Here is a 72,089-nt window from a genome sequence, read left to right as displayed (position 1 = left end):
AAGATATAAAACACTTATACACTACTCATTAAGACTAAAAATATCATAAAATATATATGGTGTGCATCCGCCACGACTACTTTTCTTTCCCTTTTTCACTAAAACTATTGTATCTAGTCGATAGGATAGCACCCCCCGCTAGTAGAAAATAATATAGCGGCAAAACACCCTGATCCAATAGGGTAAATAACCCCCCTCTTTTGTGTGCAGATCTCCACCCTACCCCCCTACAACTTATCGTTCACTGCTTACGCAGACTCTTGACATCTAGCACCAAAATCGATGAACCAGATATCTTAAAATATTATTATATTAAAAACCAACCAGTAAAACCTCTCACCATGACCACCTTTAGCTTGGCCAAAGATCTTGAAAGCAGCTAACCTGTGTTTATAGTGTTAGACACAGGATTGTATGTGTGTGGAGTAGGAATTATACCTCTGTTAAACTGTTAAAATATTTTTAAAGCTTGTACTGGGTGACTAAAAAGTATTTCGAAATTTCTTGGACGCATAGTTTGTTTTCTACCAGTAGGTGTCAGCATTTCACTGCACACTGAAATAAATAAATAAAAAACAAACCAGCAGACGCCCAAGTTAAAGTAGCAGTCCAACCAATTTAGCTACATTGTAATGAGTTACGTTCTGGTGCAATAAACTAGTAAACACACTGTAGCAACACAGTGCACTCAATATAGACAGATGTCTTCTAGTCTGTGAAAAATCAACCTGTATAGAATTAACAAATCAAGTTGAACTGCTGAATTATGACAGAGAGCATTATCCCTCCTGAATAAATTACGTCAGCACAAACTAAACGTGTAATAAAATCAACACAAAACAATCACCTCATAGGAGAAAATCTATTTGTGCCTGAGGTGACCGTTATATCCTACGGGTTTTGCACAGAACCTAAATAAACTCTTACAAATAAGGGCTAATAAAGGTCCAGTACTGATACAGAAACTCTTTAGTTTGGCATGCCAATAGAGGTAATATATGACTGATTGATACCCATAAGGGATCATATCATACCACTGAGTGTATCAGGGTGATAGAAACCACAAACTTACAAATATGCACCACACCTTACAAATCCGGTCTACCTATATTTTAATACTATTGTACACCTATTCTCATCTTTATCACTAAATGTTTGTACCTGTTGTATGTCAGTAATTTTAACCTCTTGTATTTCGCCAAATTACTGTGGGTATATCCTGAATCCTGGTCACAATAAAGATTAAAAGGATTCCCCACTTAAGATATAAAACACTTATACACTACTCATTAAGACTAAAAATATCATAAAATATATATGGTGTGCATCCGCCACGACTACTTTTCTTTCCCTTTTTCACTAAAACTATTGTATCTAGTCGATAGGATAGCACCCCCCGCTAGTAGAAAATAATATAGCGGCAAAACACCCTGATCAAATAGGGTAAATAACCCCCCTCTTTTGTGTGCAGATCTCCACCCTACCCCCCTACAAGAAAGGTGACACCACAGGTGCTGGCAATCATAAATTACCAGGGAAGCCCAGGAGCAGAGCATTGTGTCCTCCTGGAGAGGGGCATGCTGGGAGGTATGGATAATGTAGGATTGCCAGTACCTGCGAGGAGCTAGGTAACTGATAAGAAAGGTGTCACCACAGGTGATGGCAATCATACATTACCAGGGAAGCCCAAGAGCAGAGCACTGTGTCCTCCTGGAGAGGGGCATGCTGGGAGGTATGGATAATGTATGATTGCCAGCACCTGTGGGGAGCTAGGTAACTGATAAGAAAGGTGTCACCACAGGTGCTGGCAATCATACATTACCAGGGAAGCCCAGGAGCAGAGCATTGTGTCCTCCTGGAGATGGGCATGCTGGGAGGTATGGATAATGTATGATTGCCAGCACCTGTGGGGAGCTAGGTAACTGATAAGAAAGGTGTCACCACAGGTGCTGGCAATCATACATTACCAGGGAAGCCCAGGAGCAGAGCATTTTCTCCCGCATGGAGAGGGTCAAGTATGCAACTAGCCCTGTACCAGTCCATGTGGTTCCCATGCAAGTGGCAGCTGGATGTGGACACGGCAATCTGTCCACACAAGCCTCATTACACTGTACAGCACCTCCTCAACTCAGTTGCTCAGGTGAGTGTTGCTTGTGCCAGTGGGACTCCCCTGTTCCTGGTCATATCTAAATACGACGTCCAATTTCTCAAATAAAGCCCCCCAACACTTATTCATGAGGTACTGGTTCCTAGTGACCCATGCCTCCCAACATGACCCTCTCCAGGAGGGACACAATGCTCTGTTTCTGGACGTCCCTCTTAATCTATGATTAGTATCACCTGTGGTGACACCTTTCTAATCAATTAACCAGTTTAATACAGGTGATGGTAATCATACATTAAGACAAAAGTCCAGAAACAGAACATTCTGTCCCTCCTGGAGAGGGGCATGCTGGGAGGTATGGTGACCTTCATCCTCAGGAAGATTCGTCCAGCCCACAAAAGTCACTCATGGAACGTGTCGCTTCTTGTGCTGCATGACTGACTGAAAGCTGCAGGTGGCGCTGTTGTACTGTGGAGCACATTGGTGGCTGCAGGAAATCTGCTAAGAATAAATACCCAACATTTCCCTGCACTTTTTTGTTTTGTTTATGTTTCTCATTTGGCCCCATGCACTTATTGTACTGCAGTTTGGCTGTCACCACTGATCCTGTATATATGGCTGGACATTGCCTTATAAGCTGGGCGCGCTGGGGAGCACTGTACTGCACGGGCCTGAAGCAAGTAACTTTGGGGTTTATTTACTGAGATGGGATGTTGGCAACCAATCACATTCTATATTATCTTCTCTAGAATGTGCTAATAAATCAGTAGATTCTGATTGGTTGCTATGGGCAATGACAATCTGTGGATACGATGTATGACGCAAGGGACCGCGGATCGGAATCCTAAGTAAATGACATGAGTTATTGGGCCGATGCATCAAAATCGGGCAGAAAAGTATCGGTACTTGTTTCCTAGCAGGGCGCCCAGTACGCATTTAGCGTACTGGGCTATTCACCGTAGTGAAATCGCATCGGATGCAGTGTTATATATAAGCATGCGATGCGATGTCCATATAAAGTGCACAAGAGTGCTTATACAATGCAATCTCAGTGCCACAAGATGTGATGGGTGCTTACAATGAGATGTGATGGGTGCTTACAATGAGATGTGATGGGTGCTTACAATGAGATGTAATGGGTGCTTACAAAGAGATGTGATGGGTGCTTACAATGAGATGTGATGGGTGCTTACAATGAGATGTGATGGGTGCTTACAAAGAGATGTGATGGGTGCTTACAAAGAGATGTGATGGGTGCTTACAAAGAGATGTGATGGGTGCTTACAAAGAGATGTGATGGGTGCTTACAAAGAGATGTGATGGGTGCTTACAATGATATGTGATGGGTGCTTACAATGAGATGTGATGGGTACTTACAAAGAGATGTGATGGGTGCTTACAATGAGATGTGATGGGTGCTTACAATGAGATGTGATGGGTGCTTACAATGAGATGTGATGGGTGCTTACAAAGAGATGTGATGGGTGCTTACAAAGAGATGTGATGGGTGCTTACAATGAGATGTGATGGGTGCTTACAATGAGATGTAATGGGTGCTTACAATGAGATGTGATGGTATGAGATGTGATGTGTGATGCACCTATGCCATTGTTAAGCATCAACCTCAGTATCAACGCCACCCAGAAGCGTGGCGAGCGCAGCAAGCCCCATGAGGGGAGGCAGAACGCGTCCTCTGACCTTTTCATACCCCCACTATCCACTTCAGCGTGGAGTCGAGTCTATATAGCGTGGCGAGCGCAGCATGTAAAGTGATCCAGGTCCCCTCGCAGGGCTCGGTGGCTGACTGCGCTCGCCGCACTATATAAAATCAACTCCACCCCGACGTGGATAATGGGGTATGAAAAGGTCGGAGGACGCGTACCGCCGCCGCTCGCCACGCTTCGCGGTGGTGTGGATAGTGCTGGTGTTTTAGGAACACATTCATACAGCTGACACAGTAATGACGACATGTGTTAACTAATAACTAATTTACTTAAATAATTGGATTAATGTAGCATAAATAATTAAGAACATCCATTAATAATGAAATCAGAAACAGTAATGATTATAGAATAAGAAGAACAAGAATTATAAATGAAAACCTGATTAATCGTCTGGGTGGAGCTTCAGGGCCTCAATTATACGGGGCAAAGGGTCTTCAGCTCCCAAAGCTTTGCGCCACATGAACTCAGTTAGGTATGACTGGAGCTCATGACGCGCAGTGCCTCTTTGGCGCTTATTCCGCCACTTGCATGCGCCCCAAAGTCGTTCCACGTTTTGGGTGTGGACCCCTGTAGCCGGATCAATAAATATGAACCGGTGGTTCACCGTAAAGTGACGATATCCAGCCAGTTCAAGTTGGGCGGTAGAAAATGCCCTCAAGCAGTCTGTATATGTCGTCGTGCCCGGCTCTATATTCTGCTGGCTGGAGTCCATTAACAATGTGGCATCACGCCTGGCCACCATTTGCAGGAAGCACTGCCCTGTCTCCCGGCAGATCCCTCCGAATAGCCACTGCTGTGGAAGAATGCGGCCTTGTTTCACAAAAAGGGTCTCATCCACTACGACGATGTGGCCAGGTCCACCAGTCCTCCGCTCGGGCTGCGCCATTATATCCATGGCGCATGCCTCACGCATCCAGCGGTTACACAGGACAGCCGTCTTCTTGGATATGTCCAGCTGCTGGCTGCAATATTTGATAGACGTCCGCTCCTGGGCCCACGAATAAATGAACTGCAGCATGGTGACAAACGACAAGTGGCAGCCTGGAAACCAGTGTGCCGCTCTCAGGCTCACCTTCAGCCGACACACTTTCACATGGCAGCGCCACATCGACTCCTTTAAAGAAAGGCGCACGGCGTGCCCATTTGCGCAATTCTGCGCCACCGGAAGCAGATCATGAGCTTGGAAAAAGGCGACAGCCTCCTCCTCTGTCTGCGGGAGCGAGAACACATTAACCACTTGGTATGCCGCAGAGGGCTGTCCTGGAAGATCTCCGGGCATACCACTAAAATGAAGGTGTGCGCCAGTGGCGCATCACCTGTCCGCCCCCCCCCCCCCAGTGGCCGCTTTGCTGTCCCCTCACCTTGTACGCTGGAGCTCCCCTGCCGCCATTAGTTCTAGTGATTGACAGGCGGCAGGTTCGGGGCGGCTCAGGGGTACTCGGAAGAGTTCAGGCACCCGCGTCCTCCCACGCTGCTGCGAAACATCCCTGAGCCTGCCGCCTGTGTGATCACACTGACAGGCGGCTGGGGTAGCTCCGCTCCGGCGTACTAACGCCGGAGCGAAGGGGAGGGAGGGGGAGCGGCCTCTGGTGACCTGTGGTGCGTTTTGCTGGGGCAGGTTTGGTAGGTTTATCCTGCCCCAGCAAAACCCATCACTCAAGGGGTTAATAAATCCAGCCATCTCGATAATAGCAATCAAGCAGCAAAGAATTTCCAATAATCACCACCAGCTCTGAGGCTTCTCACCACAAAATATCACCCAGTGACTTCTGAGAGGATCTGACCGGGGACGGGAAAATCGCATTGCATGCTACAGTACTACTATACGTGATGCGATTTCACTACGTTTGCGTACGTAATAAATCTGGGCGCCCTGCTAGGAAACAAGTACCAAAGTATCAAAATTGCACTAGTGTATGGCCCCTTAATTCTCTCTGTTACATGTTACATCTGCCCCCCTGCAGTGCAGCATGGTGTTACCCAGTTGCGGACGATTACATTCTATAGATAAATGGACACCTGATGTGTTTAGGAGACGAAAGCCGCCATAGAACAGAGAAGGGGGGTGAACTCCAGTGGAGAGGTAGAGGGTGATGGGGAGATAGTGATGCAGGCGAGAGGCAGTGGGTGACGGAGAGATAATGGGAGACATAGAGGCAGTGGGTGACGGAGATATAGTGGGAGACAGGGAGAGGCAGTGGGTGACAGATATAGTGGGAGACATAGAGGCAGTGGGTGACAGGGAGAGATAGTGGGAGACAGAGGCAGTGGGTGACGGAAAGATAGTGGGAGACGTAGAGGCAGTGGGTGACGGAAAGATAGTGGGAGACATAGAGGCAGTGGATGACGGAGATATAGTGGAAGACAGGCAGTGGGTGACAGGGAGAGATAGTGAGAGGCATAGAGGCAGTGGGTGACGGAGATATAGTGGGAGACAGGGAGAGATAGTGGGAGACGTAGAGGCAGTGGATAACAGATATAGTGGGAGACAGGGGCAGTGGGTGACAGGGAGAGATAGTGGGAGACATACAAAGAATACGTACAGAAGTCGGGATGCTGCCTATGTGGTTCTCATGGGTCTACCTCACCACAAGTACTTTTTATATGAATATTAGAGAACTGTCTTTGGCGATTCCCTTTACAATAACAATAACATACACAGACGGCAATCCTGTCGTCATTTGATTGGAGATGAAATAAGAACACAAGTCTCCCCCGATGTCTATCTGTGTCTCTGAAGGTGCCCATACAATGAGGCGATATCGGCCGATTGCGACCAATCGGCCCGTTAAATCGGACCAAATCACGGTTGCGTGCGCATCGGACCCGACCAGGTGGTCGGACCGGCTGGCCGTCCGACCACCCGTTCTGGGACCTCCCTCTACCTTGCTCTACCTTCCCAATGGCTACTGACCTCCACTCAGGGACCTATATACACATAGGGCTATTTCACACACTCCGGCTCCTGCCGGGCAGCAAAAACCTGTACGGCCAGGAAGCCGTGCCGTACATAGTAGTTTAGAATGGTGGGGATGGCCACAGCCATAGTGTCCATTAACAACTACTGTGCATGGCACGACTTTTGGCCGTGCGGGATTTCGCCGCCCGGCAGGAGCCAGAGCGTGGGAAATAGCCCATAGGGGTTTCTTTTTCTTCTAGATGTCAACAAGATCTTCCCTCTACCACATGTGTCAATCACCACCGCTCATATGGATTAAGACTCACCTCTTAAAGAGGCCCTACAGTATACGCCTCAAAAGGGTTCTTTTTGTAGATATCCCCAGATCGGAATCATCAATTCAGGAGGAGCCCACCATCCATAAAAGTCCATTTTTAATCCAAAAGATGGCGATACAGCAGGTAAAAACAAATATATACTAAAATTCTAAAACAAAATAGGCAGCAAGGAAGCACAGATCCAATCACTCTTATACCTTATCCGGATAAGGACAGACGCGGCACCAGCTGACAAACGGTAGGGTCCAGCATTATTATAGTGTGTGCCCAGCATTATTATAGTGTGTGCCCAGCATTATTATAGCGCGTACCCAGCATTATTATAGTGCGTACCCAGCATTATTATAGTGCGTACCCAGCATTATTATAGTGTATACCCAGCATTATTATAGTGCGTACCCAGCATTATTATAGTGCGTACCCAGCATTATTATAGTGCGTACCCAGCATTATTATAGTGCGTACCCAGCATTATTATAGTGAGTACCCAGCATTATTATAGTGAGTACCCAGCATTATTATAGTGTGTGCCCAGCATTATTATAGTGTGTGCCCAGCATTATTATAGCGCGTACCCAGCATTATTATAGTGCGTACCCAGCATTATTATAGTGCGTACCCAGCATTATTATAGTGTATACCCAGCATTATTATAGTGCGTACCCAGCATTATTATAGTGCGTACCCAGCATTATTATAGTGCGTACCCAGCATTATTATAGTGCGTACCCAGCATTATTATAGTGAGTACCCAGCATTATTATAGTGCATACCCAGCATTATTATAGTGCGTACCCAGCATTATTATAGTGCGTACCCAGCATTATTATAGTGCGTACCCAGCATTATTATAGTGCGTACCCAGTACCCGGCATTATTATAGTGCGTACCCAGGATAATTATAGTGTGTACCCAGCATTATTATAGTGTGTACCTAGCATTATTATAGGGTGTGCCCAGCATTATTATAGTGTATACCCAGCATTATTATAGTGCGTACCCAGCATTATTATAGTGCGTACCCAGTACCCGGCATTATTATAGTGCGTACCCAGGATAATTATAGTGTGTACCCAGCATTATTATAGTGTGTACCTAGCATTATTATAGGGTGTGCCCAGCATTATTATAGGGTGTGCCCAGCATTATTATAGTGTATACCCAGCATTATTATAGTGTGTACCCAGCATTATTATAGTGTGTACCCAGCATTATTATAGTGTGTACCCAGCATTATTATAGTGTGTACCCAGCATTATTATAGTGTATACCCAGCATTATTATAGTGTGTACCCAGCATTATTATAGTGTGTACCCAGCATTATTATAGTGTATACCCAGCATTATTATAGTGTGTACCCAGCATTATTATAGTGTATACCCAGCATTATTATAGTGTGTACCCAGCATTATTATAGTGCGTACCCAGCATTATTATAGTGCATGCCCAGCATTATTATAGTGCGTACCCAGCATTATTATAGTGCGTACCCAGCATTATTATAGTGTGTACCCAGCATTATTATAGTGCGTACCCAGTACCCGGCATTATTATAGTGCGTACCCAGCATTATTATAGTGTGTACCCAGCATTATTATAGTGTGTACCTAGCATTATTATAGGGTGTACCCAGCATTATTATAGTGCGTGCCCAGCATTATTATAGGGTGTACCCAGCATTATTATAGTGTATACCCAGCATTATTATAGTGCGTGCCCAGCATTATTATAGGGTGTACCCAGCATTATTATAGTGTGTACCCAGCATTATTATAGTGTGTACCCAGCATTATTATAGTGCGTACCCAGCATTATTATAGGGCGTACCCAGCATTATTATAGTGTATACCCAGCATTATTATAGCGGGCACCAAGCATTATTATAGTGCGTGCCCAGCATTATTATAGTGCGTACCCAGCATTATTATAGGGCGTACCCAGCATTATTATAGTGTATACCCAGCATTATTATAGGGTGTACCCAGCATTATTATAGTGCGTGCCCGGCATTATTATAGTGCGTGCCCGGCATTATTATAGTGCGTGCCCGGCATTATTACAGTGCGTACCCAGCATTATTATAGTGTGTACCCAGCATCATTATAGTGTGTACCCAGCATTATTATAGTGTGTACCCAGCATTATTATAGTGTGTACCCAGCATTATTATAGTGTGTACCCAGCATTATTATAGTGTGTACCCAGCATTATTATAGTGTATACCCAGCATTATTATAGTGTGTACCCAGCATTATTATAGTGTGTACCCAGCATTATTATAGTGTGTACCCAGCATTATTATAGTGTGTACCCAGCATTATTATAGTGTGTACCCAGCATTATTATAGTGTATACCCAGCATTATTATAGTGTGTACCCAGCATTATTATAGTGTGTACCCAGCATTATTATAGTGCATGCCCAGCATTATTATAGTGTGTACCCAGCATTATTATAGTGCGTACCCAGCATTATTATAGTGTGTACCCAGCATTATTATAGTGCGTACCCAGTACCCGGCATTATTATAGTGCGTACCCAGCATTATTATAGTGTGTACCTAGCATTATTATAGGGTGTACCCAGCATTATTATAGTGCGTGCCCAGCATTATTATAGGGTGTACCCAGCATTATTATAGTGTATACCCAGCATTATTATAGTGTGTACCCAGCATTATTATAGTGTGTACCCAGCATTATTATAGTGTGTACCCAGCATTATTATAGTGTGTACCCAGCATTATTATAGTGTGTACCCAGCATTATTATAGTGCGTACCCAGTACCCGGCATTATTATAGTGCGTACCCAGCATTATTATAGTGTGTACCCAGCATTATTATAGTGTGTACCTAGCATTAATAAAGGGTGTACCCAGCATTATTATAGTGCGTGCCCAGCATTATTATAGGGTGTACCCAGCATTATTATAGTGTGTACCCAGCATTATTATAGTGTATACCCAGCATTATTATAGTGCATGCCCAGCATTATTATAGTGTGTACCCAGCATTATTACAGGGTGTTCCCAGCATTATTATAGTGTGTACCCAGCATTATTATAGTGCGTACCCAGTACCCGGCATTATTATAGTGCGTACCCAGCATTATTATAGTGTGTACCCAGCATTATTATAGTGCGTACCCAGTACCCGGCATTATTATAGTGCGTACCCAGCATTATTATAGTGTGTACCCAGCATTATTATAGTGTGTACCTAGCATTAATAAAGGGTGTACCCAGCATTATTATAGTGCGTGCCCAGCATTATTATAGGGTGTACCCAGCATTATTATAGTGTATACCCAGCATTATTATAGTGTGTACCCAGCATTATTATAGTGCGTGCCCAGCATTATTATAGGGTGTACCCAGCATTATTATAGTGTATACCCAGCATTATTATAGTGTGTACCCAGCATTATTATAGTGTGTACCCAGCATTATTATAGTGTATACCCAGCATTATTATAGTGTGTACCCAGCATTATTATAGTGTATACCCAGCATTATTATAGTGCATGCCCAGCATTATTATAGTGTGTACCCAACATTATTATAGTGCGTACCCAGCATTATTATAGGGCGTACCCAGCATTATTATAGTGTGTACCCAGCATTATTATAGCGGGCACCAAGCATTATTATAGTGCGTGCCCAGCATTATTATAGTGTGTACCCAGCATTATTATAGGGCGTACCCAGCATTATTATAGGGTGTACCCAGCATTATTATAGTGCGTGCCCGGCATTATTATAGTGCGTGCCCGGCATTATTACAGTGCGTGCCCAGCATTATTATAGTGTGTACCCAGCATTATTATAGTGTGTACCCAGCATCATTATAGTGTGTACCTAGCATTAATAAAGGGTGTACCCAGCATTATTATAGTGCGTGCCCAGCATTATTATAGGGTGTACCCAGCATTATTATAGAGTGTACCCAGCATTATTATAGTGTATACCCAGCATTATTATAGTGCATGCCCAGCATTATTATAGTGTGTACCCAGCATTATTATAGGGTGTTCCCAGCATTATTATAGTGTGTACCCAGCATTATTATAGTGCGTACCCAGTACCCAGCATTATTATAGTGCGTACCCAGCATTATTATAGTGTGTACCCAGCATTATTATAGTGTGTACCTAGCATTAATAAAGGGTGTACCCAGCATTATTATAGTGCGTGCCCAGCATTATTATAGGGTGTACCCAGCATTATTATAGTGTATACCCAGCATTATTATAGTGTGTACCCAGCATTATTATAGTGCGTGCCCAGCATTATTATAGGGTGTACCCAGCATTATTATAGTGTATACCCAGCATTATTATAGTGTGTACCCGGCATTATTATAGTGTGTACCCAGCATTATTATAGTGTGTACCCAGCATTATTATAGTGTATACCCAGCATTATTATAGTGTGTACCCAGCATTATTATAGTGTATACCCAGCATTATTATAGTGCATGCCCAGCATTATTATAGTGTGTACCCAGCATTATTATAGTGCGTACCCAGCATTATTATAGTGTGTACCCAGCATTATCATACTGTGTACCCAGCATTATTATAGTGTGTACCCAGCATTATTATAGTGCGTACCCGGCATTATTATAGCGCGTACCCGGCATTATTATAGCGCGTACCCGGCATTATTATAGCGCGTACCCGGCATTATTATAGCGCGTACCCAGCATTATTATAGCGCGTACCCAGCATTATTATAGCGCGTACCCAGCATTATTATAGCGCGTACCCAGCATTATTATAGCGCGTACCCAGCATTATTATAGCGCGTACCCAGCATTATTATAGTGCGTACCCAGCATTATTATAGTGCGTACCCAGCATTATTATTGTGCGTACCCAGCATTATTATAGTGCGTACCCAGCATTATTATAGTGCGTACCCGGCATTATTATAGTGCGTACCCGGCATTATTATAGCGCGTACCCGGCATTATTATAGTGTGTACCCAGTATTATTATAGTGCGTACCCAGCATTATTATTGTGCGTACCCAGCATTATTATAGTGCGTACCCAGCATTATTATTGTGCGTACCCAGTATTATTATAGTGCGTACCCAGCATTATTATTGTGCGTACCCAGCATTATTATAGTGCGTACCCAGCATTATTATAGTGCGTACCCAGCATTATTATTGTGCGTACCCAGTATTATTATAGTGAGTACCCAGCATTATTATAGTGCGTGCCCAGCATTATTATAGTGCGTACCCAGCATTATTATAGTGCGTACCCAGCATTATTGTAGTGCGTGCCCAGCATTATTATAGTGCGTGCCCAGCATTATTATAGTGCGTACCCAGCATTATTATAGTGTATACCCAGCATTATTATAGTGAGTACCCAGCATTATTATAGTGTGTACCCAGCATTATTATAGTGTGTACCCAGCATTATTATAGTGCGTACCCAGCATTATTATAGTGCGTACCCGGCATTATTATAGTGAGTACCCAGCATTATTATAGTGTGTACCCAGCATTATTATAGTGCGTATCCGGCATTATTATAGTGCGTACCCAGCATTATTATAGTGCGTACCCGGCATTATTATAGTGCGTACCCAGCATTATTATAGTGCGTACCCGGCATTATTATAGTGCATACCCAGCATTATTATAGTGCGTACCCAGCATTATTATAGTGCGTACCCAGCATTATTATAGTGAGTACCCAGCATTATTATAGTGTGTACCCAGCATTATTATAGTGTGTACCCAGCATTATTATAGTGCGTATCCGGCATTATTATAGTGTGTACCCAGCATTATTATAGTGCGTACCCAGCATTATTATAGTGCGTACCCAGCATTATTATAGAGCGTACCCAGCATTATTATAGTGCGTACCCAGCATTATTATAGTGACTACCCAGCATTATTATAGTGTGTACCCAGCATTATTATTATAGTGCGTACCCAGCATTATTATAGTGTGTACCCAGCATTATTATTATAGTGCGTACCCAGCATTATTATAGTGAGTACCCAGCATTACTATAGTGTGTATCCAGCTTTAGAACCTGGCAGGTGAACACCTGACCTAGGACGACCCCCAGGTGTCAGAACCTCCCACATATCAGAATATTTCCAATGTGATAAATTGCCCTCCTTAGTCAGGCCGCTCCCAGGGAGATGCTGAACTGCCCAGGTGCCTCTCCATACAGCAGGGCCCCGCATGACAGACCCCCGGCCTCACCCTGGCTGACTACAGCCCCATCCCCACTTCCAAGCTGGGCATTGCCAGCATGGATATCTCCATGAAGCGTGTTGGGTCTGTCCCTCCTGGGTAAGTGCAGGTCACGTGTGTTACTAACCGGCCAGACAGGTAAGTACACTGGGGTGCGGTGGGGAAGGGGTTACTGAAGAGTTGACTCACTAAAACATTGGTCAGGGAACTCGGTCCTCATTACCCCACGCAGTGCATGTTTTCCAGGTCTCCTCACAGAATCACAAGTGCAGTCATTAACTCCACCTGCGGACCTTATAAAATGTGTCTGAGTAATTAGTAAACCTGTGCACTTGCTGGGTTACCAGCAAAACATGCACTGTGTGGGGTAATGAGGACTGAGTTCCCTGACCACTACACTAAAAGATACAAAGTTTTTGGTTAATTAGTTATTTTATTCATACTTCCCTACCTGACCCTCTCCTTCAGGGACACAGTGCTCTGTTCCTGGGCTTCCCTGGTAATGTATGATTGCCAGCACCTGTGGTGACACCTTTCTTATCAGTTACCTAGCTCCCCACAGGTGCTGGCAATCCTACATTATCCATACATCCCAGCATGCCCCTCTCCAGGAGGACACAGTGCTCTGTTCCTGGGCTTCCCTGGTAATGTATGATTGCCAGCACCTGTGGTGACACCTTTCTTATCAGTTACCTAGCTCCCCACAGGTGCTGGCAATCCTACATTATCCATACATCCCAGCATGCCCCTCTCCAGGAGGACACAATGCTCTGTTCCTGGGCTTCCCTGGTAATGTATGATTGCCAGCACCTGTGGTGACACCTTTCTTATCAGTTACCTAGCTCCCCACAGGTGCTGGCAATCCTACATTATCCATACCTCCCAGCATGCCCCTCTCCAGGAGGACACAATGCTCTGTTCCTGGGCTTCCCTGGTAATGTAGGATTGCCAGCACCTGTGGGAAGCTGCTGTAGGTAATTGATAAGAAAGGCGTCACCACAGGTGCTAGCAATCCTACATTACCAGGGATGCCCAGGAGCAGAGCATTTTTTCCCTGAAGGAGGGGCAGGTAGGCAAGTATGAGTTTTGATTATAAATCTTTGTCCATCAGCGTATGGCTGGATGTGCCCTGATATCTCTTTAATTTGGGACACCTATGAGTTACACAGGTGCTGTGGGTGATTATAGCCAGGTGTAATGTAGGCCTGAGGTCAGCCACAGGTGCCCTGGATTATAGGGGTATTATGGATGGTGCCCGGTTGTATTGCACCTACACTTATACAGTAGGTGTCATTCTGCAGATAGCCCCAGACACGCACCTCACATAATAAGGGACCGGTAGGTGGCAGAGCGGGAGGTGCCCAGTGCCTCCATTTTCCTGATGGCTAGCTCACCTATCTGAGCACCTTCCGGGCCATTCTCAGGTCACCGCCTCAAAAAGTCTCAAGCTGTGTACACACGGGGGGCGATAGGGGCTGAAATCGCTGGGAATATGGTCGCTGGCGACCATAAATCGCCGGGTGCGCGCTCCCGTTTTCAGCTCCGTTCTAATCGCTGGTCACCGCCGGCAGAGGTTCCCTTTCATCAGCGACCATCTCTAGTCGCTGATGAAAAGGAGACACTCAGCGATATATCTCCCCAGTGTGTACCGGGCTTTAGAGCTAGCAATCTCCTGGAGTGTCAGGGAGACTCCCGAGACATCAGCTTGTAGACCACTTACCTGCCTTCAGCTGGCCTCATCCAGCTCCTGCTGATTGCTGTTCCCAATTACCCCTCTCTCCTGATGGTGCATGCACCTGCCCTGCTCTGTCCTACATCATCCCTACACCTCCCAGGGCCCAGCATGCACCTGCCCTGCTCTGTCCTACCTCATCCCAGCACCTCCCAGGGCCCAGCATGCACCTGCCCTGCTCTGTCCTACCTCATCCCTGCACCTCCCAAGGTCCAGCATGCACATGCCCTCATCTGTCCTACCTCATCTCTCCACCTCAAGGGTCCTAGCATGCACCAGCCCTCCTCTATCCTACCTCATCTCCACACCTCCAGGGTCCAGCATGCACCTGCCCTCCTCTGTCCTACCTCATCCCTGCACCTCCCAAGGCCCAACATGCACCTGCCCTCCTCTGTCCCACCTCATCTCTCCACCTCCAGGGTCCCAGCATGCACCTGCCCTGCTCTATCCTACCCCATCCCAGCACCTCCCAGGGTCCAGCATGCACCTGCCCTCCTCTGTCCTACCTCATCCCTGCACCTGGCCTCCTCTGTCCCACCTCATCTATCCACCTCCCTAGACCCAGCATACACCTGTCCTACCTCTCCAGCGTCCCAGCATGCACCTGCCCTGCTCTGTTCTACCTCATCCCTGCACCTCCCAGGACCCAGTATGCACCTGCCCTCATCTGTACTACCTCATCTCTCCACCTCCAGGGTCCCAGCATGCACCTGCCCTCCTTTGTCCTACCTCATCTCCGCATCTCCCAAGACCCATCATGCACCTGCCCTACTCTGTCCTACCTCATCCCAGCACCTCCCAGGGCCCAGCATGCACCTGCCTTCCTCTGTCCTACCTCATCCCTGCACCTCCCAAGGTCCAGCATGCACATGCCCTCATCTGTCCTACCTCATCTCTCCACCTCAAGGGTCCTAGCATGCACCAGCCCTCCTCTATCCTACCTCATCTCCACACCTCCAGGGTCCAGCATGCACCTGCCCTCCTCTGTCCTTCCTCATCCCTGCACCTCCCAAGGCCCAACATGCACCTGCCCTCCTCTGTCCCACCTCATCTCTCCACTTTCAGGGTCCCAGCATGCACCTGCCCTGCTCTATCCTACCCCATCCCAGCACCTCCCAGGGTCCAGCATGCACCTGCCCTCCTCTGTCCTACCTCATCCCTGCACCTGGCCTCCTCTGTCCCACCTCATCTATCCACCTCCCTAGACCCAGCATACACCTGTCCTACCTCTCCAGCGTCCCAGCATGCACCTGCCCTGCTCTGTTCTACCTCATCCCTGCACCTCCCAGGACCCAGTATGCACCTGCCCTCATCTGTACTACCTCATCTCTCCACCTCCAGGGTCCCAGCATGCACCTGCCCTCCTTTGTCCTACCTCATCTCCGCATCTCCCAAGACCCAGCATGCACCTGCCCTACTGTCCTACCTCATCCCAGCACCTCCCAGGGCCCAGCATGCACCTGCCTTCCTCTGTCCTACCTCATCTCCGCACCTGCCCTCCTCTGTCCTACCTCATCCCTGCACCTACCAAGGTCCAACATGCACATGCCCTCATCTGTCCTACCTCATCGCCGCACCTGTCCTACCTCATCTCTCCTCCTCCAGGGTCCCAACATGCACCTGCCCTCCTCTATCCTACCTCATCCCTGCACCTCCCAGGGTCCAGCATGCACCTGCCCTCATCTGTCCTACCTCATCTCTCCACCTCCAGGGTCCCAGCATGCACCTGCCCTCCTTTGTCCTACCTCATCTCCGCACCTGCCCTCCTCTGTCCTACCTCATCCCTGCACCTGTCCTACCTCATCTCTCCACCTTCAGGGTCCCAGCATGCACCTGCCCTGCTCTGTCCTACCTCATCTCTGCACCTGTCCTACCTAATCTCCGCACCTCCCAAGAACCAGCATGCACCTTCTCTCCTCTGTCCTACCTGATCTCCGCACTTGTTCTCCTGTCCTACCTCATCTCTCCACCTCCAGGGTCCCAGCATGCACTTGCCCTGCTCTGTCCTACCTCATCCCTGCACCTTCCAGGACCCAGCATGCACCTGCACTGCTCTATCCTACCTCATCCCTGCACCTCCCAAGACCCAGCATGCACCGCCCTCATCTGTTCTACCTCATCTCCGCACCTGTCCTACCTCATCTCTCCACCTCCAGGGTACCATTGTCTTTGAAAGAACGTTTCACAGATTGTATGGGGGCATCTGTCTCCCCGTCAGCGCTGTGTTTGCGGTACTGCATGAAGTTGGCCACTAGAGGCGCTGTTGTATGGTAACAGAGTGCTCTGTCACCTATGGTGGGAGATTGTTCAATGGATCAGAAACCAGGGGCGACCTTTATTTAGGGGGGTGAGAAGCCTTGTCTGACTGCCATGGGGCTATGTGCTACAGTAAGCCCTGCTGTTATCCCCTGATTGGTTTCCCCGTGCTTGTAGGGTTAATGGAGATGTCCCTAGCAACAGGAGCTTCAAGGTAGCATTTATAAAGAGTGTTCTATAAAAATTATGGGTAGAAGTGGATTGGTTGCTATGGGCAATGTCTCCACTCTTCACATTCCCTATTTTTACAAAGCTTTTCCAAACTGTAATTTTTTTTCCCCTTTCTGGTTTTACTGTTTATATTTGACAACACTTAACATTACAGTAACCGAATAACAGAATAGAGAACAGGTAAAAGGAAACCACAGTACAATACACATTACAGTAACATGTAAATAGTGAGGACTCTATCAACGTTCTACTAGGGACCGGTGGCCAATGATGGAGATGACTATGCAGACGAAGATGGTCACTGAGTGTTTGAGTGTAAAGGCCCCCATACACTATGCGATTTTGGGCCGATTTCATCCGATTTCGGCACTGTGCCGATAATCGGATGAAATCGGCCCAAAATCGTAGGTGTGTGATATCGGACCGGACCGGATCAGGGAGGTCGGACGGTCTGTACATACGATCACGTCCGACCTCCCTGTATGCATATGCCTGCCACCTGACAGGCATATGCATACAGACACCGGGGGAGTAGTGGGGGCGGCCAGCGGGTCCCTGAGCGCCGGCGAGTGCTGCTGACTGACCTGGCCGGGCAGTGTACTGTACTATAGCAGCAGCGGGGACGGGCGTCGGGCAGCGCAGTGGCGGCTATTATATTTTTAAAATACTTGTCAAATGACCGGCCGCTCTCTGATTGGCTGAGAGCTCTCCGGCCAATCAGAGAGCGGCCGGTCATTTGACAAGTATTTTAAAAATCTAATAGCCGCCACTACGCGTCCCGTCCCCGCTGCTGCTATGTGTAAGTACACTGCCCGGCCAGGTCAGCAGCGCTCACCGCACCCGCCCCCACCACCGCTGCCCGCCCCCACCACCGCTGCCCGCCCCCACCACCACCGCTGCCGCTGCCCGCCCCCACTACTCCTCACCGCCCTGCAGCTCCCCGTTTTTTTTTTTACATGGGATAAATCGCATGCGATTTATCCCATGTAAAAAATGGCACATCAAGTGCCAAATTGTATGCGAGCCTCCCGGGGAGCTGCCGGGCGGCTCGCAGGTAAATTGGGTCCGACTTGTCCCTAGGACAAGTCGGCCTAATGTATGGGGGCCTTAAGAGAGCTGTGAGTGACATGTGAAGAGAAGAGGACTAAAGGCCCCCATACACTAGGGCGACTTGTCCTTAGGACAAGTCGCCCCCGACTTCCCCCTGAGCTTCCCCGGCTGCTCCCCGGGGGAGCTTGATTAGATTGGCACTTGATGTGCCATTTTTTACATGTGATAAATCGTCTCGATTTATCACATGTAAAAAACCCGGGGAGCAGGGGGGGGGGGGCTACAGAGGTGGGAGCAGGGGGGCTGGGGACGCTGCGGGGGACAGCCTCTGTGTCCCCCGCTGCTGGGGACAGCGTTTGTGTGCCCCGCTGCTGAGGACGCTGCGGGGGACAGCGTCTGTGTCCCCCGCTGCTGGGGACAGCGTTTGTGTGCCCCGCTGCTGAGGACGCTGTGGGGGACAGCGTCTGTGTCCCCCGCTGCTGGGGACGCTGCGGGGGACACAAGCGGCATAGAGCCGGGCAGGGGGAGCCGGCGGGAGCTGTCAGTGTTGAATAAAAAAAAAAAAGCCCATACAATGCATGGGCGGCCTGTGATTGGCTGAGCGCTCTCTCAGCCAGTCAGCAATTGGCTGAGAGAGCGCTCAGCCAATCACAGGCCGCCCATGCATTGTATGGGCTTTTTTTTTTATTCAACACTGACAGCTCCCGCCGGCTCCCCCTGCCCGGCTCTATGCCGCTTGTGTCCCCCGCAGCGTCCCCAGCCCCCCCTGCTCCCTCTACCGCAGCAGCGCCGCCCCACTAGGTCCCAAGTCGGGTGGTCGGACGTGCAGCAGGTCCAACCACCCGACGCAGATCCGATGCGCACGGGACCGCGCATCGGATCTGAGGGGACATCAAAACTAGCCGATTTTGGTCCGATTTCGGCCAGATCCGACTGATCTGGCTGAAATCTGACCAAAATCGGCTAGTGTATGGGGGCCTTAAGGGGCACATTTATCATGGGCATTTACAATGCGATCTGGGAGGAATATTACCGCCCAGGATCGCATTGTAAAATGCGATCATATCGGGGCAATTTATCAATATTAAGGGCGTAGGGACAGGGCTCCGATGGCTACAATGGGCTATCGCCACATTACAATGGCGATAGCCCAGGGGTGTGATGCCGGGCTGCCTGATGTTGATACATCGGGCAGCTTCGCATCCCCCATAGAAACCTATGGGGGATGCGGTCGGCGGCGCTGCAGGGAGGATCGCAGCAGGGATCGGAGATCCCTGCTGTGGTCCCCCTTTAATACATTCCAGGGATAAGGGAAATCCTGGCAGATATCATGTCACTGGCATCGGATCCTCTCCTGTGGCGCAGGCTGCGGCAGGTCTGAGTTTGGGCCTGGTACAGAACCATTGGGAGGCTGTACAAGGCAGAGAGCTCAGCATCCCCCCCCCCCCCATAACTGACAGAAATGGGGATTGCGGTGCTAGGCCATGCTGCCTTCACACAAGGCCCGCCCCTTTTGTAGACATGGACACGGCTGCCAGCTGTGCCCGGCTATAAAGGTGTTTTATGACTTTGATATTTATTACACCTTGTACACGGCTGACGTCAGATCTAGCTGAGAGCAGCCACTTCCTGGTCCGGGCCGGGTGACTATGTTCCATGTGTGAGGAAGAGGAGCCCGCTGTCAGCTTTCGTCCCCCTTTGGGGTAAGTCGATGACGTCTGGTGATTGGTCACGGTGCTTGTAGAACGCATCCATTCTATGGTCGCTGACTGACTCTTATTTCTGCCGAATATGGGGCGGGCCGTATGAAGTCAGCCACACACCTCGAGCCTGTCCACCCCTGCCTGCCCCCTCTGGAGCAAACTCGAATAAGCCAATCGCAAACCTCAAACATCAGGGAAGGTGCCAAATGTGGCCCTCTAGGAGCAGGCCTGACTCACCCCTTAGTAATCTGAGTCTGCATGCAGGCCCGCCAATAGGGGGTGCTGTCGGTACAGCTGTCCCAGGCTCCGCCTCTCTGAGAGGGAAGGGCCATGGTGTAATTGGCTGTGGGCGCCCGGAGGCAAAGAAGCCAGCACTCCAAGAGCAGGGCTTCGTTCAGCTGCAGCGCACTGAGCAGGAGGCAGCACCGCAGGGATACGGTCATATTGTCGACACCACTTAGGTCGACAGTCATTAGGTCGACAGGTGGCAAGGTAGACACGGTTTTAGGTCGACACGGGTTAGGTCGACATGTTTGTTTTACAGTTTTTTGAGCTGACATGTGCCGACAGGCGGTATTTCATGCCCTACCATCCACTAGGGCGTGGTGGGAGAATAAAATAGTGTGCAAGAAGCATAGCGAGCGGCTGCGGTTGACTTCCAACTGTGTCCATGTCGACTATGTCGACATTCGGTAAAAAAAAAACAGTAAAAAAGCCATGTCAACCTAACGCTGTGTCGACCTTGACACTTGTCGACCCAACGGTGTCAACCTAATGGGAGGGCAGTGTCCACTGGGTGTCCTGCAGAGGGAGCCCCATCGGAGAGCAGTGTCAGTAACAGCATTGTCCCCTGTGTGTTCTGCAGGGGGAACCCTATGGGAGGGCAGTGTCCCCTGGTTACTGTCCCCCTTGTGTCCTGCAGGGGGCACCCTACGGGAGGGCAGTGTCCCCTGGTAATTTTCCCCCTTGTGTCCTGCAGGGGGCACCCTATGGGAGGGCAGTGTCCCCTGGTAACTGTCCCCCGTGTGTCCTGCAGGGGGAGCCCCATGGGAGGGCAGTGTCCCCTGGTAACTGTCCCCCGTGTGTCCTGCAGGGGGCACCCTATGGGAGGGCAGTGTCCCCTGGTAACTGTCCCCCTTGTGTCCTGCAGGGGGCACCCTAGGGGAGGGCAGTGTCCCCTGGTAACTGTCCCCATTGTGTCCTGCAGGGGGCACCCTATGGGAGGGCAGTGTCCCCTGGTAACTGTCCCCCGTGTGTCCTGCAGGGGGAGCCCCATGGGAGGGCAGTGTCCCCTGGTAACTGTCCCCCGTGTGTCCTGCAGGGGGAGCCCCATGGGAGGGCAGTGTCCCCTGGTAACTGTCCCCCTTGTGTCCTGCAGGGGGAGCCCCATGGGAGGGCAGTGTCCCCTGGTAACTGTCCCCCGTGTGTCCTGCAGGGGGAGCCCCATGGGAGGGCAGTGTCCCCTGGTAACTGTCCCCAGTGTGTCCTGCAGGGGGAGCCCCATGGGAGGGCAGTGTCCCCTGGTAACTGTCCCCATTGTGTCCTGCAGGGGGCACCCTATGGGAGGGCAGTGTCCCCTGGTAACTGTCCCCCGTGTGTCCTGCAGGGGGAGCCCCATGGGAGGGCAGTGTCCCCTGGTAACTGTCCCCCGTGTGTCCTGCAGGGGGAGCCCCATGGGAGGGCAGTGTCCCCTGGTAACTGTCCCCCCGTGTGTCCTGCAGGGGGCGCTCCATGGAAGAGCTGGAGCAGGAGAGGGAAGGTGTGAAGCTAAAGGAAGATCTGCAGTTCTATTTCATGAGCCCGTGTGACAAGTACCGAGCCAGGCGTCAGATACCGTGGAAACTCGCCCTGCAGGTGCTGAAGATCGTCATGGTTACCGCGCAGGTAATGGGGGAGGGGGTCTTCCAAACAACCGCATGTGCCATATGGTACCACCGGTCTGTAGATGCGTTTATCTGGGGTAGGGTGTTTGCTCTCGGTCCATAGGAGGCATTAATGCTGCTGTAGTGATCCTTGTAGGGAATATGTACTAAGCCTCGGAGAGTGATAAAGGGGAGAGGGAGAAAGTACCAGCCAACCTGTTTCCGTAATTTTTCAAAGACGGCTTATAATGGCAGCTGATTGGTTGGTACTATCTCTTGTTCCAGCCTCAACTGTAATAATATTTAAAAAAAACACTCCAGTTGGGAGCTGATTGGCCGGAGCACCATTTATCATATGCAGAGAGTTTTAAATGGCTAAAACTCATAGATGAATCGGGCTCTTGGTCCATCTCCCCGTGTTGCCATCCTGCTCTAAGACGACCGTGTTCAGTCTCTGCACCAATAGCCACATAGCACTGTGATGGCAGCATAGGCCTGAAACACGGTCACAGACCCACCAAGAAGACCCTCGCCACCAGGTACCACATGCCTGAAGATGCTCCTCCCCCAATCTCGTCTCAAGAGCATGCAATCTTGGGGAGGTCCATTCATATGATCTTACTGCACTTCTGTTTTGTCAGCTGGTTCTGTTTGGGTTGAACAACCAACTGGTGGTTTCCTTTAAAGAAGAAAACACGATGGCCTTCAAACACTTGTTTCTGAAAGGCTACACCGGCGTTGATGAGGATGACTATAGCCGCACCATCTACACTCAGAAGGACCTCTACGACAGCATATTCTATGTGATCCGTCAGGTAAATCGGTCAGCAGGTTTGGTGGATCGTGATTTAATGGTTGCTCAATCGACTATTCTCTACATTAGTGGTTCCCAACCTCGTTCCTCAAGTATGTCCAACAGTCCAGGTTTTCAGGTGACATGGCAGGTGCACAGATGCACTCATTATTGACTGACACATTTTGAAAGATCCACACGTGAAGCTAATTATTTCACTTGTTATTGTGTGTGGGGAGACATGGAAAACATAAACTGTTGGGGGAACTTGAGGACTGAGGTTGGGAACAACTGCTCTACATCGTACATCAGACCAATGCTCTACATCGTACATCAGACCACTGCTCTACATCGTACATCAGACCACTGCTCTACATCGTACATCAGACCACTGCTCTACATCGTACATCAGACCACTGCTCTACATCGTAACCTCGTCCATACTATTGGTTGACCAGCTTCCTTGAGTCTGTGTCCACCATGCACACCTGTGTCCACCACGCACCTGGTAGATGGCTATTTTTGCTAGTCCTCGTGGTAGATGGCTGCTTTGGTCTAGTCCTCGTGGACGTATCGTGCAAAATGTATTTTCCATGTTCTGTTGCTACTTTACTTTCCGTTTTCCAGGTAGTCTTATTGGCCGTGAAGGTCCATCCTTCTAGAGTAGACAAAGGGCTGCTTGTTCGTCTCCTGTCATTACCAAGACCTAGGGGCGGAGAGACAAGAGGGCCTGGTTTACAACTTAATTAGACGAAAGCGATCTAATTGTATTTTTGCACCCCACCTTTCCTCCTCCTGTAGTATCATCAGATCAGGAACCTCTCGCTGGGCACAGTTGGCTATGACAATGATGACAAGCGGAAAGGACTGAAGATCTGTAAGCAGCACTACCACAGGAAATCCATCCTCCCATACAACAATACCTTCTACATTGACCCCACTGTGGAGACAGGTACCGTACATCGAATTTACTGCTGATACTGTTGTGCAAACTTCTTTCCTCATGCGACTTCTACTGGGCCAAGCAGCAAAAGAACTTGAGTGACCCAGCTTGGTGGCCGCTGCTTAGTTCTGGTGGGTGCCCCTGATCACTGATCCTGTCTCAGCAGCCCCTGTGTCCCTTCCGTGGGTTCTCCTGATCACTGATCCTGTCTCAGCAGCCCCTGTGTCCCTCCCGTGGGTGCTCCTGTTCCTGTCTCACCAGCCTGTGTCCCTTCCGTGGGTGCTCCTGATCACTGATCCTGCCTCACTAGCCCCTGTGTCCCTTCCATGGGTTCTCCTGATCACTGATCCTGCCTCACTAGCCCTTTTGTCCCTTCCGTGGGTGCTCCTGATCACTGATCCTGTCTCAGCAGCCCCTGTGTCCCTCCCGTGGGTGCTCCTGATCACTGATCCTGTCTCAGCAGCCCCTGTGTCCCTCCCGTGGGTGCTCCTGATCACTGATCCTGTCTCACCGGCCTGTGTCCCTTCCGTGGGTGCTCCTGATCACTGATCCTGTCTCAGCAGCTCCTGTGTCCCTCCGTGGGTTCTCCTGATCACTGATCCTGTCTCACCAGCCCCTGTGTACCTCCAGTGGGAGCTCCTGACCCTGCTTCACCAGCCTGTGTCCCTCCCGTGGGTGCTCCTGTTCACTGATCCTGTCTCACCAGCTCCAGTGTCCCTCCCGTGGGTGCTCCTGATCACTGATCCAGCTGGATCTGCAATCCTGTGTTCTGTGTACAGTTATTGGTCAGTGTGTATTACAGCACTGTGGACCATATTTGGCATCTTCACAAATCAAAAGATAACATTTGAGCATGTCCATTATAGCATCCTTGCTGTAAGTGACAGTTACCAGCCCTGCTAGGATGCATGTGACTGCGGTCTGTGCGTATATACTGTATCGCTGGTCACCATCTGCCTGTCCTACTTTGTCTATAGAATGTTTACACCTGGAACAGGAGCCGCAAGTGAGCGCACATTCCCAGGACTACGCTCAGGCAAACTCCTCCTTCTTCAACCTGGAATTCTACAGGTAACACTGATACCTCCCCCCAGTACTCTTACAGGTAATATGGATACCCCGCCCCCTCCCCCAGAAATCTTACAGGTAATATGGATACTTCCTCCCCCAGTACTCTTACAGGTAATATGGATACCCCGCCCCCCCTCCCCCAGAAATCTTACAGGTAATATGGATACTTCCTCCCCCAGTACTCTTACAGGTAATATGGATACCCCGCCCCCCCTCCCCCAGAAATCTTATAGGTAATACGGATACCACCGACCCCCCCCCCCCCAGTACCCTTACAGGTAATATGGATACCCCCCCAGTACTCATTCAGGTAGTACAGATACGTCCCCCCCAGTACTCTTACAGGTAATACGGATACGCCCCCCCCCCCCCAGTATTCTTACAGGTAATACGGATACCTCCCCCCAGTACTCTTACAGGTAGTCCTGATCCCTCTCCCCCCCCCCCCCAGTACTCTTACAGGTAGTGCCGATCCCCCCCCCAGTATTCGTGCAGGTAGTACGGATATGTCCCCCCCAGTACTCTTACAGGTAATACGGATACCTCCTCCCCCAGTACTCTTACAGGTAATATGGATACCTCCCCTCCAGTACTCTTACAGGTAGTCCCGATCCCTCCCCCCCCCCCAGTACTCTTACAGGTAGTGCCGATCCCTCCCCCCCCCCCCCCAGTACTCGTGCAGGTAGTACGGATATGTCCCCTCCAGTACTCTTACAGGTAATACGGATACCTCCTCCCCCAGTACTCTTACAGGTAATACGGATACGTCCCCTCCAGTACTCTTACAGGTAATACGGATACCTCCTCCCCCAGTACTCTTACAGGTAATACGGATACGTCCCCTCCAGTACTCTTACAGGTAATATAGATACCTCCCCCCCAGTAGTGCCGATCCCTCTCCCCCCCCCCCCCTCCAGTACTCTTACAGGTAGTGCTGATCCCTCCCCCTCCCCCCAGTACTCGTGCAGGTAGTACGGATACGTCCCCCCCCCCCCAGTACTCTTACAGGTAATACGGATACCTCCCCTCCAGTACTCTTACAGGTAATATGGATAGCCCGCCCCCCTCCACCAGTACTCTTACAGGTAATACGGATACCTCCCCTCCAGTACTCTTACAGGTAATATGGATAGCCCGCCCCCCTCCACCAGTACTCTTACAGGTAGTACTGATACCTCCCCCCTAGTATTTTTAAAGGTAGTACAGATCCACCCCCCCCCCCACTACTCTTACGGGTAGTATGGATACCCCCCCCCCCCTTAGTATTCTTACAGGTAGTACAGATCCCCCCCCCTCTACTTTTACAGGTAATATGGATAGCCCCCCCCCAGTGCTCTTGCAGGTAATACGGATACCTCCCCCACCAGTACTCTTACAGGTAGTACTGATACCTCCCCCTAGTACGCTTCCGGGTAGTACGGATCCCTCCCCCACTACTCTTATGGGTAGTATGGATATCTACCCCCAGTACTCTTGCAGGTAGTATGGATACTCCCCCCCCCCCCCCCCCACACTGCTCTTACGAGTAATACGGACACCCCCCAGTACTCTTACAGGTAGTAATGATACCTCCTCCCCCAGTACTCTTACAGGTAGTACGGATAACTCCTCCCCCAGTACTCTTACAGGTAGTACGGATAACTCCTCCCCCAGTACTCTTACAGGTAGTACGGATAACTCCTCCCCCAGTACTCTTACAGGTAGTATGGATATTTCTCCCCCTCCCCTAGTACTCTTACAGGAAAGGTGTTCCAGGATAGCCCCCCAGTAGTCTTACAGGTAATTTCCCCCCATGCTCTAGGCCGCCCCCCCAGTACTCTTACAGGTAGTATGGATACCTCCTCCCCCCCCAGTCCTCTTACAGGTAATGCGATCCGGGATACCCCCTAGTACTCTTACAGGTAATGTCCCCTCATGCTCTAGGCTGCCCCCTCCAGTACGCTTACAGGTAGTACAGATAGCCCCCCCCCCCAGTACTCTTGAAGGTAAGCATTCCGGGATACCCCTCCCCCTAATACTCCAGCAGGTAATGCCCCCTGTACTCTTACAGGTAGTACCAATACCTCCCCCCCCCCCATTACTCTTACAGGTAATACGGATACCTCCCCCCTCCCCAGTACTCTTACAGGTAGTATGGATACCCCCCCCCCCCCCCCGTATTCTTACAGGTAATGCGCTCTGGGATACAAACCCCCCAGTACTCTTACAGGCAATTTACCCATGTGCGCTAGGGCTGTTGTGATGGCTTTATAATTTTAATAATTTTTTTTATTTATTTTAGACTGATTAAAGTGGAGATATCCTTCAGGCTGAAGGGAATAGATCTACAGACCATCCGGGTCCGTGAGCTTCCAGACTGCTACTTGTTTCACAACAAGGTAGGTACGACGTATATACTATATGTTACTCTGCGTTATGTGTCTGGATGGTGTGTACCCCCCCCCCCTTGTATGGAGCTGTGGAAGCATTAAATGATAATACACCACCATGGTGCCAAGTGCTCTGTGGCCTCATGGTTCCCTAACGGCCCTACAGTCCAGGGGTTACCAATGGCCGTGTTGGCACAGGTGGGTGTGTTAGACCTCGTGGGCGCTGTGACTATACATTGGACGGCTGCATTATTTAGCATGTGATCGGCCATGTTGGTTCATGACCTGGCTTCATTACCATTGTGATGATATTGGCTGATAGGGGAACTACACATCCCAGCTTGCCCTGCATGGTTTCAGCAAACCTATAAATTTCCATGCTGGGATATGTAGTTCCACAGGTCGGTGGCATCTGTAGGGCACTAATCATACAATGAGCTGGCGGATGGGGGTGAGTTCTGTTCCTTATGCTGTAGGTAAGGGCAATGTAATTATACGTAGGGGTATGGGAACACAGTGCTCACACCTTGGGTTTGTGAGTGTTACATTGGCAGTGATTCGCTCTGCTCCCTGGTCTGTATACAGCCCCCACTAACCCTCCCCGCTGCTTTCTGCCCCCAGATAACCTTCAACAACCAGGCACACAGCGGCAAGATCAAAATCTTCTTCAACAGCGACGCTACAATTCAGGACTGCAAAGGCTGGCACATCTCTGGCTCCAGTGAGTCTCTCACGCACACACGCACACCATCCTTCCCATTGGTGAAAGGGGGCGTATATACACCATATGCCATGCCACCGTCTCCTCTACAGTTCTACCACCAACCACTGCATAGAAGGAAGAGCCCCATTTATCAATGGGTTTTAGCTATTTAAAACTCCTGGTGCTCCAGCTGCCACATGTTTGAAAAATGCCAGTTGGGAGCAGATAGACTGTAGCACCATTTATCATATGGAATGAGGGGTGGGGGCGTTACTTGTTGTTTGTGATCTTCTAATTTATACCCGCAGAGGGCGCTCTACAGACCCGCAGGGTATCATAGTAATTAAGGCTGAATAAAGATGTTAGTTCATCGAGTTCAACCTAACTAACTACTACTGACGTGAGTAAGTCATATCTACAGGATTCCCTTAGTGGCCAATAATGGATCCAGTTTGGATTTGATTTCAGTAACAGTAGTTGCTGTAACCACCCCACCGGCAATGAGTTCCTGAATGTTACTGCTCTAATGGTGAAGAATCCTCTTCTTAATTCAGTACAGAATTTCTTTTCCTCGAGCCTCAGTACATGCCTGCGTGTCCTAAGTATAGGCCTGTTACTGACCAATCATCGCCCAGTTCCATATGATTCCCAGTCCTGTATTTGTACATACTAATATCACCTCTCAGCCTCCGTTTCTCCAGTGAGAACATATTCAGCCTGGTATAACCTATCTTTGTATTCTAGTGATTCCAGACCTGTTACTAGCTTAGTCGCCCTTCTCTGTACCTGTTCCAAGTCATTTATGTCCTTTTTAAGGTGCGGTGCCCAGAACTGAACACAATATTCCAAGCGTGGTCTCACCAATGCCTTGTAAAGAGGCACTATCACATTGGCATCCCTTGAATCTATACCACTTTTTTGCATGCCAGTGCCCGGTTTGCTTTTGCTGCTGCACTTGAGCAGTGTGCACTATTACCCAATTTATCATCTATGATGACCCCAAGTCCTTCTCTACAGCAGAATTTCCTATAATAACTCAATTTAGCCTATAAGTAGCTTGTTCATTTTTGTTCCCATAATTAATTACTTTACGTTTTTCAACGTTAATCCATGTTTACAGTTTAAGTCAGTTTCCTCATCCTCTCAAGAGTTAATTTCCTGACTCAATTTTGTGTCCTCTGCAAATATTGCAATTTGACTCACTATGTCACTTCCAATATTATTACTGATTATATTATACAAGGTGGGTCCCAATATTGAACCTTGCGGGACTCCACTTTGAACCTTACCCCTGCTGGAATGTATGCCATTTACCACCACTCTCTGTCCCCGTTTGTGCAACCAGTTTTTAATCCAATTACAAATGTTATCTCCTAACCCTAAATTACCTAGTATCATTAACAACCTTTTATGAGGCACTGGGGCAGATGTATTAAGCCTGGCGAAGAGATAAACTTGAGATAAAGTGGAGATAAATTGAAAGGAGATAACACACCAGCCAATCAGCTGTGTTTGAAACATGACAGTTGGAAGTTGATTGGCTGGTGTGTTATCTCCTTCCACTTTATCTCCACTTTATCTCAAGTTTATCTCTTCGCAAAGCTTAATACATCTGCCCCACTGTGTCAAAAGCTTTAGCGAAATCAAGCAGTATTACATCAACAGATTTCCCCAAGTCCAGCCCCCTACTGACTTCCTCGTAGAAGCTAATTAAATTAGTCTGACATGATCTATTTTTGACGAACCCAAGCTGAGCGTTACTTATCACTTTTTCCTGTTCTAAGAAATTTGGGATACTATCTCTTGTTATCCCTTCTAATATTTTCTCCACAATGGATGTAAGACTGACCGACCTATACATTTCAGGGATAGTTTTGCTACCTTTCTTCCATATTGGTACTACGTTAGCTATGCACCAGTCCCTTGGTACCGTCCCTTAGTCTATTGATTCCTTGAATATCAGATATAATGGTAGTGCTATGACAGAACTCAATTCTTTTAGTATCCTAGGGTGTATTTCATCCGGGCCAGATTTGTTACTATTTAGATTCTGTAATCTATATTTGACCATTTCCTCACTCAAACATACAGTTTGGGAGCAATCAAGAGCCGAGCATTTAATCTGTGGGAGATCTTCTGAAGATTCCTCCCTTGTAAATACCAAAGCAAAAAATTCATTGACTAATTCCGCTTTCTCTTTTCCTTCTATTACCAGTGTACCCTGCTTATTTTTTAGTGGGCCAATATTTTCCTTCCTTAACAGTTTCCCGTTTATATAACTGTAGAGTTTTTGGGGATTAGATTTGCTATCTGCGGCTATTTTACGTCCAGTCTCTAATTTAGCCGTCTTAATTGTATTTTTACATTTCTTATTACTTTCTTTATATGCGGCACATGATTTGGGTGTCCCATCTTGGTTAAACGTTTTGCATGCCCTCCTTTTTTTTAGCTATTTCAAATTGACTTTGCTGTTAAGCCACATCGGTTTCCTTGTGACATTTGTTTTTTTATTTACCCTAGGAATAAACTTATCATTGTCCTCCAGCAGTATTTTTGTTTATATTTTGCTACCTTTTAGTAGTATCCATACCTCTAAATAATTCCTTCCAGTTTATATACTTTAAGGACTCCTCAAACTTACCAAAGTTTGTTTTTCTGAAAATTAAGGACCTAGTTGCTCCAATATAATTATAATTGTTAAAATCTAAATAAAATGTGATCACTGCTCCCCAATGTCTCCCTTATGGTTATGTTCGTAATTATTCCGATCTGATTGCAGTACAAATTTGTTCTCAAAATAGGCAAAACCATGTGCACTGCAGGTGGGGCAGATGTAACATGTGCAGAGAGATTTAAATCTGGGTGGGGTGTGTTAAAACTGACATCTAAATTGCAGTTTAAAAATAATGCAGACAGTATTTACCCTGCATAGAAACAAAATATCTCACACAAACTAACTCTCTCTATACATGTTACCTCTGCCCCACCTGCAGTGCACATGGTTTTGCCCATTTTGAGAACAAATTTGTACTGCGATCTGAATAAGGGCCAATGTCCCCGTTGTTGCTTAGCAAGAGATCCAGGATATTGGTATTTCTGGTTGGACAATAAATTGATACAAATCGTGGTCATTTAGGGCATCCAGTAAAACATTTCCCTTAGCAGTACTAATTGACCTATCCTTCCAATTTATTCCTGGGTAGTTGAAGTCACCCATAATAATAATGTCCCCTAAGCTGGCTGCTTTTCCACCTGTAACGAGGTCTTTTTCCTCCTCCGTATTTATATTGGGTGGTTTATAACATGTTCCTACTATAAGTTTTTAGCCCCTTTAATACCTGTGATTTCTACCCAGACCGATTCTACCGACTCCATTGTGCTCTCGTCTAGGTCTTCCCTTTTGTATGGTTTTAAGGATGGTTTAACATATAAACAAAGCTCCCCTTCTACCTAATCTGTTTTTTTTCTAAACAGACTATAACCTTCTATGTTAGCCTCCCCCTCATCCCACCAAGTTTCAGGAATACCTATGGGTATACATCTAATTCATGGTTCGTCTCTTTACAGTTCAGAAGAACACTCACTACACTCTGGTGTTCGATGGCTTTGTTATCCTGACTTGCCTGACGTCCCTCATTCTCTGCACTCGCTCCATTGTCCTGGCGGTCCGGCTACAGAGGGTAATAATGGTGGTGGGGATGGGGGGGCACTACACGCTGGTGTTCGATGGCTGTTATCCTGACGTCCCTCATTCTCTGCACTCGCTCCATTGTCCTGGCGGTCCGGCTACAGAGGGTAATAATGGTGGTGGGGATGGGGGGGCACTACACGCTGGTGTTCGATGGCTGTTATCCTGACGTCCCTCATTCTCTGCACTCGCTCCATTGTCCTGGCGGTCCGGCTACAGAGGGTAATAATGGTGGTGGGGATGGGGGGGCACTACACGCTGGTGTTCGATGGCTGTTATCCTGACGTCCCTCATTCTCTGCACTCGCTCCATTGTCCTGGCGGTCCGGCTACAGAGGGTAATAATGGTGGTGGGGATGGGGGGGCACTACACGCTGGTGTTCGATGGCTGTTATCCTGACGTCCCTCATTCTCTGCACTCGCTCCATTGTCCTGGCGGTCCGGCTACAGAGGGTAATAATGGTGGTGGGGATGGGGGGGCACTACACGCTGGTGTTCGATGGCTCTGTTATCCTGACGTCCCTCATTCTCTGCACTCGCTCCATTGTCCTGGCGGTCCGGCTACAGAGGGTAATAATGGTGGTGGGGATGGGGGGGCACTACACGCTGGTGTTCGATGGCTGTTATCCTGACGTCCCTCATTCTCTGCACTCGCTCCATTGTCCTGGCGGTCCGGCTACAGAGGGTAATAATGGTGGTGGGGATGGGGGGGCACTACACGCTGGTGTTCGATGGCTCTGTTATCCTGACGTCCCTCATTCTCTGCACTCGCTCCATTGTCCTGGTGGTCCGGCTACAGAGGGTAATAATGGTGGTGGGGATGGGGGGGCACTACACGCTGGTGTTCGATGGCTCTGTTATCCTGACGTCCCTCATTCTCTGCACTCGCTCCATTGTCCTGGTGGTCCGGCTACAGAGGGTAATAATGGTGGTGGGGATGGGGGGGCACTACACGCTGGTGTTCGATGGCTCTGTTATCCTGACGTCCCTCATTCTCTGCACTCGCTCCATTGTCCTGGTGGTCCGGCTACAGAGGGTAATAATGGTGAGGATGGGGTGGGGCCGTCTGGGGAAATATGGTCTGTTCAGCTCTAATGTAATCTTCAGCCTGTTCTACTTCTGGCTCCTACAGTATGTCCTCTATACAGTATGTCCTCTATATGTCCCCTGTCTATAAGATGCTTCTCAGTTGCCCATTTATCAATGAGTGTTAAGTGAATGATAAATGATGCTTGAGACAGTCTGCTCCCAACTGTCATTTTCTGGTGTCCCAAGTGCATTCTCTTGCATGGCGGTAGATGAACGAGTGACTTGCGCACGTACTGTACACGGCACATAAAGTAGGATAAGGCCAGTAGTCACTGGCTGGGACCGTGACCTCCCTATGGGATCGCTGGATGACTCCTCATTCCCGCCTTCCTATCTGCTGTAAGTGATGGGGACGATAGAGGCATCACAACCTGTCCGCGTCACCCGCTTATAACTAACTATACAAATGTGATGCGTATACATTCTGTGTGTGAGGAGAACGCTCTACATACCATTGTTTAAGCATCACATTTGTATAGTTTTCTTCCCTCCCAGATCCTGCGGGAGACTCCTGGTTTATGTTCTTGTCTCCTGATGTCCTGCATCATAAATGAAATCTCCTGGATTGTTTAGTGCAGCCAGAGTACCACCAAGGAATTTGGAAGGGCCGTGACTTCCTGCGATCATGGACTGCTATGTTGGCACATCCATCCCTAATGTTTACGGTCAGCGACCCCTCTTCGTCCCCCTGCAGCAGAGAACACACTGTGTAACAGAAGTCTTCTTATCTCAGTGTCTGCTATTGCTCTGTAGTGCGAGCTGTTCCTGAGGGTCAGAATGTTTGGTACTTATGTAGTATCTGGGCTGCCGATTTTTTGATTGTATGCCTTAAGTTAAGGCATACAATCAGATGCGATGCGATGCGATGACCCGATTTTTCCATAGGATTCAATGTTAAAATGGACTGAGTCCATTTTAACATGGAATTCAATGGGAAAAAGGGGTCCTTTTCATACCCCTACTATCCAAGTGGGCATGGAGTTGGATATAAACCTTTGGCGAGCGTAGCGAGCCACCGAGCCCGAAGCGTGGCGAGCGAAGCGAGCCCCGCGAGGGGACGGTATTCTGCGTCCCCTCGCAGGGCTCGCTACGCTCGCCACGCTTCGGGCTCGGTGGCTCGCTACAGGTTTATATCCAACTCCATGCCCACTTGGATAGTAGGGGTATGAAAAGGACCCCTTTTTCCCATTGCATTCCATGTTAAAATGGACTCAGTCCATTTTAACATTGAATCCTATGGAAAAATCGGGTCCATCGCATCGCATCGCATCGCATCGCATCGCATGCGATATGGTCGGGTGCGATGCGATGCGATGGACCCGATTTCAAAATCGGCAGCCCAGTTACTACATAAGTACCGAATGTTTTATTAGTAATAGAAAGATAATTTAATGGCAGATGAGAACCACTTGGCCCTTCCAGTCTTAAGGTAAAACACAAGGATCATTAAAAGTTTTCAAGTCCATTTTTTACCAAGAGGCGATCGTAGAAGAGAGAACACACCAGGTTAGATGCCATTTATTGCAGCTCGCACTACAGCGCATTCACAGGCACAATATACATGATAATAAATTCCATTCGTTAAATAAATAACACAGCAAATAATTCCTAACAAATGTAATATTGCCGGCAGCAACATAATTAGAAATACTCCCAAATTATATAGTTAATAGCAGCAGCTCCTCCCTTTCTGAAGGAGGGGAGCTGCCACTGGCCATGTCCTGCCCCACGCCAGAGGGCAGCACCTTGTATGATGTTCTATCCGCTCTGGACATGAGGGGGCAGCGGGCACCATGTATGACGTTATACCCGCTCCGGACACCAGGGGGCAGCGGGCACCTTGTATGACGTTATACCCGCTCCGGACACCAGGGGGCACCATGTATGACGTTATACCCGCTCCGGACACCAGGGGGCAGCGGGCACCTGGTTTGACGTTATACCCGCTCCGGACACCAGGGGGCAGCAGGCGCCTTGTATTCTGTTCCCTTATTACCTTTTCTCATTACAGAGGTTTGTGAGTTTCTTCCTGAACAACTACAATCATCACGTGTGCTCCTCTGACCGGCTGGAGTTCATTAACGGCTGGTACGTCATGGTCATTATCAGCGACCTGATGACCATTATCGGATCCGTAATGAAAATGGAAATAAAAGCCAAGGTGCGTGCGATGTTCTGTCGGAATTCCGTTAAACATCTCCACTCCCATGTCGGTAGAATGACGTTATAGGAGGATAATCGGCACAATTTGTATGGCCAAATTACCCGCTAGACAGTGCTGCGTGTACACGTGAGGTGCTAGGCGTCTTCTCGGCTTCATTGTGTACAGAAGTTCCTAAATCCAGGGCTCACTGACAGGACATGTTTTCCAGATCTCCTCACAGTATGACAGGTAACCTCATTAGCATAATCTGCGGATCTATAAAGCCGCATACACGTTGGACGATATCGTTCAGCTCCAGGAGTACAGGTGTCGCAGATGAGACTCAGGGTTTGAACGCGTGGACAGACAATGGAGGTGGTCGGAAACAACTGCGGGAGTGCGTGTAGTGTAGTTAACAATATATTGCGCACACACAAAGCAATATGCAGAAATATTGTCGTATCCCCATCATGCACATAGTTTAGAAAAACCGCCTATTATACAGTAATGCCAGCACCTGTGCCCCTGTCAGGGCCTAATGGGCCTGGAGCTTGGACTATAACAGGGCCTATTATGAGAGGTGGAGGAGGTGAGGCCAATGTCATGTCGGCATGTGGAACCCACATATTATACCACAGTGTCTACCGAATGTGCACAATATGGCGTCACTCGCTGACACATAACCGTATTCATCTGATCTTCCCCTAACTCTAGAACCTGACCTCCTACGATGTGTGCAGCCTGCTCCTGGGGACGTCCACCTTGCTGGTATGGGTCGGCGTTATTCGGTATCTCGGCTACTTTCAGAAATACAACGTGAGTAATGCCGCGGACTTACACAATCGGGGAATATTTGTGCCGCTCTCCTGCGGTTCTGTTACATATCGCGCACTGCTCGCTATTGCTGCGCCATGGGGAATGTTTGTGCCGCTCTCCTGCGGTTCTGTTACATATCGCACACTGCTCGCTATTGCTGCACCATGGGGAATGTTTGTGCCGCTCTCCTGCGGTTCTGTTACATATCGCGCACTGCTCGCTATTGCTGCACCATGGGGAATGTTTGTGCCGCTCTCCTGCGGTTCTGTTACATATCGCACACTGCTCGCTATTGCTGCACCATGGGGAATGTTTGTGCCGCTCTCCTGCGGTTCTGTTACATATCGCGCACTGCTCGCTATTGCTGCACCATGGGGAATGTTTGTGCCGCTCTCCTGCGGTTCTGTTACATATCGCGCACTGCTCGCTATTGCTGCACCATGGGGAATGTTTGTGCCGCTCTCCTGCGGTTCTGTTACATATCGCGCACTGCTCGCTATTGCTGCGCCATGGGGAATGTTTGTGCCGCTCTCCTGCGGTTCTGTTACATATCGCGCACAGCTACGCACCGCTCGGTCATACTCCTGTAATCTGTTTTTGTGTTCTAGGTTCTGATATTAACCATGCAAGCGTCGCTACCCAAAGTGCTGCGCTTCTGCTGCTGCGCGGGAATGATCTACCTCGGATACACATTCTGCGGCTGGATCGTGCTCGGACCGTACCATGAGAAAGTACGATACAGTTCTGTTTGTGATCTGGATATTGCTTGTGCTTCAGAAAAAGCCTGTAATGTTCCATCTAGCATCCTGCATTTCCAAACCCTGCCTGGGGTGTCGCTCTCTGCTGTGACGATTCTAGCACAGTATGGTCTGTATATCAGTGCTGAAATACAGAGCATATTCTGCTAGAAGCAGCACCCCAGACAGGGAAGAGTAACTGCAGGATGCTATAATGAATACTGTAATATAACAGAAGATCCGTATCCCCCTGGCCGATATACTTCCCAAAGTAATGACGAGGGGGTTAAATATCACATAATTATTAGGAAGAGAGGTGTTTCTGGGAATGTACATGGTAAATGAGGCCGCCAGCCATTAGCGCTGTAATTAGACGCCTCGTACTTCTGTATCCGGACATTAGTGATCTGTACACTTCCCCCGCACACACAGATCATGCTGAGAGCTCTCTAAGACATTACACGTGCTGATACGTCTGTAAGAAACCCCCAACCTCGCACTGTAGTGAGTAGGGGGTAACTCAGGATGGATCGCCGTACAGTGAGAATAAACGCCATTGCAGAACTGCGCACCCATCGCTGATTGCTGTGCAGAGCCATATGCAATTCTCAGAACATGGCAGTGCACCTGCCGCGAGTAGAGTACGTGTGAGGCTTCCACTAATCTGCGACCAAGTGGTCAGCGCTGATGTCAGAGACCCCACCCCCCAAGCGCCCAGGCACACACCAACAATGGCGGCTTCCTGTCAGACTGCGGCTGGATTGCGGCAAATGATATGGAGGGTCCCAATAAGCTTCCATGTTCCTATGTCCTATAATAACCTGGTTTGCCAATGCTGCACCACATGGCATGGAAGCACCTGGCACCCTCTCCCTGACACATCAGTGAGGCACAGTGGCTGTGTAGGCCTGAGTACTGGTCAATCCCACAAATCTCCATCTGCTGTATGCGGGGTGCCGCCTGGTCCCCTCTGCCTGTGGGTGGGGTGCCGCCTGGTCCCCTCTGCCTGTGGGCGGGGGTGCCGCCTGGTCCCCTCTGCCTGTGGGCGGGGGTGCCGCCTGGTCCCCTCTGCCTGTGGGCGGGGGTGCCGCCTGGTCCCCTCTGCCTGTGGGCGGGGGTGCCGCCTGGTCCCCTCTGCCTGTGGGCGGGGGTGCCGCCTGGTCCCCTCTGCCTGTGGGCGGGGGTGACTGGTGGTACACTCCGCCTGTGCGGGTACTGTATGTAATAGGGAGATGGAATGGAAACTTGTGTACCACAGGCCAGGGATTAAGGATATCCACGCTTGTGCACAGCCAGCATTACCCCGCCGAGCGAGGTCCTAATTCCTCTGTTTTGTTGCAGTTTGAGGATCTGAACACGGTGGCTGAATGTCTCTTTTCACTGGTGAATGGCGACGACATGTTTGCCACATTTGCGCAGATCCAGCAGAAGAGTACGCTCGTGTGGCTGTTCAGCCGGCTCTACCTGTACTCCTTCATCAGCCTCTTCATCTACATGATCCTCAGCCTCTTTATAGCACTTATAACGGACTCCTACGACACCATTAAGGTGAGCGCTGCTGTAAATGTCTGTAATGTTCATTTCCTCCATACTGAGCAGCAAGACCAATTGGCCAATCAGCAGCGCTGTGACATGAGTGACAATCTGTTCTCCTATATCCTGTCCTTCTAAGCATGGGGCCGCGAGTCCATGTTGCTGACCATCAGGCTGATGACTTTTCTTATCTCAGTCAGTGATTCAAGGAGTCTTAAAAATCTGAATTGTCTGTTATATCAGACTCCTCCCATCACTCTGCCATGTATGTGCTGTCTGCTGACTACACGTGTGATGTGATGGGTTATGGTATATTACACTCCTCCCATTACTCTGTGCCTCCACAATGCTGCCATGTATGTGCTGTCTGCTGAATACACGTGTGATGTGATGGGTTATGGTATATCAGACTCCTCCCATCACTCTGTCATGTATGTGCTGTCTGCTGACTACACGTGTAATGTGATGGGTTATGGTATATCAGACTCCTCCCATCACTCTGTCATGTATGTGCTGTCTGCTGACTACACGTGTGATGTGATGGGTTATGGTATATTAGACTCCTCCCATCACTCTGTCATGTATGTGCTGCCTGCTGACTACACGTGTGATGTGATGGCTTATGGTATATTAGACTCCTCCCATCACTCTGTGCCCCCACAGTGCTGCCATGTATGTGCTGTCTGCTGACTACACGTGTGATGTGATGGGTTATGGTATATGAGACTCCTCCCATCACTCTGCCATGTATGTGCTGTCTGCTGACTACACGTGTGATGTGATGGGTTATGGTATATTAGACTCCTCCCATCACTCTGTCATGTATGTGCTGCCTGCTGACTACACGTGTGATGTGATGGCTTATGGTATATTAGACTCCTCCCATCACTCTGTGCCCCCACAGTGCTGCCATGTATGTGCTGTCTGCTGACTACACGTGTGATGTGATGGGTTATGGTATATGAGACTCCTCCCATCACTCTGTCATGTATGTGCTGTCTGCTGACTACACGTGTGATGTGATGGGTTATGGTATATTAGACTCCTCCCATCACTCTGTCATGTATGTGCTGTCTGCTGACTACACGTGTGATGTGATGGGTTATGGTATATTAGACTCCTCCCATCACTCTGTCATGTATGTGCTGTCTGCTGACTACACGTGTGATGTGATGGGTTATGGTATATTAGACTCCTCCCATCACTCTGTCATGTATGTGCTGTCTGCTGACTACACGTGTGATGTGATGGGTTATGGTATATTACACTCCTCCCATTACTCTGTGCCTCCACAATGCTGCCATGTATGTGCTGTCTGCTGAATACACGTGTGATGTGATGGGTTATGGTATATCAGACTCCTCCCATCACTCTGTCATGTATGTGCTGTCTGCTGACTACACGTGTAATGTGATGGGTTATGGTATATCAGACTCCTCCCATCACTCTGTCATGTATGTGCTGTCTGCTGACTACACGTGTGATGTGATGGGTTATGGTATATTAGACTCCTCTCATCACTCTGTCATGTATGTGCTGTCTGCTGACTACACGTGTGATGTGATGGGTTATGGTATATTAGACTCCTCCCATCACTCTGTGCCCCCACAGTGCTGCCATGTATGTGCTGTCTGCTGACTACACGTGTGATGTGATGGGTTATGGTATATGAGACTCCTCCCATCACTCTGCCATGTATGTGCTGTCTGCTGACTACACGTGTGATGTGATGGGTTATGGTATATTAGACTCCTCCCATCACTCTGTCATGTATGTGCTGTCTGCTGACTACACGTGTGATGTGATGGGTTATGGTATATTAGACTCCTCCCATCACTCTGTCATGTATGTGCTGTCTGCTGACTACACGTGTGATGTGATGGGTTATGGTATATTAGACTCCTCCCATCACTCTGTCATGTATGTGCTGTCTGCTGACTACACGTGTGATGTGATGGGTTATGGTATATTAGACTCCTCCCATCACTCTGTGCCCCCACAATGCTGCCATGTATGTGCTGTCTGCTGACTACACGTGTGATGTGATGGGTTATGGTATATTAGACTCCTCCCATCACTCTGTCATGTATGTGCTGTCTGCTGACTACACGTGTGATGTGATGGGTTATGGTATATTAGACTCCTCCCATCACTCTGTGCCCCCACAATGCTGCCATGTATGTGCTGTCTGCTGACTACACGTGTGATGTGATGGGTTATGGTATATCAGACTCCTCCCATCACTCTGTGCCTTCACAATGCTGCCATGTATGTGCTGTCTGCTGACTACACGTGTGATGTAATGGGTTATGGTATATCAGACTCCCCCCATCACTCTGTGCCTCCACAATGCTGCCATGTATGTGCTGTCTGCTGACTACACGTGTGATGTGATGGGTTATGGTATATCAGACTCCTCCCATCACTGTGCCTCCACAATGCTGCCATGTATGTGCTGTCTGCTGACTACACGTGTGATGTGATGGGTTATGGTATATCAGACTCCTCCCATCATTCTGTGCCCCCACAATGCTGCCATGTATGTGCTGTGTGCTGACTACACATGTGATGGGTAATGGTATATCAGACTCCTCCCATCACTCTGTGCCTCCACAATGCTGCCATGTATGTGCTGTCTGCTGACTACACGTGTGATGTGATGGGTTATGGTATATCAGACTCCTCCCATCACTCTGTGCCCCCACAGTGCTGCCATGTATGTGCTGTCTGCTGACTACACGTGTGATGTTATGGTATATTAGACTCCTCCCATCAGTCTGTGCCTCCACAATGCTGCCATGTATGTGCTGTCTGCTGACTACACGTGTGATGTGATGGGTTATGGTATATCAGACTCCTCCCATCACTCTGTGCCTCCACAATGCTGCCATGTATGTGCGGTCTGCTGACTACACGTGTGATGTGATGGGTTATGGTATATTAGACTCCTCCCATCACTCTGTGCCTCCACAATGCTGCCATGTATGTGCTGTCTGCTGACTACACGTGTGATGTGATGGGTTATGGTATATAAGACTCCTCCCATCACTCTGTGCCCCCACAGTGCTGCCATGTATGTGCTGTCTGCTGACTACACGTGTGATGTTATGGTATATTAGACTCCTCCCATCAGTCTGTGCCTCCACAATGCTGCCATGTATGTGCGGTCTGCTGACTACACGTGTGATGTGATGGGTTATGGTATATTAGACTCCTCCCATCACTCTGTGCCCCCACAGTGCTGCCATGTATGTGCTGTCTGCTGACTACACGTGTGATGTGATGGGTTATGGTATATTAGACTCCTCCCATCAGTCTGTGCCTCCACAATGCTGCCATGTATGTGCTGTCTGCTGACTACACGTGTGATGTGATGGGTTATGGTATATCAGACTCCTCCCATCACTCTGTCATGCATGTGCTGTCTGCTGACTACATGTGTGATGTGATGGGTTATGGTATATCAGACTCCCCCCATCACTCTGTGCCTCCACAATGCTGCCATGTATGTGCTGTCTGCTGACTACACGTGTGATGTGATGGGTTATGGTATATCAGACTCCTCCCATCACTGTGCCTCCACAATGCTGCCATGTATGTGCTGTCTGCTGACTACACGTGTGATGTGATGGGTTATGGTATATCAGACTCCTCCCATCATTCTGTGCCCCCACAATGCTGCCATGTATGTGCTGTGTGCTGACTACACATGTGATGGGTAATGGTATATCAGACTCCTCCCATCACTCTGTGCCTCCACAATGCTGCCATGTATGTGCTGTCTGCTGACTACACGTGTGATGTGATGGGTTATGGTATATCAGACTCCTCCCATCACTCTGTGCCCCCACAGTGCTGCCATGTATGTGCTGTCTGCTGACTACACGTGTGATGTTATGGTATATTAGACTCCTCCCATCAGTCTGTGCCTCCACAATGCTGCCATGTATGTGCTGTCTGCTGACTACACGTGTGATGTGATGGGTTATGGTATATCAGACTCCTCCCATCACTCTGTGCCTCCACAATGCTGCCATGTATGTGCGGTCTGCTGACTACACGTGTGATGTGATGGGTTATGGTATATTAGACTCCTCCCATCACTCTGTGCCTCCACAATGCTGCCATGTATGTGCTGTCTGCTGACTACACGTGTGATGTGATGGGTTATGGTATATTAGACTCCTCCCATCACTCTGTGCCTCCACAATGCTGCCATGTATGTGCTGTCTGCTGACTACACGTGTGATGTTATGGTATATTAGACTCCTCCCATCAGTCTGTGCCTCCACAATGCTGCCATGTATGTGCTGTCTGCTGACTACACGTGTGATGTGATGGGTTATGGTATATCAGACTCCTCCCATCACTCTGTGCCTCCACAATGCTGCCATGTATGTGCGGTCTGCTGACTACACGTGTGATGTGATGGGTTATGGTATATTAGACTCCTCCCATCACTCTGTGCCCCCACAGTGCTGCCATGTATGTGCTGTCTGCTGACTACACGTGTGATGTGATGGGTTATGGTATATTAGACTCCTCCCATCAGTCTGTGCCTCCACAATGCTGCCATGTATGTGCTGTCTGCTGACTACACGTGTGATGTGATGGGTTATGGTATATCAGACTCCTCCCATCACTCTGTCATGCATGTGCTGTCTGCTGACTACATGTGTGATGTGATGGGTTATGGTATATCAGACTACTCCCATCACTCTGTCATGTATGTGCTGTCTGCTGACTACATGTGTGATGTGATGGGTTATGGTATATCAGACTACTCCCATCACTCTGTCATGTATGTGCTGTCTGCTGACTACACGTGTGATGTGATGGGTTATGGGATATCAGACTCCTCCCATCACTCTGTGCCCCCACAATGCTGCCATGTATGTGCTGTGTGCTGACTACACGTGTGATGGGTTATGTGGTATATTAGACTCCTCCCATCACTCGGTCATGTATGTGCTGTCTGCTGACTACACGTGTGATGTTATGGTATATTAGACTCCTCCCATCAGTCTGTGCCTCCACAATGCTGCCATGTATGTGCTGTCTGCTGACTACACGTGTGATGTTATGGTATATCAGACTCCTCCCATCACTCTGTGCCTCCACAATGCTGCCATGTATGTGCGGTCTGCTGACTACACGTGTGATGTGATGGGTTATGGTATATTAGACTCCTCCCATCACTCTGTCATGTATGTGCTGTCTGCTGACTACACGTGTGATGTGATGGGTTATGGTATATTACACTCCTCCCATTACTCTGTGCCTCCACAATGCTGCCATGTATGTGCTGTCTGCTGAATACACGTGTGATGTGATGGGTTATGGTATATCAGACTCCTCCCATCACTCTGTCATGTATGTGCTGTCTGCTGACTACACGTGTAATGTGATGGGTTATGGTATATCAGACTCCTCCCATCACTCTGTCATGTATGTGCTGTCTGCTGACTACACGTGTGATGTGATGGGTTATGGTATATTAGACTCCTCTCATCACTCTGTCATGTATGTGCTGTCTGCTGACTACACGTGTGATGTGATGGGTTATGGTATATTAGACTCCTCCCATCACTCTGTGCCCCCACAGTGCTGCCATGTATGTGCTGTCTGCTGACTACACGTGTGATGTGATGGGTTATGGCAGTGGTCGCCAACCCGTCGCTCGCGAGCTACCAGTAGCTCGCCTGAGCAAAACGGGTGGCTCGACCACTATTGCCCGCCTGCAGCTTCCAGAAATAGCCCTGCAGAGATCCAGCAGCCCATGCCCTCCCTCCGCTGCCGCCAATGCTGATCCATCATTCAGTCCGTCATACCGCATCATGATCTGTCCTATGTCGGGTAGCGCTGGCGGGTAGGGAGTCCCTGCGGCGTATGTTAAGTCAGTGGCGGGGTCCCTGCAGCGGATGGGAAGTAGTTACTTCCCATCCGCTGCAGGGACCCCACTGCTGACTTAACATACGACGCAGGGACCCCCGGCGCCAGCGCTACCCGACATAGGACAGATCATGATGCGGTATGACGTACTGAACGGTGGAGCAGAATTGGCGGCAGCGGAGGGATGGCATGGGCTGCTGGATCTCTGCAGGGCTATTTCTAGAAGCTGCAGAAGCAATGCCCTGGAAGCTCCCTCCGAGGAGAAATACGCATTGATTGAGAGCAGGGCGCGGGTTTGGCTGGTGGTAAGTCCTCTGTGAAGTCTAATCACAGATCTCATTCTGTGTCGGCATCGCACAGAACCATGCAGCGTCCATTGTTCTATTAAATATGTAATGTGAGAGTGGTGCCAGCTTCCCAGGGGCAGGGAAATGATGCCCCTGTCTGAGGGGGGGTGGGGTCCCTGGTGCCCACAGACCTTAATCCGGCCCTACAGAGGTGTGTGGGGGAAGATGCAGGCAGTGACCCCTTGGCAATGAGCAAGAACCCCTGCCAATGGACATTAACCCCCCCTTGGCAACGAGCAATAACACCAGTGTGTCGGGCATTGCGGTGTGGCATAATGCCCTCCTCTCAACACACACAATTTTTGTGTGACATCCCATTTTTTGGGGGACTGTCCTGCGGGGATTAGACACTGTGCAATGGTCTAATCAGGCTGGCAGTGGAGCTGGGGGCAGTTCACACAGCACTGGCCTTGCCCTCACAGCGACAAAACGGTGCCCAAAAAATTTCGGCCTGCGGCTCACGCATATATCTTCCTATATCCACTGCCAAAGTTGGAAGGTATGCATTAGGTGTGAGGGGCATTGCAATGTTTGGCATAATGTGTCGGGCTTTACAGTGGGCAGCATATTGCACAGGGGCAGTACGGTGTGCGACATAGTATCAGGGGAATTGGTAAAATTTTAGTAGCTCTCCGGGAGGTTTTTTTTGTCTTTTTCTGTCGCAAGTAGCTCTCGCTCAAATAAGGTTGGAGACCACTGGGTTATGGTATATGAGACTCCTCCCATCACTCTGCCATGTATGTGCTGTCTGCTGACTACACGTGTGATGTGATGGGTTATGGTATATTAGACTCCTCCCATCACTCTGTCATGTATGTGCTGTCTGCTGACTACACGTGTGATGGGTTATGGTATATTAGACTCCTCCCATCACTCTGTCATGTATGTGCTGTCTGCTGACTACACGTGTGATGGGTTATGGTATATTAGACTCCTCCCATCACTCTGTCATGTATGTGCTGTCTGCTGACTACACGTGTGATGTGATGGGTTATGGTATATTAGACTCCTCCCATCACTCTGTCATGTATGTGCTGTCTGCTGACTACACGTGTGATGTGATGGGTTATGGTATATTAGACTCCTCCCATCACTCTGTGCCCCCACAATGCTGCCATGTATGTGCTGTCTGCTGACTACACGTGTGATGTGATGGGTTATGGTATATCAGACTCCTCCCATCACTCTGTGCCTTCACAATGCTGCCATGTATGTGCTGTCTGCTGACTACACGTGTGATGTAATGGGTTATGGTATATCAGACTCCTCCCATCACTCTGTGCCTCCACAATGCTGCCATGTATGTGCTGTCTGCTGACTACACGTGTGATGTGATGGGTTATGGTATATCAGACTCCTCCCATCATTCTGTGCCCCCACAATGCTGCCATGTATGTGCTGTGTGCTGACTACACATGTGATGGGTAATGGTATATCAGACTCCTCCCATCACTCTGTGCCTCCACAATGCTGCCATGTATGTGCTGTCTGCTGACTACACGTGTGATGTGATGGGTTATGGTATATCAGACTCCTCCCATCACTCTGTGCCCCCACAGTGCTGCCATGTATGTACTGTCTGCTGACTACACGTGTGATGTTATGGTATATTAGACTCCTCCCATCAGTCTGTGCCTCCACAATGCTGCCATGTATGTGCTGTCTGCTGACTACACGTGTGATGTGATGGGTTATGGTATATCAGACTCCTCCCATCACTCTGTGCCTCCACAATGCTGCCATGTATGTGCGGTCTGCTGACTACACGTGTGATGTGATGGGTTATGGTATATTAGACTCCTCCCATCACTCTGTGCCTCCACAATGCTGCCATGTATGTGCTGTCTGCTGACTACACGTGTGATGTGATGGGTTATGGTATATCAGACTCCTCCCATCACTCTGTGCCCCCACAGTGCTGCCATGTATGTGCTGTCTGCTGACTACACGTGTGATGTTATGGTATATTAGACTCCTCCCATCAGTCTGTGCCTCCACAATGCTGCCATGTATGTGCTGTCTGCTGACTACACGTGTGATGTGATGGGTTATGGTATATCAGACTCCTCCCATCACTCTGTGCCTCCACAATGCTGCCATGTATGTGCGGTCTGCTGACTACACGTGTGATGTGATGGGTTATGGTATATTAGACTCCTCCCATCACTCTGTGCCCCCACAGTGCTGCCATGTATGTGCTGTCTGCTGACTACACGTGTGATGTGATGGGTTATGGTATATTAGACTCCTCCCATCAGACTGTGCCTCCACAATGCTGCCATGTATGTGCTGTCTGCTGACTACACGTGTGATGTGATGGGTTATGGTATATCAGACTCCTCCCATCACTCTGTCATGCATGTGCTGTCTGCTGACTACACGTGTGATGTGATGGGTTATGGTATATCAGACTCCTCCCATCACTCTGTCATGCATGTGCTGTCTGCTGACTACATGTGTGATGTGATGGGTTATGGTATATCAGACTACTCCCATCACTCTGTCATGTATGTGCTGTCTGCTGACTACATGTGTGATGTGATGGGTTATGGTATATCAGACTACTCCCATCACTCTGTCATGTATGTGCTGTCTGCTGACTACACGTGTGATGTGATGGGTTATGGGATATCAGACTCCTCCCATCACTCTGTGCCCCCACAATGCTGCCATGTATGTGCTGTCTGCTGACTACACGTGTGATGGGTTATGTGGTATATTAGACTCCTCCCATCACTCGGTCATGTATGTGCTGTCTGCTGACTACACGTGTGATGTGATGGGTTATGGTATATTAGACTCCTCCCATCACTCTGTACCTCCACACTGCTGCCAAGTATGTGCCGTCTGCTGACTACACGTGTGATGTGATGGGTTATGGTATATCAGACTCCTCCCATCACTCTGTGCCCCCACAATGCTGCCATGTATGTGCTGTCTGCTGACTACACGTGTGATGTGATGGGTTATGGTATATCAGACTCCTCCCATAACTCTGTGCCTCCACAATGCTGCCATGTATGTGCGGTCTGCTGACTATACGTGTGATGTGATGGGTTGTGGTATATCAGACTCCTCCCATCACTCTGTGCCTCCACAATGCTGCCATGTATGTGCGGTCTGCTGACTACACGTGTGATGTGATGGGTTATGGTATATCAGACTCCTCCCATCACTCTGTGCCTCCACAATACTGCCATGTATGTGCTGTCTGCTGACTACACATGTGCTGGGTTATGGTATATCAGACTCCTCCCATCACTCTGTGCCTCCACAATACTGCCATGTATGTGCTGTCTGCTGACTACACGTGTGATGTGATGGGTTATGGTATATTAGACTCCTCCCATCACTCTGTGCCCCCACAATGCTGCCATGTATGTGCTGTCTGCTGACTACACGTGTGATGTGATGGGTTATGGTATATTAGACTCCTCCCATCACTCTGTGCCCCCACAGTGCTGCCATGTATGTGCGGTCTGCTGACTACACGTGTGATGTGATGGGTTATGGTATATTAGACTCCTCCCATCACTCTGTGCCCCCACAGTGCTGCCATGTATGTGCTGTCTGCTGACTACACGTGTGATGTGATGGGTTATGGTATATTAGACTCCTCCCATCAGTCTGTGCCTCCACAATGCTGCCATGTATGTGCTGTCTGCTGACTACACGTGTGATGTGATGGGTTATGGTATATCAGACTCCTCCCATCACTCTGTCATGCATGTGCTGTCTGCTGACTACATGTGTGATGTGATGGGTTATGGTATATCAGACTACTCCCATCACTCTGTCATGTATGTGCTGTCTGCTGACTACATGTGTGATGTGATGGGTTATGGTATATCAGACTACTCCCATCACTCTGTCATGTATGTGCTGTCTGCTGACTACACGTGTGATGTGATGGGTTATGGTATATCAGACTCCTCCCATTACTCTATGCCTCCACAATGCTGCCATGTATGTGCTGTCTGCTGACTACACGTGTGATGTGATGGGTTATGGTATATCAGACTCCTCCCATCACTCTGTGCCTCCACAATGCTGCCAGGTATGTGCTGTCTGCTGACTACACATGTGATGTGATGGGTTATGGTATATTAGACTCCTCCCATCACTCTGTGCCCCCACAATGCTGCCATGTATGTGCTGTCTGCTGACTACACGTGTGATGTGATGGGTTATGGTATATCAGACTCCTCCCATCACTCTATGCCTCCACACTGCTGCCATGTATGTGCTGTCTGCTGACTACACGTGTGATGTGATGGGTTATGGTATATCAGACTCCTCCCATCACACTGTGCCTCCACAATGCTGCCATGTATGTGCTGTATGCTGACTACACATGTGATGTGATGGGTTATGGTATATTAGACTTCTCCCATCACTCTGTGCCTCCACAATGCTGTCATGTATGTGCTGTCTGCTGACTACACATGTGATGTGATGGGTTATGGTATATTAGACTCCTCCTATCACTCTATGCCTCCACAATGCTGCCATGTATGTGCTGTCTGCTGACTACACGTGTGATGTGATGGGTTATGGTATAGTAGACTCCTCCCATCACTCTGTGCCTCCACAATGCTGCCATGTATGTGTTGTCTGCTGACTACACGTGTGATGTGATGGGTTATGGTATATCAGACTCCTCCCATCACTCTATGCCTCCACACTGCTGCCATGTATGTGCTGTCTGCTGACTACACGTGTGATGTGATGGGTTATGGTATATCAGACTCCTCCCATCACACTGTGCCTCCACAATGCTGCCATGTATGTGCTGTATGCTGACTACACATGTGATGTGATGGGTTATGGTATATTAGACTCCTCCCATCACTCTATGCCTCCACAATGCTGCCATGTATGTGCTGTCTGCTGACTACACGTGTGATGTGATGGGTTATGGTATAGTAGACTCCTCCCATCACTCTGTGCCTCCACAATGCTGCCATGTATGTGTTGTCTGCTGACTACACGTGTGATGTGATGGGTTATGGTATATCAGACTCCTCCCATCACTCTATGCCTCCACACTGCTGCCATGTATGTGCTGTCTGCTGACTACACGTGTGATGTGATGGGTTATGGTATATCAGACTCCTCCCATCACTCTGTGCCTCCACAATGCTGCCATGTATGTGCTGTCTGCTGACTACACATGTGATGTGATGGGTTATGGTATATTAGACTCCTCCCATCACTCTATGCCTCCACAATGCTGCCATGTATGTGCTGTCTGCTGACTACACGTGTGATGTGATGGGTTATGGTATAGTAGACTCCTCCCATCACTCTGTGCCTCCACAATGCTGCCATGTATGTGTTGTCTGCTGACTACACGTGTGATGTGATGGGTTATGGTATATTAGACTCCTCCCATCACTCTGTGCCTCCACAATGCTGCCATGTATGTGCTGTCTGCTGACTACACGTGTGATGTGATGGGTTATGGTATATCAGACTCCTCCCATCACTCTATGCCTCCACACTGCTGCCATGTATGTGCTGTCTGCTGACTACACGTGTGATGTGATGGGTTATGGTATATTAGACTCATCCCATCACTCTGTGCCCCCACAGTGCTGCCATGTATGTGCGGTCTGCTGACTACACGTGTGATGTGATGGGTTATGGTATATTAGACTCCTCCCATCACTCTGTGCCCCCACAATGCTGCCATGTATGTGCTGTCTGCTGACTACACGTGTGATGTGATGGGTTATGGTATATCAGACTCCTCCCATAACTCTGTGCCTCCACAATGCTGCCATGTATGTGCGGTCTGCTGACTACACGTGTGATGTGATGGGTTATGGTATATCAGACTCCTCCCATCACTCTGTGCCTCCACAATACTGCCATGTATGTGCTGTCTGCTGACTACACATGTGCTGGGTTATGGTATATCAGACTCCTCCCATCACTCTGTGCCTCCACAATACTGCCATGTATGTGCTGTCTGCTGACTACACGTGTGATGTGATGGGTTATGGTATATTAGACTCCTCCCATCACTCTGTGCCCCCACAATGCTGCCATGTATGTGCTGTCTGCTGACTACACGTGTGATGTGATGGGTTATGGTATATTAGACTCCTCCCATCACTCTGTGCCCCCACAGTGCTGCCATGTATGTGCGGTCTGCTGACTACACGTGTGATGTGATGGGTTATGGTATATTAGACTCCTCCCATCACTCTGTGCCCCCACAGTGCTGCCATGTATGTGCTGTCTGCTGACTACACGTGTGATGTGATGGGTTATGGTATATTAGACTCCTCCCATCAGTCTGTGCCTCCACAATGCTGCCATGTATGTGCTGTCTGCTGACTACACGTGTGATGTGATGGGTTATGGTATATCAGACTCCTCCCATCACTCTGTCATGCATGTGCTGTCTGCTGACTACATGTGTGATGTGATGGGTTATGGTATATCAGACTACTCCCATCACTCTGTCATGTATGTGCTGTCTGCTGACTACATGTGTGATGTGATGGGTTATGGTATATCAGACTACTCCCATCACTCTGTCATGTATGTGCTGTCTGCTGACTACACGTGTGATGTGATGGGTTATGGGATATCAGACTCCTCCCATCACTCTGTGCCCCCACAATGCTGCCATGTATGTGCTGTCTGCTGACTACACGTGTGATGTGATGGGTTATGGTATATCAGACTCCTCCCATCACTCTATGCCTCCACAATGCTGCCATGTATGTGCTGTCTGCTGACTACACGTGTGATGTGATGGGTTATGGTATATCAGACTCCTCCCATCACTCTGTGCCTCCACAATGCTGCCATGTATGTGCTGTCTGCTGACTACACATGTGATGTGATGGGTTATGGTATATTAGACTCCTCCCATCACTCTGTGCCCCCACAATGCTGCCATGTATGTGCTGTCTGCTGACTACACGTGTGATGTGATGGGTTATGGTATATTAGACTCCTCCCATCACTCTGTGCCCCCACAATGCTGCCATGTATGTGCTGTCTGCTGACTACACGTGTGATGTGATGGGTTATGGTATATCAGACTCCTCCCATCACTCTATGCCTCCACACTGCTGCCATGTATGTGCTGTCTGCTGACTACACGTGTGATGTGATGGGTTATGGTATATCAGACTCCTCCCATCACACTGTGCCTCCACAATGCTGCCATGTATGTGCTGTATGCTGACTACACATGTGATGTGATGGGTTATGGTATATTAGACTTCTCCCATCACTCTGTGCCTCCACAATGCTGTCATGTATGTGCTGTCTGCTTGACTACACATGTGATGTGATGGGTTATGGTATATTAGACTCCTCCCATCACTCTATGCCTCCACAATGCTGCCATGTATGTGCTGTCTGCTGACTACACGTGTGATGTGATGGGTTATGGTATAGTAGACTCCTCCCATCACTCTGTGCCTCCACAATGCTGCCATGTATGTGTTGTCTGCTGACTACACGTGTGATGTGATGGGTTATGGTATATCAGACTCCTCCCATCACTCTATGCCTCCACACTGCTGCCATGTATGTGCTGTCTGCTGACTACACGTGTGATGTGATGGGTTATGGTATATCAGACTCCTCCCATCACACTGTGCCTCCACAATGCTGCCATGTATGTGCTGTATGCTGACTACACATGTGATGTGATGGGTTATGGTATATTAGACTCCTCCCATCACTCTGTGCCTCCACAATGCTGCCATGTATGTGCTGTCTGCTGACTACACATGTGATGTGATGGGTTATGGTATATTAGACTCCTCCCATCACTCTATGCCTCCACAATGCTGCCATGTATGTGCTGTCTGCTGACTACACGTGTGATGTGATGGGTTATGGTATAGTAGACTCCTCCCATCACTCTGTGCCTCCACAATGCTGCCATGTATGTGTTGTATGCTGACTACACGTGTGATGTGATGGGTTATGGTATATTAGACTCCTCCCATCACTCTGTGCCTCCACAATCCTGCCATGTATGTGCTGTCTGCTGACTACACGTGTGATGTGATGGGTTATGGTATATCAGACTCCTCCCATCACTCTATGCCTCCACACTGCTGCCATGTATGTGCTGTCTGCTGACTACACGTGTGATGTGATGGGTTATGGTATATTAGACTCATCCCATCACTCTGCCTCCACAATGCTGCCATGTATGTGCTGTCTGCTGACTACACGTGTGATGTGATGGGTTATGGTATATTAGACTCATCCCATCACTCTGCCTCCACAATGCTGCCATGTATGTGCTGTCTGCTGACTACACGTGTGATGTGATGGGTTATGGTATATTAGACTCATCCCATCACTCTGTGCCTCCACAATGCTGCCATGTATGTGCTGTCTGCTGACTACACGTGTGATGTGATGGGTTATGGTATATTAGACTCATCCCATCACTCTGTGCCTCCACAATGCTGCCATGTATGTGCTGTCTGCTGACTACACGTGTGATGTGATGGGTTATGGTATATTAGACTCATCCCATCACTCTGTGCCTCCACAATGCTGCCATGTATGTGCTGTCTGCTGACTACACGTGTGATGTGATGGGTTATGGTATATCAGACTCCTCCCATCACTCTATGCCTCCACACTGCTGCCATGTATGTGCTGTCTGCTGACTACACGTGTGATGTGATGGGTTATGGTATATCAGACTCCTCCCATCACTCTATGCCTCCACAATGCTGCCATGTATGTGCTGTCTGCTGACTACACGTGTGATGTGATGGGTTATGGTATATCAGACTCCTCCCATCACTCTGTGCCTCCACAATGCTGCCAGGTATGTGCTGTCTGCTGACTACACGTGTGATGTGATGGGTTATGGTATATTAGACTCCTCCCATCACTCTGTGCCCCCACAATGCTGCCATGTATGTGCTGTCTGCTGACTACACGTGTGATGTGATGGGTTATGGTATATCAGACTCCTCCCATCACTCTATGCCTCCACACTGCTGCCATGTATGTGCTGTCTGCTGACTACACGTGTGATGTGATGGGTTATGGTATATCAGACTCCTCCCATCACACTGGGCCTCCACAATGCTGCCATGTATGTGCTGTATGCTGACTACACGTGTGATGTGATGGGTTATGGTATATTAGACTCCTCCCATCACTCTGTGCCTCCACAATGCTGCCATGTATGTGCTGTCTGCTGACTACACGTGTGATGTGATGGGTTATGGTATAGTAGACTCCTCCCATCACTCTGTGCCTCCACAATGCTGCCATGTATGTGTTGTATGCTGACTACACGTGTGATGTGATGGGTTATGGTATATTAGACTCCTCCCATCACTCTGTGCCTCCACAATGCTGCCATGTATGTGCTGTCTGCTGACTACACGTGTGATGTGATGGGTTATGGTATATTAGACTCATCCCATCACTCTGCCTCCACAATGCTGCCATGTATGTGCTGTCTGCTGACTACACGTGTGATGTGATGGGTTATGGTATATTAGACTCATCCCATCACTCTGCCTCCACAATGCTGCCATGTATGTGCTGTCTGCTGACTACACGTGTGATGTGATGGGTTATGGTATATTAGACTCATCCCATCACTCTGTGCCTCCACAATGCTGCCATGTATGTGCTGTCTGCTGACTACACGTGTGATGTGATGGGTTATGGTATATCAGACTCCTCCCATCATTCTGTGCCCCCACAATGCTGCCATGTATGTGCTGTCTGCTGACTACACGTGTGATGTGATGGGTTATGGTATAGTAGACTCCTCCCATCACTCTGTGCCTCCACAATGCTGCCATGTATGTGTTGTCTGCTGACTACACGTGTGATGTGATGGGTTATGGTATATCAGACTCCTCCCATCACTCTATGCCTCCACACTGCTGCCATGTATGTGCTGTCTGCTGACTACACGTGTGATGTGATGGGTTATGGTATATCAGACTCCTCCCATCACACTGTGCCTCCACAATGCTGCCATGTATGTGCTGTATGCTGACTACACATGTGATGTGATGGGTTATGGTATATTAGACTCCTCCCATCACTCTGTGCCTCCACAATGCTGCCATGTATGTGCTGTCTGCTGACTACACATGTGATGTGATGGGTTATGGTATATTAGACTCCTCCCATCACTCTATGCCTCCACAATGCTGCCATGTATGTGCTGTCTGCTGACTACACGTGTGATGTGATGGGTTATGGTATAGTAGACTCCTCCCATCACTCTGTGCCTCCACAATGCTGCCATGTATGTGTTGTATGCTGACTACACGTGTGATGTGATGGGTTATGGTATATTAGACTCCTCCCATCACTCTGTGCCTCCACAATCCTGCCATGTATGTGCTGTCTGCTGACTACACGTGTGATGTGATGGGTTATGGTATATCAGACTCCTCCCATCACTCTATGCCTCCACACTGCTGCCATGTATGTGCTGTCTGCTGACTACACGTGTGATGTGATGGGTTATGGTATATCAGACTCATCCCATCACTCTGCCTCCACAATGCTGCCATGTATGTGCTGTCTGCTGACTACACGTGTGATGTGATGGGTTATGGTATATTAGACTCATCCCATCACTCTGCCTCCACAATGCTGCCATGTATGTGCTGTCTGCTGACTACACGTGTGATGTGATGGGTTATGGTATATTAGACTCATCCCATCACTCTGTGCCTCCACAATGCTGCCATGTATGTGCTGTCTGCTGACTACACGTGTGATGTGATGGGTTATGGTATATTAGACTCATCCCATCACTCTGTGCCTCCACAATGCTGCCATGTATGTGCTGTCTGCTGACTACACGTGTGATGTGATGGGTTATGGTATATTAGACTCATCCCATCACTCTGTGCCTCCACAATGCTGCCATGTATGTGCTGTCTGCTGACTACACGTGTGATGTGATGGGTTATGGTATATCAGACTCCTCCCATCACTCTATGCCTCCACACTGCTGCCATGTATGTGCTGTCTGCTGACTACACGTGTGATGTGATGGGTTATGGTATATCAGACTCCTCCCATCACTCTATGCCTCCACAATGCTGCCATGTATGTGCTGTCTGCTGACTACACGTGTGATGTGATGGGTTATGGTATATCAGACTCCTCCCATCACTCTGTGCCTCCACAATGCTGCCAGGTATGTGCTGTCTGCTGACTACACATGTGATGTGATGGGTTATGGTATATTAGACTCCTCCCATCACTCTGTGCCCCCACAATGCTGCCATGTATGTGCTGTCTGCTGACTACACGTGTGATGTGATGGGTTATGGTATATCAGACTCCTCCCATCACTCTATGCCTCCACACTGCTGCCATGTATGTGCTGTCTGCTGACTACACGTGTGATGTGATGGGTTATGGTATATCAGACTCCTCCCATCACACTGGGCCTCCACAATGCTGCCATGTATGTGCTGTATGCTGACTACACATGTGATGTGATGGGTTATGGTATATTAGACTCCTCCCATCACTCTGTGCCTCCACAATGCTGCCATGTATGTGCTGTCTGCTGACTACACGTGTGATGTGATGGGTTATGGTATAGTAGACTCCTCCCATCACTCTGTGCCTCCACAATGCTGCCATGTATGTGTTGTATGCTGACTACACGTGTGATGTGATGGGTTATGGTATATTAGACTCCTCCCATCACTCTGTGCCTCCACAATGCTGCCATGTATGTGCTGTCTGCTGACTACACGTGTGATGTGATGGGTTATGGTATATTAGACTCATCCCATCACTCTGCCTCCACAATGCTGCCATGTATGTGCTGTCTGCTGACTACACGTGTGATGTGATGGGTTATGGTATATTAGACTCATCCCATCACTCTGCCTCCACAATGCTGCCATGTATGTGCTGTCTGCTGACTACACGTGTGATGTGATGGGTTATGGTATATTAGACTCATCCCATCACTCTGTGCCTCCACAATGCTGCCATGTATGTGCTGTCTGCTGACTACACGTGTGATGTGATGGGTTATGGTATATTAGACTCATCCCATCACTCTGTGCCTCCACAATGCTGCCATGTATGTGCTGTCTGCTGACTACACGTGTGATGTGATGGGTTATGGTATATTAGACTCATCCCATCACTCTGTGCCTCCACAGTGCTGCCATGTACTGTGACTACACATGTGATGTGATATAGATATATATATATATATATAATTTTTTTTTTTTTTTTTTTTTTTTTTTTTTTTTTAAGAATTACCAACAAAATGGTTTCCCGGCAACGGATCTGCACAAGTTTTTACACGGTGGCGACGAGCTGTTTGGCGCCCACAATGGTGAACAACGGGGCGTGAACATGGTCGGCCTGATCTGCTGCTGCCAAAGGTGGGTTTATAGCGTACCTGTTATATGAATATCTAATCAGTGTTCCGGTGGGGATCCGCTCACGGACAGCATCTAGGTAGACCGCCAACAGGTTGACGCATGAAAAGGTTGACGTGAGTTTTTCACCTGTTTTATTTTGGTGTTTATGTTGACACCTGGACCCAAAATGAGTGCAGAGTATTTGTGCGCCATGCTCCCGACAAGGTGGCGCGTCTCACTACGGCTGAGCACGGCACACAATTTCACTACCATTCCCAATCGGAGGCCACCTGGATGATAGAACAAATCTCCAAATATGGAAAATATTTTGAAAAACTGACATTTTCATGTGCTGAGATTATGTTTGATGGTGTCGAACTGTTGACGGTTTATGTAGACATTGTATGTGAGCCATCCGGACACCTGCTGGAACAGCGCAGTGTCACGTGATCCCGGTCAGGGGTCCGCGCCTTGGGGAAGCTTCTGGAACTGTGCTCTATGGGGCAATGGCAGTAACCCCAGCTTAGTCTCGCTGAGGCTTATGGGTATCGGCGCCTCAGAGCCGGGTGATGTGTTCTAGACCCTTAGGTACATTTACAAAGGCTTCTCAAAATGAAAAGCGGTCAGATTTCATTTATCATTTTCTAGGATCTAATTGAGTTATGACACTGAATCTAGTTGCTATGGGCAACATCACCTCTTTAGGAACTGTAGTAAATTGTGGGAACAGCATCAGCTACATGGTTGATGACTCAGGATTGGTCAGTACCAAGTCTCCCATGATCGTTCTTTGCCAATCTGCCCGTTAGTAAATATCCCCCGATGTACGGCTTGGTCTGCCCACATGGTCCCACGTATTGTTCGGCCACGTTTATAGGAACGCTAGGAAGTCTCACTTTTTCTTCCTTCTACAGAACCCGAGAAGATGACGACATGATCCTTATAAACTCCGGGCCAGCGCTGACACGTAACTGACACTACAGCGACCATTGCTGGGGTCTCGTTCTCTGTCGTCACACAGGGTGGGAGACCGACGTGGTGCCTTATCGGTGTCAGCGCGTTGTAGTGATGTCACTGACTGGAGGAGAACGTAATTCTGTAGCCATAAGCTCATCGCTATGTAATAAGGATCTTGGCTGAGACGGAGCGTGGTCGCAGTCCCCAGAGACAAGTTACTCAATTATCAGCTTTGCCAAGACGGCGCCCGGCTGGGAACGGACATTCCGGTAATTCGGCCCCACCCCTACAGACAGAGGTTTTATCTCGGACACTCAATGGTTTATGGAAGTGATTTATTTTGTTAAATGTGTTGATGAAAAGATAATAAAAAATTAAATAGGAAATGCTTTATGGTTATGGCTGTACCAGGTTCTCCCCGACAGACCGTCCTGCCCCTAATGGGGCTCATCACTGCGGGACGGGGCTCTTTGCTCAGCATGTAGGCCTCTGCTGTACCAGGTTCTCCCCGACAGACCGTCCTGCCCCTAATGGGGCTCATCACTGCGGGACGGGGCTGTTTGCTCAGCATGTAGGCCCCTGCTGTACCAGGTTCTCCCTGACAGACCTCCTGCCCCTAATAGGGCTCATCACTGCAGGACGGGGCTGTTTGCTCAGCATATAGGCCTCTGCTGTATCAGGTTCTCCCCGACAGACTGTCCTGCCCCTAATAGGGCTCATCACTGCGGGACAGGGCTGTTTGCTCAGCATGTAGGCCTCTGCTGTATCAGTCTCCCCGACAGACCGTCCTGCCCCTAATGGGGCTCATCACTGCGGGACGGGGCTGTTTGCTCAGCATGTAGGCCTCTGCTGTATCAGTCTCCCCGACAGACCGTCCTGCCCCTAATGGGGCTCATCACTGCAGGACGGGGCTGTTTGCTCAGCATGTAGGCCTCTGCTGTATCAGTCTCCCTGACAGACTGTCCTGCCCCTAATGGGACTCATCACTGCGGGACGGGGCTGTTTGCTCAGCATGTAGGCCTCTGCTGTATCAGGTTCTCCCCGACAGACCGTCCTGCCCCTAATGGGACTCATCACTGCAGGACGGGGCTGTTTGCTCAGCATGTAGGCCTCTGCTGTATCAGTCTCCCCGACAGACCGTCCTGCCCCTAATGGGGCTCATCACTGCAGGACGGGGCTGTTTGCTCAGCATATAGGCCTCTGCTGTACCAGGTTCTCCCCGACAGACCGTCCTGCCCCTAATGGGGCTCATCACTGCAGGACGGGGCTGTTTGCTCAGCATGTAGGCCTCTGCTGTATCAGTCTCCCCGACAGACTGTCCTGCCCCTAATGGGACTCATCACTGCGGGACGGGGCTGTTTGCTCAGCATGTAGGCCTCTGCTGTACCAGGTTCTCCCCGACAGACCGTCCTGCCCCTAATGGGGCTCATCACTGCAGGACGGGGCTGTTTGCTCAGCATGTAGGCCTCTGCTGTATCAGTCTCCCCGACAGACTGTCCTGCCCCTAATGGGGCTCATCACTGCAGGACGGGGCTGTTTGCTCAGCATGTAGGCCTCTGCTGTATCAGTCTCCCCGACAGACTGTCCTGCCCCTAATGGGACTCATCACTGCGGGACGGGGCTGTTTGCTCAGCATGTAGGCCTCTGCTGTATCAGGTTCTCCCCGACAGACCGTCCTGCCCCTAATGGGGCTCATCACTGCGGGACGGGGCTGTTTGCTCAGCATGTAGGCCTCTGCTGTATCAGGTTCTCCCCGACAGACCGTCCTGCCCCTAATGGGGCTCATCACTGCGGGACGGGGCTGTTTGCTCAGCATGTAGGCCTCTGCTGTATCAGTCTCCCCGACAGACTGTCCTGCCCCTAATAGGGCTCATCACTGCAGGACGGGGCTGTTTGCTCAGCATATAGGCCTCTGCTGTACCAGGTTCTCCCCGACAGACTGGTTTCACCCATCGATGGTCACCCCTACTATTAATATTCAGTTAATTACAGGCCAATCAGGGTCTAGGGGTGTGGTTTCACAGGTGTCGGCAGTGCTGTGCTCCGGATCCCAATACCAGGGACAAAAAAATAAATAAACATATTCAATAGCTTTGTATCATCTATGGTGAGAAACCATCTGGTTCTCCCCCATCGATGGTAAAAAGAGTTCCCATCCCCCCGTCTTTACTGTGTCTTATGGACATCTGGCCGCCCCAAGCCCACCAAGAGGCGAATATCCAAAACCAACTTCTTACCCCCAGGATGTGCAGCAGATACACCAGTACTCCCAGTGGCGTCTCTCCAAGTCCTGATGAATATTTAATATTTTTTCTTACATTCAGCCTGTCTCCATTACAGAACATCGATACCCAGTGGGGAGGGGTTACGGAGGAGTCCATTATAAACCGGCAGATGAGGGCATATTACATGTGCGGAGTATATTAGGACAAGCGACTGCTGAACGCTGTGGTGATTACAAAGCTCTTAGTGCTGCTGTCCGGCTTCTGCCTTAGTTACAGATTAGTTGCTGGTGTGAGGAAAATCATTATGTTGTGTAAATTCAAGGAACCTACTCTTATCCTTTACTGCAGGAAACATTAAGTCGTTGTTTACAAAATGTCCGCCCTCATTCAGAACATGGTCTGTAAACTGGCCGCATAATAAATATATACATATAGGGTTGGTTAACAGAGGCGCATAGGAGCCTATTTATCATTAAATATTTTTGGTATATTCTTGGAAGACATTTTGGGGGTAACCTGAATATATGAAGGATCCCCAGATGTACTATGTAGGAGTCGCAGTACATATCCTGGTCCTGTTCATCTGCAAATGCAGCCCTTATATATTTCTATGGGGCTGTTGTGTCAAATTTACCAACATTCCAGAGCCTTCCTCCGACTTACTGCCATCTCCAGATAGCGGTATCCTATGGCAACATTCCAGAGCCCTCCTCCGAGTTACTGCCGTCTCCAGGAAGCGGTATCCTATGGCAATGTTCCGGAGCAGCCCTCAGAGTTACTGCCATCTTCAGATAGCGGTATCCTATGGCAACATTTCAGAGCCCTCCGAGTTACTGCCATCTCCAGATAGCGGTATCCTATGGCAATATCCCAGAGCCTTCCTCCGAGCCGTCTCCAGGAAGCGGTATCCTATGGCAATGTTCCGGAGCAGCCCTCAGAGTTACTGCCATCTTCAGATAGCGGTATCCTATGGCAACATTCCAGAGCCTTCCTCCGAGCTGTCTCCAGGCAGCGGTATCCTATGGCAACGTTCCGGAGCCCTCCTCCGAGCCATCTCCAGATAGCGGTATCCTATGGCAATGTTCCAGAGCCCTCCTCCGAGCCATCTCCAGATAGCGGTATCCTATGGCAACATTCCAGAGCCCTCCTCCGAGCCATCTCCAGATAGCGGTATCCTATGGCAACATTCCGGAGCCCTCCTCCGAGCCATCTCCAGATAGCGGTATCATATGGCAACATTCCAGAGCCCTCCTCCGAGCCATCTCCAGATAGTGGTATCATATGGCAACATTCCAGAGCCCTCCTCCGAGCCATCTCCATATAGCGGTATCATATGGCAACATTCCGGAGCTGCCCTCCGAGCCATCTCCAGATAGCGGTATCCTATGGCAACATTCCAGAGCCCTCCTCAGAGCCATCTCCAGATAGCGGTATCATATGGCAACATTCCAGAGCCCTCCTCAGAGCCATCTCCAGATAGCGGTATCATATGGCAACATTCCAGAGCCCTACTCCGAGCCATCTCCAGATAGTGGTATCATATGGCAACATTCCAGAGCCCTCCTCCGAGCCATCTCCAGATAGCGGTATCATATGGCAACATTCCGGAGCTGCCCTCCGAGCCATCTCCAGATAGCGGTATCCTATGGCAACATTCCAGAGCCCTCCTCAGAGCCATCTCCAGATAGCGGTATCATATGGCAACATTCCAGAGCCGCCCTCCGAGCCATCTCCAGATAGCGGTATCATATGGCAACATTCCAGAGCCCTCCTCCGAGCCATCTCCAGATAGCGGTATCATATGGCAACATTCCGGAGCTGCCCTCCGAGCCATCTCCAGATAGCGGTATCCTATGGCAACATTCCAGAGCCCTCCTCAGAGCCATCTCCAGATAGCGGTATCATATGGCAACATTACAGAGCCCTCCTCCGAGCCATCTCCAGATAGCGGTATCATATGGCAACATTACAGAGCCCTCCTCCGAGCCATCTCCAGATAGCGGTAACATATGGCAACATTCCGGAGCTGCCCTCCGAGCCATCTCCAGATAGCAGTATCCTATGGCAACATTCCGGAGCCCTCCTCCGAGCCATCTCCAGATAGCGGTATCCTATGGCAACATTCCAGAGCCCTCCTCAGATAGCGGTATCATATGGCAACATTACAGAGCCCTCCTCCGAGCCATCTCCAGATAGCGGTATCCTATGGCAACATTCCAAAGCCTTCCTCCGAGCCATCTCCAGATAGCGGTATCATATGGCAACATTCCATCAGCATCAAAATGTGCACCCGTCACCAAAATACAAAAGACGACCGTCAGAATAATAAATCAGACGAAGAAGCAATAATATGTAATGAACAATCGCTGTGGCGGGGCGGTGCTGGTAAAGTGTGGGCGCCGGGGGTCTGCGGAGCTATGGTTATGCTGCTGTGGCCAGGACTCACTGTTACTGGTCTGTGGCAGCTGTGTGGTCCTGGCTCTCCTCGTCACTTCTGCTGCACTGAATATTGACCCTCCCAAAATGGCTGCCCCATACATAAGACTGTTTTTCAGGAAGCTAGAGGTGGCGGCCTCCTCTAGCATCCTTAAAAACGGTCTGCTATAAAGGGCAGCTATTTTGGTAGGTTCTATTGTCATCAGGAGAAGAGGAGCGCCAGACCGTGGCGCAGATCCAGTCCAAGAATGCGGCATCGGTGGCATGCGGAGGAGGTTAACGTGACTCGGGGGGGGGGGGGCATTTTTATTAGTTACGCCACTGCCTTCACACCAGAAAATGCTGGGACTATGCTGGTGTAAAAGAGGCCATCACGGGTGTCCCTGCATTTTCTGGTGTGAATGGGGTATTATTTCAAATAGCCGGGACCTGCAGTGCTCTGAATACAGCTGGGCAGCCCCCCGCTCTCTCCCTGGCTGTCACTTCTGCCAAGCGGCAGCTGTCCCCCAGTTACCACGAGCATGTATTCCCCCTTGGCAATGGACATGTAGGTAACCAGCACTCATGTAGCATAATTTTTAATTGGCATTATGGTGTTTGGCATAATACATAATGGAAATTATGGTGGGTGGCTTAACATGTAATGGGCATTATGGTGTAAATGTTTAAGTGAAGCATATTGTGAATTTTGACTCAATCCATGTGCCATAGTGTGAATTTTGGCTCATTCCATGTGGCATAATGTGTAAGAGGCAAGTACAGTATAAGGTGGATACTATTGTGTTGCATGATTTGTATAAGGGGTATATGGTGTGGTAAACTTAGGTGACCACATAAAAGGTGCTGAAATGTTGTCTACCAAGTTTTGGCTTTCAGTATTGTTTTTATGACTGCAGTGCCGCCGCACCCCTCAAGTATTTTAGGACATCCGCGTCCTGCAGGTGCACTTTTGGTGGGCACCCAGCAATATATCTCCCTGCATCTGGTGAGCGTCGGAGTTTGATATATATATATATATATATATATATATATATACGCACGCATTAAACTAGCACTTTTCTTAATAAATTTGGAGCCTTGTGTGCCGCCTACTTTTCTGCGACCGTATAGAACGGACTCACCCCTAAGGGGGTAACCCAGATTTGGGACACCGGAGTGCTGGGGAAGATATTGTGTGCACGCATGACACTGATCACGCCCCCCACATTATTAGGTGCTCGCCACAACCCCTATTATTGCGCATAATAGGCCCTTGATAATGTTCAGCTCCAGGCCCATTTAGACCTTAATCTGGCACTGCTGAGGGGGGTAGCACAAAGGTAGAGGGTAAGGTGGTGAGCACACAGAGTGAGGGGGAAGGCACTCAGGATGATAGTAAACTGGCAGCAGAGGGGTGAGGGGGCAGGCATTCAGTGTGAGGCTAAGGGGGCAGCCATGTGGAGGGTGAGGTGGCAGGCACACAGGGTGTGGGTAAGGAAGCAGGCACACAGAGCGAGGTGGTGGGGCAGACACATTGTGAGGGTAAAGAGGCAGCACATAGGATGAGGGGTAAGCACATAGGATGAGGGGGCAGGGATGAGGTTAAAGGAGCAGCAGAGAGTCAGTGTGGGGTGGCAGCACACAGGGGTGAATGTAAGTGGGCAGACTGGGGTGAGGTGGCAGCACACGGGGGTGAGTGTAAGTGGGCAGACAGGGGTGAGGTGGCAGCACACGGGGGTGAGTGTAAGTGGGCAGACAGGGGTGAGGTGGCAGCACACGGGGGTGAGTGTAAGTGGGCAGACAGGGGTGAGGTGGTAGCACACGGGGGTGAGTGTAAGTGGGCAGACAGGGGTGAGGTGGCAGCACACGGGGGTGAGTCAGGGGCGGATTTAGGGATGAGGGCGCCCCTAGGCACAACAATAATGTTTACTAAGTAGGAAAGTTTATAGGGGCAGTATCTGCATGTCCTATCCATTTACACTCTATTTAAGATGGAATATAGTACAGTACAGTGGATATTTTGCAGTTATTGGTACATTTTGGGCTGACAGTACTATCACAGGCATCCAAGTGCCGCCCCCAAACATGTGCTGCCCCTAGGCCGGTGCCTCACGTGCCTAATGGGAAATTTGGCTCTGGGGTGAGTGTGAGTGGGCAGACAGGGGTGAGGTGGCAGCACACGGGGTCAGTTTAGAGGAGAGAAAATTACTGAGAGTAAGAGGTTACCTTTTGAAAGCTGTGGGAGAAATCCAACCTCAGGGGGCGTGGCCTATGATCGTGAGGCCACGCCCCTTTCCTGGCAGCCGGCGAATGAGATGCCGGCCTCCCCACTACACTGGAAGCAGCAGCACTAGCAGGAACAGGAAGTTATGTGCTGCTCTGCCCACGGTGACCCCAGCTGTCAGGTGACCTGCTCAGTACGGACTGCGCCGGGATGTGGGGCTCAGTGGAGGCAGACAGCAGGGAGGAGTCGGACGGGAGTTTATCAGCATGGTGGGCGGGGACTCCTGCGGCTCATTCAATATGCACCGCTCATTAGATATGCAAGGGGCGGGGACCCAGCGCAATGCATATCCAATGACGGGGGTCCCCAACCCTGCATATGTAATGAGTGGGGAGCTGGCGCAGCATACAACATGGGGAGGCAATGAAAATGAGGTCGCGGCTAATTAGCATAAGCCGCGCCCTCATTTGCATACGCCCCGCCCCCTTTTCGCGCGAGTGTCCCTATTTCTTCAGGTGAAAAGTTGGGAGGTATGCCTTTATTTGTGTACCTGTTTATTGCTGCAGCTTATGATATTTAATTCTGTATTTATTACCATGTTATTATTGCTTCTTCTTTGTATTTTGATGACAGGTGCATGATTGGATGGGATACGGTAATTGGGTCTACAGCAAGTTGGTCGACAAGCATTGGGTTGACACGTTAGGTCGACAGGGGTCAAGGTTGACAGGTCATTAGGTCGACAGTCAAGAGATCGACATGGGGTTTTTCGCTGGTTTTTGAGCCGACATGTGCCGACAGGTGGTATTTCATGCCCTACCATCCACTAGGGCGTGGTGGGAGAATAAAATAGTGTGCCCGCAAGGGGATGCGGTGCATTGGAAACTGTGCCCATGTCGACTGTGTCGACATTCGGCTCAAAAAAGTGATAAACCCCATGTCAACCTTTTGACTGTCAACCTATTGCTTGTGTCGACCTATTGACCTTGACCCATGTTGACCAACTTGCTGTAGACCAAACGATCCCAGGCCGTTTCGATGAGATCATCTAGGTGTGCATCCTGTGGCTGGTGGTCGCTGCGACAACTCCTACGTAAACGCATTTTGGTGACGGAGAACACCTTTTTTAAATGGTCAGTGTTTTTAGTAATTTTATGTATCACCCTGATTGAGAACTCCACATTGAAACGTCGACTTAAACTGTGGCGTGTGTTTGTGTCGGTTATTTACCCGAGTGTCGCCACATCCAGCATTGTTGTGTATATTATATATTATGCAACAGAAAAAGATGTACACCAAAAACAAAATGTCCTAATGTCAGTCAGCTCCCTTACATCCTAGAGAGGGGGTGACTGCTTATTTGCATGGTGATATGTAGTCGCAGCATTACAGGTATTCGCTACGCAGCCAATGGAACTGAGCACCGCTCTGTTCACAACAAGATACCACACGGACCGCTCTCCTTGCCCGCCCACAGGTCGCTGGATACTTACCGGACACTGGATGTCATTCTCATGTAAAGGAGAACATACCAACGCGTTTCGTCACAAGTAGGACCTAGTCAGGCGTTTGCCTTTCAAGAAGAGCTCAAGCTGACTCGAAACGCATCAGCACCGCAAGTGACTTACCTGTGATCCTATCCGGTGCATGGTATTCCGGACTGCATTTTTTTGGTTCTTTAACCCCTTCAGTGGTGGTTTTTTTTCCGGGGGGGGGGGGGGAGCGCTCCCCACTGGGCGAGTTTTTTATGGGGAGCGCTCCCTTAAAAAAAAAACCACCACTACCTCCCTGGGTCCAGGCAGCACAGCTGAACTGTCAATCAGCGACTGCCCGGACCTGCGCCCCCTGCACCGTGTACCTGTCCCCGGCAGCCGGCTTGTCATAAGCCGGCGCCGGGGATTTCAATAAGAAACCCGGAGGGGAGGAGGCGCTGCAGAGGGGAGGGAGTCGGGCAGCGCGACGCTGCCTGAGATCAGTGAGTAAACTCAGCAGCTCTGCCCGGCTCCAAACAGTGGCAATCCCTAGAATTTTCCAGGCTTGCCAGAATGGGCACTGAGGCACAGCCTGTAAAATTCTCGGGATTGCCACTGAAGGGGTTAACATCCCCACGGGCTCCAAATACCCATCTGGGTAAGATCAACCTTTCTGCACTGTTGGAGTATATTGGTTATATATTTTTTTTATATGCTCTCTCTTGTATTTTTACACGTCACTATATTTGTCATATTTTATATAAGCGCCTGATTTTTGACACAATCTCTATCTATCTATCTATCTATCTATCTATCTATCTATCTATCTATCTATCTATCTATCTATCTAGATGTAGATGTAGATAAAATATACTCTATCTCTAACAATGGTAAGATGGCGCCCAATCGTGTGAATCCTTATTCAATATAACCTTATAGGGTCATCAACAATAAAAAGTCCCAAAATCATTGAGAGTGTTTATTTTCATAAAAAGTCTTTAGTTCATAAAAGTTGATAAATGTCACTTCTGACCAATCCTGTTACGATCTGCTCTACACTTGTAAGCATAGATGGAAAACTTTCACAGCAGCCAATAACCTTTTGGGTTTTGTTGGTCTACCTGAACGTGATTTTCCACAGAATCCCTCATTTTCCACTTCTAAAGCCCCATAGACACTAGATGATTTTCAGCTGAAAGTCGCCCAGTGTATATGCACCTGCACGCCACACGGACTCCTCTCCCCGCCTGGCCACACAGCCCGGCAGGACACCCGCTCCCTCCCCTGCTCATACTCACCCGCCTCGCTCCCGTGCTGCCCGGCTCACATGCTGCACTCCTGTCACCTGCACGCCACACGGACTCCTCTCCCCCGCCTGGCCACACAGCCCGGCAGGACGCCCCCGCTCCCTCCCTCTGCTTATACTCACCCCACCTCGCTCCCGCGCTGCCTGGCTCACATGCTGCACTCCTGTCACCTGCACGACACACGGACTCCTCTACCCCACCTGGCCACACAGCCCAGCAGGACGCCCGCTCCCTCCCCCTGCTCATACTCACCCCGCCTCGCTCCCGCGCTGCCCGGCTCACATGCTGCACTCCTGTCACCTGCACGCCACACGGACTCCTCTCCCCCGTCTGGCCACATAGCCCGGCAGGATGCCCGCTCCCTCCCCCTGCTCATACTCACCCCGCCTCGCTCCCGCGCTGACCAGCTCACATGTTGCACTCCTGTCACCTGCACGCCACACGGACTCCTCTCCCCCGCCTGGCCACACAGCCCGGCAGGACGCCTGCTCCCTCCCCCTGCTCATAATCACCCCACCTCGCTCCCGCGCTGCCCGGCTCACATGCTGCACTCCTGTCCCCTGCACGCCACACGGACTCCTCTCCACCGCCTGGTCACACAGTCCGGCAGGACGCCCGCTCCCTCCCCCTGCTCATACTCACCCCGCCTCACTCCCGCGCTGCCCGGTTCACATGCTGCACTCCTGTCACCTGCACGCCACACGGACTCCTCTCCCCGCCTGGCCACACAGCCCGGCAGGACACCCGCTCCCTCCCCCTGCTCATACTCACCCAACCTCGCTCCAGAGCTGCCTGGCTCACATGAGGCACTCCTGTCACCTGCATGCCACACGGACTCCTCTCCCCCGCCTGGCCACACAGCCCGGCAGGACGCCCGCTCCCTCCCCCTGCTCATACTCACCCCGCCTCGCTCCCGCGCTGACCAGCTCACATGTTGCACTCCTGTCACCTGCACGCCACACGGACTCCTCTCCCCCGCCTGGCCACACAGCCCGGCAGGACGCCTGCTCCCTCCCCCTGCTCATAATCACCCCACCTCGCTCCCGCGCTGCCCGGCTCACATGCTGCACTCCTGTCCCCTGCACGCCACACGGACTCCTCTCCACCGCCTGGTCACATAGCCCGGCAGGACGCCCGCTCCCTCCCCCTGCTCATACTCACCCCGCCTCACTCCCGCGCTGCCCGGTTCACATGCTGCACTCCTGTCACCTGCACGCCACACGGACTCCTCTCCCCGCCTGGCCACACAGCCCGGCAGGACACCCGCTCCCTCCCCCTGCTCATACTCACCCAACCTCGCTCCAGAGCTGCCTGGCTCACATGAGGCACTCCTGTCACCTGCATGCCACACGGACTCCTCTCCCCCGCCTGGCCACACAGCCCGGCAGGACGCCTGCTCCCTCCCCCTGCTCATACTCACCCCACCTCGCTCCAGAGCTGCCCGGCTCACATGCTGCACTCCTGTCACCTGCACGCCACACGGACTCCTCTCCCCCGCCTGGCCACACAGCCCGGCAGGACGCCCCCGCTCCCTCCCCCTGCTCATACTCACCCCACCTCGCTCCCGCGTTGCCCGGGTCACATGCTGCACTCCTGTCCCCTGCACGCCACACGGACTCCTCTCCCCCGCCTGGCCACATAGCCCGGCAGGACGCCTGCTCCCTCCCCCTGCTCATACTCACCCCACCTTGCTCCCGCACTGCCCGGCTCACATGCTGCACTCCTGTCACCTGCACGCCACAGGGACTCCTCTCCCCCGCCTGTGCACACAGCCCGGCTCACATGCTGCACTCCTGTCACCTGCACGCCACAGGGACTCCTCTCCCCTGCCTGGCCACACAGCCCGGCAGGACGCCCGCTCCCTCCCCCTGCTCATACTCACCTCGCCTTGCTCCCGCGCTGACCAGCTCACATGCTGCACTCCTGTCACCTGCACGCCACACGGACTCCTCTCCCCCGCCTGGCCACACAGCCCGGCAGGACACCCGCTCCCTCCCCTGCTCATACTCACTCCGCCTCGCTCCCGCGCTGCCCGGCTCACATGCTGCACTCCTGTCACCTGCACGCCACACGGACTCCTCTCCCCCGCCTGGCCACACAGCCCAGCAGGACACCCGCTCCCTCCCCTGCTCATACTCACTCCGCCTCGCTCCCGCGCTGCCCGGCTCACATGCTGCACTCCTGTCACCTGCACGCCACACGGACTCCTCTCCCCGCCTGGCCACACAGCCCGGCAAAACGCTTGCTCCCTCCCCCTGCTCATACTCACCCCGCCTCGCTCCCGTGCTGCCTGGCTCACATGCTGCACTCCTGTCACCAGCACTCCACACGGACTCCTCTCCTCCGCCTGGCCACACAGCCCAGCAGTGCCCCAGGCGAGTTGGGGTGGGGGTGCCCTGGAGGGGGTGGGTAACTGCTGTGCCGTCTGGGGCAGCAGGGTCCGTCCGTGGCCGCGGGGGTACCTGCAGAACTGGGTATAAAGCTGGTGGCGGCGTCCCTGCAGTGATTAAGAAATAACTAGCGCTATCCGCCGGGCTATGCAGCTGCGCGGGAAGCGCTTCTGATTTTGAAAACACTGGCCACACGCTGATTGGCTGAATCTCAGCCACTCAGCTTGAGGCAAGTGTTTTTAAACCCAGCAGCGTTTCCCGCGCCGCCGCATAGTGCTAGTTATTTCCTATTCACTGCAGGGACCCCGCCGCTGCCGCCAGCTTTATACACAGTGCCGCAGGTACCCCCACGGCACGGACACCCCTGCCCGCTCCAGCACCTACGCTTACCTCCAGGCAAATGGCTAGAGCTGCCTAGTGGTGGCGCCGGCCCTGGCTTCACCCAACCTCATGAGTGACAGAAAAGTTTGTGAGTTATCATTCATATTCTCTGACAAATGGCCAGAAAATCCCACATTCTGCTGCTGGGGTATGTAACCTTATGAGCACAACTGTATATACACTGTGTTTGTATGATTAAGGTGCCTGGAGGTGCAGAGAAACATCTGTCCGGAGAGGATATGCCTGATCGCACCATGTACCATCAGTAGCTACTGTATCCTTCTCCGGTTTTATATAGATTTTTTGCATTATTTTTTGCATATGCCAGGTCTCAATAAATGTTTTGCATTTTTAATGAAGATGTTGCTGGCTTATTAAAGGTACAGGCTTGTATCCTAACACTATGGGCCCTATTCCAGGGTTGCCGACCCTCCCGGAATTCCCGGGAGTCTCCCGAAAATCGGGTCCCTCTCCCGGTCCCCTGGAAGGGTGGGCAACCCTCCCGGTATCTGGGGAACCCCCTGAATCATTTTAGCCCCGCCCCCTCCATGGATATCAGTCATTTCTACTATTTCCCGTCGTGGGGGGCGGGGTTAATGACGTCACCGTCAAGCCCCCCCCCCCGATCGGGTAAGAAAAGTCTCCTCTCCGGGCTTCTCCCGGAGAGGAGCATTAAAAAGTCGGCAACCCTGCCCTATTCTAGTTCACTCTTTCTGACAAAATCCTTCTTAGATGGACAAAACCATGTGCACTGCAGGGGGGCAGATGTAACATGTGCAGAGAGAATTAGATTTGGGTTAATTATTTTGTTTCCGTGCAGGGTAAATACTGACTGCTTTATTTTTACACTGTAATATAGATCTGACTTTGAAGTAAAACCCCACCCAAATCTAATTCTCTCTGCACATGTTACATCTGCCCCACCTGCAGTGCACATGGTTTTGTCCATCTAAAGCTGCCCATACACTCCCCGATGCGGTCGTGCGTTGTGGTCTTAAATAGCATGGATCACATCACATTGCATTGCGTGTGCATTCAATGCAATGCGATGTGATGAGAACTAAGTACAAAAAGTGTGCAAGCATGTGCGATGAGGTGCCGCGGGAGCGCGCACCTCAAAGCACACATCGGGGCTGCTTAAGAAGGATTGTCAGAAAGAGTGAGCTAGAATAAGGCCCAATGTGAGCTACAGCAGTCCATTTTAATTATTGTTAGTGTGTGCAACCTGGTCTCATGCTATCCTACCTATCTATCTATCTATCTATCTATCTATCTATCTATCTATCTATCTATCTATCGATCTCATATCTATCTATCTTTCTATCTCACTCATATCTCTCTCTCTCTCTCATATATCTCTCTCTCTCTGGGGCGCATTTATCATTATATAGCGATCCCGGCGTGATGACATCGCCAGGCATCGCATTGGGGTATCATGTGATACCGCCAGGATTTATCAAATTGATGGCGCAGGGACAGGGCTCTGAAAGGAGCCCGCCCCTGCGATGCCCGGAACCGGAAGCCGGGGGGGGGGTTGCGCATGTGCGGTTACGCGATGACCCCCCAGCGACCCCGCTGACCGCACTGCTGCTCGGGCAGTGCGATGTGTAGCCATAGGCTACAATGGGCTATTGCCATATCAGAATGGAGATAGCTCAGGGGTGCGATGCCGGGCTGCCCGATGTTGATACATCGGGCAGCTTCGCATTCCCCATAGAAACCTATGGGGGATGCGGCCGGCGGCACTGCAGGGAGGATCGCAGCAGGGATCGGAGATTTGATACATTAGGGGGATACATAATATTTGCGGTTAACCCCCGAAAACGTATGGTTTCAGGGATTTAGCCGCAAATATTGCTTGATAAATGCGTCTCTCTCTCTCTATATCTCTCTCTCTCTCATGTCTCTCTCTCATGTCTCTCTCTCTCTATGTATCTCTCTCTCTCTCTATGTCTCTATTTCTCTCTCTCTCTCTCTGTCTCTCTCTCTCTTGTATCTCTCTCTCTCGTATCTCTATCTATCGTATCTCTCGTATCTCTCTCTCTCTCTGTATCTCTCTCTCTGTATCTCTCTCTCGTATCTCTCTCTCT

At 49.9% G+C, this 72,089-nt stretch overlaps 1 protein-coding gene across 1 annotated transcript; it reads left to right on the top strand.

Moving 5' to 3' along the window:
* The first annotated feature begins 13,223 nt into the window (after positions 1-13,223).
* On the top strand, positions 13,224-57,971 carry MCOLN2 (mucolipin TRP cation channel 2). Its single transcript, XM_083157877.1, has 14 exons — positions 13,224-13,393; positions 21,988-22,150; positions 22,770-22,943; positions 23,723-23,873; positions 24,842-24,935; positions 27,217-27,313; positions 27,926-28,025; positions 31,575-31,687; positions 34,795-34,944; positions 35,641-35,742; positions 36,351-36,473; positions 37,821-38,027; positions 56,519-56,649; positions 57,543-57,971. The coding sequence occupies exons 1-14, from the start codon at positions 13,353-13,355 to the stop codon at positions 57,601-57,603; spliced, it is 1,707 nt and encodes a 568-aa protein (XP_083014003.1). The 5' UTR covers positions 13,224-13,352; the 3' UTR covers positions 57,604-57,971.
* The last annotated feature ends 14,118 nt before the right edge of the window (positions 57,972-72,089 follow it).

This window comes from Crinia signifera, chromosome 8 (genome assembly GCF_055691185.1).
Source record: "Crinia signifera chromosome 8, ASM5569118v1, whole genome shotgun sequence".
Taxonomy (NCBI): Eukaryota; Metazoa; Chordata; class Amphibia; order Anura; family Myobatrachidae; genus Crinia; species Crinia signifera.
The sequence above is the reverse complement of the archived record's forward strand: the minus strand, read 5'-3'. Positions and strand labels throughout refer to the sequence as shown.

Excerpts from the sequence above, each read along its gene's own strand:
- MCOLN2 (XM_083157877.1), top strand. The coding sequence starts at position 13,353 with ATGGATATCTCCATGAAGCGTGTTGGGTCTGTCCCTCCTGG. Across the intron at positions 13,394-21,987 it reads GTTGGGTCTGTCCCTCCTGG|GGGGCGCTCCATGGAAGAGC; the intron begins GTAAGTGCAGGT and ends TGTGTCCTGCAG. Across the intron at positions 31,688-34,794 it reads TGGCGGTCCGGCTACAGAGG|AGGTTTGTGAGTTTCTTCCT; the intron begins GTAATAATGGTG and ends TTCTCATTACAG.